Source organism: Leptodactylus fuscus, chromosome 11, assembly GCF_031893055.1.
Source record: "Leptodactylus fuscus isolate aLepFus1 chromosome 11, aLepFus1.hap2, whole genome shotgun sequence".
NCBI lineage: Eukaryota > Metazoa > Chordata > Amphibia > Anura > Leptodactylidae > Leptodactylus > Leptodactylus fuscus.
The window spans coordinates 4,747,301-4,803,354 of NC_134275.1; the positions used below are offsets into that span (position 1 = coordinate 4,747,301).

The following is a 56,054-nucleotide window of genomic DNA, read 5'->3' on the forward strand; positions in this document are numbered from 1 at the left end:
AGCCAAAGCAAGGAAGTAGGAAGTTCTTATTCTTCTAACTTCTGCTCCATCTAATCCTGGCTTTGGCTAAAAAAAAAACGCAATAAAATCTGCAACAAAAAAAAATCTGCATTTCCGCACCGTGGGGCTTTAGCCTTAAAAACACTTTCGTATAGAAATGCAAAAAGACTATTCAGGTGCTGCCTCCAGTTCTTCCAAAGACCCGCCCCTTCCCCGTTCTTGGTAAAAATCGTTACAAACGATATGCTAATGAGGCTCTCCAAGCACCCTGAGCATTCCCCAGCTCTGTGCATTGTAATGTGCTACCTGGTCCCTGATCTTACAGAGAGCGCGCTCTGCCACCGCTAGTCAACTTCACTGCAGAATTGGCGGCCCTGGGGACCAGTGGGGGCCCATAAATCAGAGCCACACAATCTAACATGTATCTACAATCCTACTTATGTGCAAGAAGCTGCTGAATGTGGTTTAGTTGGAAACATCCCTGCTTCAGTTACTGTTTTTAGAGAACATTACTGTGTCAAATTCATTTTCTATGCTTAGTTATGATTGATATAGATGAAAGATTGATTTATTTTAATCAAATAGTAACTTGGAGTGTTAACCCAATATGAAATAATAGTGGTACAGCTACGTAAAAATAAAGCGGGTGCAGGAAAAAAAGAGCATCGTGACCCCTGATCATCATGACAAAGGAGTTATTATTGCTTCAGTGCAGGGCCAGGCTGGAACTGAAATTTAGTTCTGGCATTTAAAGGGATATTCCCATCTCAAGATTTCTAAATAAATTGCTTTAGAAATGCTGCTTTGTTTACCTGCTATGTGAAATTATTCCTCCACATTGTTTACACAAGGTTGCCTAGGTCTCCGGCCTTGCATCTCTTCTCAGGACGGGTGACGTGACTCACTACTCTCTGGAGTGCTTACTCTCAGAGCTTTTATCTCCTGCTCTTAGGTCTTGAGGAATCAGGTCAGCTAATTGCATTTTGCGGATTAGAGCTCAGACAGAGAAGGTTCAGTGCAGGTTATTTATGTATCTAAACTCAGAGGTAACAGTGTTGAGATTATGGCAAGCGCACCGTCCATCCCGACAGCATGCAAGCTTTTTTTTTCCTCTTCAAACCTATGTAATGTAATGTACATTTACTGTGCATATTATTCCATCTGCATTTATATTAGATTTGTAGTATTATCATATTAACCCCTTCCTAACATCCATCATAATAGTATAGGAGATGTTGGGTGTGTAAATATGGCAGTCACTCAGGAACTTAGTGAGCACCGTAGTCACTGGGTCTCTGCTGTATTATATAGCAGAGACCACAGGATTACTAATCAAGTTGATGATAAAAAAAATTTCAGCGTCAGAAAACAACATTTATAATAAAATATAACTTTTAATTATTCAGTAAAAAAGAGATTTGTCTTTCAATCTATGGATTCAGTAGCCAAAGAGAAACCGCCATCAGAAAAATATGGGTAACAATTATCAGAGTAGTAGGTGTCCAACATCTGGCACCTCATCCGACCAGTGGTTCTCAGCAGCTGATACAGAGAATGGAGCAGGAAGCAGACAGCGCACTACACAGAGAATGGAGCTGTCTGCTTCCTGGGGTGAACCTGGACTCTTTGCTGCCTGAGGCAAACTATAGAAAGGCACCCTCCCCCAAATAATACCCAACCAGTCGATCATTGGTGCATGTGGGTGCATGTGGGCCCCCTCACAATATAATACCCCTTTTACTGGCCCACACTTTTATGGCCCCCAACACATAATATGGCGCCAATTGTTTTACTTTTTTCCCCCTTCATACAGTATATGTTCCCCCTTTCCCCCCTAGCCCACTCTTTTTGGCTCCCCATAAAACTTGTACCCCTTTTTGGCCCAAACAGGGATGTATTAGCCATGGAATTATTCCAACAGGTAACAGTCGATACCAATGGCTACATAGCTGAATTACTAAACTATTTTAAAATTCCTAGCTTTTGTTCGCCCTTCCCCCACCTCCCACAAAAACTGGTCAAAAAGTCATATGCGTCTCAAATTGGTACCAATTTTACTGCAAATTGTCCCACAAAAAATAAGCCTTCACACTTGGAAATGGCGGCGTCCATGTGTTTTCCAGCCACCAAAAGAAGGGCATAAAAGTTACTTATATTATTGATTATATTATTATTTATATAAACATTTATGGACCTTAATAATAGTTAGAGGGGAGAAGAGATCTTGTTTTAAGAAAATTCTTTGAAGGTAACTTTATTAAAGATGCCGCCCCGTTAAATACGACTTTGTTCTTCACTACAGACGTACATACAAATGAAAATGAGTCATGCATACAATTAGAAATTTACAAGGTAAATCTATATCGCCTCAAGCAGCACAGCTCATTAAAAAGACATCAGATGTAGAGACACAATGCAACAGACGAAGGAGCCATAATGCTGCGCTTTATATCATATTAACCCCCTCACTGCCACGGCCGAGCCTCCCATTACAGTGTAAAGCCTAAACCGTCATCTCATTCAATTACCCAAATCGGCACATAAGTAATGGATGCTATAGCTATACCTTCACATGCAAAAACAAATGTGCAAAAATTTCTATGGCAGTAATAAAAGTACAAAAAAAAGACAGACCAAGACCAAGAAACATAAAGCTGAAACTGAATTGCTGCTATTTCCTATAGAAACAATGTTGCTACTGTTAGTTACTATCTATACATATAAGAATATGGTGAGTGAGCCACAGGGACGTCCCTATAGACAATGCTGGGAGCTGTGTCCTCTGGGAAACAGCTGATCTGCAGGGTGCTAACATTCTAAGAGATCTGAAATATCAGTGGGAGCCCCTGCTTGACCTCTTTGCTCTGTACATTGCACAGTGTCTGTTTTATAGTGACCATGTAATGTAATTACAGCCTGTAATGATATCACAAGTTTGCTCTAAAACAGGCGGCTTTTGATGTAAATAGTCAAGGGCCCCAACACAGTATAATATGCTCCTCAGAGCCCTACTGTAGTATAATATGTCCACAGTGGCGCCACACAGTATAATATGCTCCACAGTGATGCCACACAGTATAATATGCTCCACAGTGGTTCCATACAGTATAATATGCTCCACAGTGGTGCCACACGGTATAATATGCTGCACAGTGGTGCCACACAGTATAATATGCTCCACAGTGGTGCCACACAGTATAATATGCTCCACAGTGGTTCCATACAGTATAATATGCTCCACAGTGGTGTCACATAGTATAATATGCTCCACACTGGTTCCACACAGTATAATATGATCCACATTGGTGCCACACAGTATAATATGCTCCACAGTGGTGCCATACAGTATAATATGCTCCACAGTGGTGCCACACAGTATAATATGCTCCACAGTGATTCCACACAGTATAATATGCTCCACACTGGTTCCATACAGTATAATATGCTCCACAGTGGTGCCACACAGTATAATATGCTGCACAGTGGTGCCACACAGTATAATATGCTCCACACTGGTTCCACGCAGTATAATATGCTCCACACTGGTTCCACGCAGTATAATATGCTCCACACTGGTTCCACGCAGTATAATGCACCTTAGTGACCCTCCAGTTGGTTCGGTGCTATTATTATAGACTGAGGTCTACCCGGACCCCAGAGTATGATAAGTAGAGGCCCTGGGGAGGTGAGTAAAAATTACAACAAACGTCTATACTCTCCTTGTCTCACATTTCCTGGACATCAGTCCGTCTGGCTCTCTTCAGCATCCTCTTCAGGCCTCCCCTGCCTGCGACTGATGTCACACACCACAAGGGGCACTGCTGAGGCCTGTAACTGGGTCTCAGTGGTCACAATAGCCAGAGTTGCATTATTAGCATTATATATTAATCTCCGTCTGGTGAAGAAGGAAACCTATTCATGTATTCTGGTAGAAAATAAAGCATTCCCATAATTGTGGACCCTTGTTCATTTGTATGACTGCATTCTCCCAGAAATAGTCCCACAGCTGTCCATGGGGTGAGTGCGGTATTGCATTTATTGCAGAGGGGCTAAGCTGCAACACCAAGCACAGCCCATGGACAGCAGCTGGATGAGAGCAGCCATGTTTTTCTTTTCCCTTTAAATACTGACATGCAAATACTTAATTCTAGACGGAATCCCATTTAATTTAAGAAACCTTTCCCATATGGTGTAAGCTCGTGTTTTGCAATGCTATACGCCGCAGCGCAGGTTCTTTTAGAAGGAAAGGGGTTACTACCTGACAGATTTGCCTTTTCATGTAGTGTTTTCGCCCCGGGGATCCTGTCACGATGTTCTCTGATCTGAGCTGACATTCTCCTCACCTGTATTAAGAACAGCTGTGCTGCGCCTGCCGCTGTCATGGCCTCATCTTTCAAGGAGCCCAAGCAGTTTTAGCAATGTGTGCCACGCCACTGACTATACAGGTGGAGGCAGCCCAGACGGTGCACTTACCATGACTGGAGTCGTCCTACTCGCTGCTCTCAATAGAATCCAAGTTCAATTCCAAGGGAAGGTTGGAGACGTGTAAATAATAAATGAGAGCTGGTTATTGCAGAATGATGGAGCGTATCATAGGCTTGTCTGGTGCAAGGGTGGCTATCTACTAGCTGTAATGGTTACATAAGTGAAGATGATAAAACATAAACTTTGTAAACACAAAATCCTGGAGAATTGAAACCTAAACCTTAAAAGTAGAACATCAACATGAAAATACATCAGGATTTAGGTAGACCCGAATACTGCGCATGTTCTGCCTGTTCCACATCCCAGTGAACCCTGAAAATTTGTGTGTGTTCTGATTATATTGCTTCTGTGTCACTATGTATATAGTCATTATGTAACCTATGTACAGTGTTGGCCAAAAGTATTGGCACCCCTGCAATTCTGTCAGATAATACTCGTGTTCTTCCAGATAATGATTGCAATCTCAAATTCTTTGGTATTATCTTCATTTAATTTGTCTTCAATGGAAAACCACAAATTGGATATAATTCCACAGCAAACATAAAAAAGGGGGTGGACAAAAGTATCGGCACTGTTTGAAAAACCATGTGATGCTTCTGTAATTTGTGTAATTAACAGCACCTGTTACTTACCTGAGGCACCTAACAGGTGGTGGCAATAACTAAATCACACTTGCAGCCAGTTGAAATGGATTAAAGTTGACTCCACCTCTGTCCTGTGTCCTTGTATGACCACATTGAGCATGGAGAAAAGAAAGAAGACCAAAGAACTGTCTGAGGACTTGAGAAGCAAAATTGTGAGGAAGCCTGAGCAATCTCAAGGCTACAAGTCCATCTCCAAAGCCCTGAATGTTCCTGTGTCTACCGTCCGCAGTGTCATCAAGAAGTGTAAAGCCCATGGCCCTGTGGCTAACCTCCCTAGATGTGGACGGAGAAGAAACATTGACGAGAGATTTCACCGCAAGATTGTGCGGATGGTGGATAAAGAACCGCGACTAACATCCAAACAAGTCCAAGCTGCCCTGCAGTGCGAGGGTACAACAGTGTCACCCCGTACTATCCAGTGTCAGCGTCTGAATGAGAAGGGACTGTATGGTAGGAGACCCCGGAAGACCCCACTTCTTACCCACAGACAGAAGCCAGGCTGGAGTTTGCCAAAACTTACCTGAGAAAGCCAAAACCGTTCTGGGTGATGTGTGAATGGGTTTTTGAGGATTTTGGGTTAAAGCTGGCCATGCACATAGACGGGATCCTTCAGTTCCTCCTCCTGAATGATATTAACACCCACCAGAGAGGCCGCTGAGATCTGTAATAGTAACGTGGAGCACTCCGATATCATGGAGCACATCAATATCATGGAGCACACCGTTATCATGACGCTTACATAAAAATGTCAAGACATTGGCGTGCCCCACATGATGACCGAGCCCCAGTCAAAGGTGTTCCCAGTGGCAACTGACTTCATTCAGAGGGCCATAGAAGGATCGAAAAGGGTACAGAGGGACCCCTGAAGACTGTGACAGAGCCCAGGAGAGGTGAGTGAAACTGTTATGTTTACTCACCTCCCCTGGGTCTCCACTTATTATACTCTGTTGCCATTGTAGTTTGTCTGAGCCAAATCTCCATTTGTTTGGCTTCGTATAAACCAATCAATTTGGAATATTTGGTCAAACCCTGCTCAAAACAAACCAATTCCCCCATTTCTTGTTACGAGCGGGGCCTCTACCACAAAGGGTCCCTAGACTAAAGTATAACAGTTCCAGTTCGGACCAAACAAATTCTGCCCAAAACAAAACAGATGGGTAAACCCATAAATATCCAGACACACAAATCTCATGAGGTTTCCCATGAAGGAGTGGACTTTGTGTTTGGTGTACCCCATTGACTACACATCCGTAGGTTCTTGTACTGTTTGGTAGACGAGCCACGTTACACTACACTGTTACACTATGTTACACTACACTGTTACACTATGTTACACTACACTGTTACACTGCTACACTACACTGTTACACTATGTTACACTACACTGTTACACTGTTACACTACACTGTTACACTATGTTACACTACACTGTTACACTATGTTACACTACACTGTTACACTGTTACACTACACTGTTACACTATGTTACAATACACTGTTACACTATGTTACACTACACTGTTACACTATGTTACACTACGTTACACTACGCTGTTACACTATGTTACAATACACTGTTACGCTATGTTACACTACGCTGTTACACTATGTTACACTACACTGTTACACTATGTTACAATACACTGTTACGCTATGTTACACTACGCTGTTACACTATGTTACACTACACTGTTACACTATGTTACACTACACTGTTACACTATGTTACAATACACTGTTACGCTATGTTACACTACGCTGTTACACTATGTTACACTACACTGTTACACTATGTTACACTACACTGTTACACTATGTTACAATACACTGTTACGCTATGTTACACTACGCTGTTACACTATGTTACACTACACTGTTACACTATGTTACACTACGCTGTTACACTATGTTACACTACACTGTTACACTATGTTACAATACACTGTTACGCTATGTTACACTACGCTGTTACACTGTTACACTACACTGTTACACTATGTTACACTACACTGTTACACTATGTTACACTACACTGTTACACTATGTTACACTACACTGTTACACTATGTTACACTACGTTACACTACGCTGTTACACTATGTTACAATACACTGTTACGCTATGTTACACTACACTGTTACACTATGTTACAATGCACTGTTACACTATGTTACACTACACTGTTACACTATGTTACAATACACTGTTACGCTATGTTACACTACGCTGTTACACTATGTTACACTACACTGTTACACTATGTTACACTACACTGTTACACTATGTTACACTACACTGTTACAATACACTGTTACACTATGTTACACTATGTTACACTACACTGTTACACTACACTGTTACAATACACTGTTACACTACACTGTTACACTGTTACAATACACTGTTACACTATGTTTTAATCCACTGTTACATTACGTTACAATACACTGTTACACTATGTTACAATACACTGTTACACTACACTATTACATTACGTTACAATACACTGAGAACACTCCACTAAATCCATTGCCTTTGTATTGATCCCTATAATCATTCTGATGATTAATGAATATGACATCACCTGAAAAGAACAAAACCATTGGATTATTTTGGTCCTGGGAGAGACTTGTTTTCACATCGGAGAAGAGCGAACCATTTCAAAGAAGAATCAAAGTGTTATTTCCTCTCCTGGTTTTACAGCAGAATGAGATGCATTTGGCAATGAAACCGCTGAAGGCAATTGTAAGGCCGACAAGCAGGAAAATTATTTATGTTCTAGTGCAAGCAAGAAGCAGGAACATCCCCTCAATCAAATCAATTTCATGCTGATTATTATTCTGCAGAGATGGGAAGGAATCTTATTATTAAGACCTAAAATTGTCTGAACTAATGGAAATAGTCGCGGCCTGCTGGAAATGAGCAGAGTGTAAATAGATTTCAATGAAGGAATTAGTTCATTAATTAATGAGTTCATCGAATGAATCGGCTGACGTCACAGCTGAAAACCTTACTGTAATGTGTGATAAATACTGTATATAGTGCCTCGTAGTACTGCCTTATACAATAGGTGAGCCCTGCACTGGAAAAGAAACTAGCTTATGCACAGAACATATCTATAGGGCCATCTTGTCCTGGTAGATGCCAAAAATTTCCTATATATGGTATATATGGATAGGAATTCAGGAATCCAGTAAAATGGGTCTATTGCAATGAGAATGGGAACCTATGGATCATATATTCTTAGACTATGTCCAGCTTAAAGGGATTGGCCAAGATGGTCTATTGTTAGGCAATAAGTATTTATTGGGTGGTTGACAAGTGACCCCTGGTAGGGATTAGCTGTACAGGGAAGATATACTATACACTGCACAGAGATGTAAGCAGTCAACCCCATGCCCTGTACAGTGGGTGGGAGCCGTCACTGCAGCTCAACTCCTATTGGCTTCAATAAGTTGCAGTGCCAGTATCTGGCCACTAGGCAGGGACTGGAGCCAACCACTTCCAGCTCCATCCTGTGTACAATACAGGCCTTGGATGCCGCCACGTACAGTTGATTTGTGTAGGGTCACTTTTTGGCCCCTATAGCTTAGATAGGGATAAGCCATTAAAATAAAAAATTCTGACCAACCCCTTTAAACATCAGGTAAACAATGGCTAATTATACCAGAGGTTCTTGCAATGGAAGTTCCTCTAATCATGACTTATTGGGATTATTTGGGGATTGAAGACCATATCCCAGTATTTATGTTGAGGGTGAGACTGGTCAATAAAGGGTTAACAAGTCTATTTTGGGGTGATTAGAATTACAATACTTATTAATGAATGATAGGTAACATAATATAACAATAGCACAAGTGGATTGTACCTGCAGAATCCCACGAGCACAGGGTACCCGGATCTGACACTCTAGATAATAAGTTTGGTGACTACAATTTTAGGAAAACTGTTGCAAGGTTGGCTCCGGCTGTAATGATGTTTGCCACTTGGCGCCCATTGCGTTTCCCTGCCGAAACATCATCAGCTGAAGCCTGAAAAACGGAGCACGGAATTGCTCCACTATTATATTCAACCTAGATCTGTGTCCTGAGGATACACAGTTGAAATCACTGCCTGCTGCCCAGAATAGGGGGACAGCACCCGAAATGTGGGACTGTCCCACTCAATCCAGATTGGTTGATGGGGCCCCTGCAACCATAGGGCCTCCAACCTCATCTACTATGTAACTATGTAACATAGCAGAGCCATAATATGGCGCACACAAAGTTTCCTCCAGCTCCATACAGAGGGCCGTAAGGACTTCATGTTCCAATATTTGGGTCTCTAAGGGCTCTGCATTTCCCAGAAGCAAAGTGTCCTATGCTTCTTTATGGAATCGAAGCCATAAGATGGCACAGTGTGACCATGCCCCATAGAGGGATGTTATATGGCGCTGTAATGGATGGGACCTAAGTAGGATTACCAGTAAAATCTAGTTGTAACCAGCAAGAGTATTCTAGAGGCCATAAATGACAAATCATAGGGGCGTTTAATAAGTGAACCCCGGCAGAATCCTACCACTACCTGCTCCTTGTTACCTGTAAATGTCTTGTTTAGATATAAACCCTACAGAAACGGTGCAAATACTTCCAAATGTACTTGGAATAATATATCTAATACATAATTACCAGCGAGTCTTAAAAGCAAGAACATATAATCCAGCGGTAAATACGAGCTTTCTAGGTTTTCTATGAGAGATGTTGATCTGAGACCCGGGGAAAGCACTTTCAGATACTTTTAATTCTTGACTATAAATGTTGTTGTTTGAGATCTATTCTCGAAACTCCTACCAGTGCCCTAGCAAGAGCCGGAGCGATAGAAAGCGGCGCGGGGACCTGAGCTGTAATTCTGTGTTCTCTCCGCTGTGTACAATAATGAATGGCTGAAGTGTCATTGGAACAGATGCCGAAAAATACCGCACGATAAACTCATGGTCAAGAGGAAAATTCTGGAGAACGTAACATTCTGTGATGTAACAGAATTAAAAGGAGATACAATGTGGCGATATGTATCATTTAGGTTTCCTTGCCTTGTATGTCATGAGCTTTGACTATACCGGACCAGTGTTGGGTATCAGATTTAGGAGTCTGATGTGTTTCATACCCGGGGTCATATCTACTTATAGATACAGTAGGTTTGTGTCTGTAGGGAGGAATAGATGTGTATTCACATTCATGGCCACTATACAGTGCTGGGCAAAAGTTTTAGGCAGATGTTGAAAAAAAGGTTCCAAACATCTTGAGAACTAAGCACAGATCTGTGGATGAAGGCTCGCTCCAATCCGTCTATACCTTCATGTCACCCCAGACAGACTGGATGATGTTGAAATTAGGCTCTGCAAGGGGCAGCATCCAAGAAGCCGGATAATCTGTGACTATGGGCTCCTGACATGTAAATCTGGCACTGCTGATATGTGATTTACTTTATTTTAGAGGCACTGTGGCTCCTAAAAGTTGACATTTCTTTGGTTGGCTTGGGCCACTAAGGCACTGCACTATTATTATGAAGCATTAATACAGGACACTGTGGCTGGAAATTTTGTAGGGGTCACTTTGGCTGTCTTAAAGGGGAGGTTGACAGCCAGCCCCCGCATAGATCAGCTGTTAGGCGGTATATCTTGTCCCTGCACAGTCCAGTACAAGGTACCAGAAGCAGATGGCTCCGTGCTCTATATACTGGCCAGGTACTAGCATGTATACCCCATTCACATCACCTTCACCAATCTCTATCAGTGCCATAGAAATGAATGGAGCGAATGAAATCTATATTTTTCCCATTTCTATTTTTTTCCCTTCTTGAGGCTTTACACCTGACAAGTCCCATATGTCACAGAACATGTCTAACCCTCTGGTTTCATAAGGCCATAAATCCCTACATGATGCATACCGCTGGAATACTGGATTCTCGGAATTTCTAAACTCCATCTCTAGTTATTCATCAATCCCCCAATCTTCGGTATATTTGTATCTGACAGTCGTTCTCCTGGATATATGTAGATGTATTGCCCTGAAGCAAAGGCTTTATTGTGCTCTTAATCCTATTTTTTCTGAGTTTCCTCTGGCAATTAATTTTGCTTTCTAACCATTTGCATCGTATTGGATATTAAACCTCCATTTTCGTGCTATTGCTTTTTACCTGGGGAAACTGAGTTGAGGTCCTTGTATCATTTGTACGGCCACAATCCATCCCCCCATCCATTGCTGTCATTCCCTAGGTCTCGTCCTTTTTGTCTTATTACTGATTCATCTTTACGAAGAAGGTTCAATACTTTGATATCCAGTAATTATTCTTGGTTATGTCTTGAATTAATTCTATATCGTCTACCATTTATCAATGTATCACAGCCATGTTTGTATACATTAAAAGGTCGGTCCATAATCTCTCACAAAAGGTATCTGATGCTCAAATCGACGTATTTTATTTTCTTCTGGAATGTAATAGTTTCTATTAAAATGTTCTTACCATTTTGATGCTGTAGGGTCTGTGAAACTCCTCTACCATGAAGGCTGTGCTGCTGATTCTGACGGTACGCTGTTACTACATGCTGTTGGTTCAAACCTGACGCCATCTATCCTCTCTGATCTACCCAATCCTTTTCTCGCAATAGCACAGCATTAGAAATAACACCAAACAGGGAAGTGGAGGAGGCTGTACACCGTAGAGCAAGTTGTATTGGAATAGGAGCAGCCATAACCTGCAGGGGAAGAGACAGGGGCGTAACTACCAGGGTAGCAGCTGCCACAGGGCCCGGGACATTAGGGGCCCGGCAACAGCCGCTACTGCTGCGTTTTTTTTCTTAATAGGCCGTTATCAGCTGGAGTTACTCCAGATGGTAATGGGCCCTAGTGACTTACCCATCCTGGCAGGGGCCTGGATTGGTAAGTGACACCACGGGCCCCACAAACACTATTATTCTACTCGGGGGGTGTTTTTAGACCCCCCCCCCCTCCCCCTGAGTATAATGATCGGAGGCCCAGGAAAGGTAAGAGAACATAAACACTGTTATTTACCTCTCTGCGCTCCAGACAGGCTTCAGGCCTAGTTGTGTGACGTTCCTGACATCACATGACCAGGGCCTGCGTCCTGGGTCATGTGACTTCCAGACGTCACTGAAGATGGCCGACATCACCGAGGACTGCAGTGGAGCTGGGGATAGGTAAGTAACAGTGTCTTTTATGTTTGTACCCTCCCCCCCTTGGGTCTTTGATTATTATACCCTGGGATCTGAAAAGACTCCAGAGTATAATAATTGTTTATGGATGTCCACAGTAGGGCATAATACTGTGTGCAGGGGCCACTATGGGGGATAATACTGTGTGCAGGGGCCACTATGGGACATAATACTGTGTGCAGGGGCCACTATTGGACATAATACTCCGTGCAGGGGGCACTATGGGACATAATACTGTGTGCAGGGGCCACTATGGGACATAATACTGTGTGCAGGGGCCACTATGGGACATAATACTGTGTGCAGGGGCCACTATGGGACATAATACTGTGTGCAGGGGCCACTATGGGGAATAATACTGTGTGTGGGGGTCACTATGGGACATAATACTGTGTGCAGGGGCCACTATGGGGACATAATACTGTGTGCAGGGGCCACTATGGGACATAATACTGTGTGCAGGGGCCACTATGGGGAATAATACTGTGTGTGGGGGTCACTATGGGACATAATACTGTGTGCAGGGACCACTGTGGGACATAATACTGTGTGCAGGGGCCACTATGGGGACATAATACTGTGTGCAGGGGCCACTACGGGACATAATACTGTGTGCAGGGGCCACTACGGGACATAATACTGTGTGCAGGGGCCACTATGGGACATAATACTGTGTGCAGGGGACACTATGGGGCATAATACGGTGTGCAGGGGCCACTTCTATGGGACATAATACTGTGTGCAGGGGCCACTTCTATGGGACATAATACTGTGTGCAGGGGCCACTATGGGACATAATACGGTGTGCAGGGGCCACTTCTATGGAACATAATACTGTGTGCAGGGGCCACTATGGGGACATAATACTGTGTGCAGGGGCCACTTCTATGGGACATAATACTGTGTGAAGGGGCCACTATGGGGGATAATACTGTGTGCAGGGGCCACTATGGGGCATAATACTGTGTGCAAGGGCCACTATGGGACATAATACTGTGTGCAGGGGACACTATGGGACATAATACTGTGTGCAGGGGCCACTATGGGACATAATACTGTGTGTAGGGGCCACTATGGGACATAATACTGTGTGCAGGGGCCACTATGGGACATAATACTGTGTGCAGGGGTCACTGTGGGACATAATACTGTGTGCAGGGGCCACTATGGGGGATAATACTGTGTGCAGGGGCCACTATGGGACATAATACTGTGTGCAGGGGCCACTATGGGACATAATACTGTGTGCAGGGGCCACTATGGGACATAATACTGTGTGCAGGGGCCACTATTGGACATAATACTCCGTGCAGGGGGCCACTATGGGGACATAATACTGTGTGCAGGGGCCACTATGGGGACATAATACTGTGTGCAGGGGCCACTATGGGGACATAATACTGTGTGCAGGGGCCACTATGGGACATAATACTGTGTGCAGGGGCCACTATGGGGAATAATACTGTGTGTGGGGGCCACTATGGGACATAATACTGTGTGCAGGGGCCACTACGGGACATAATACTGTGTGCAGGGGCCACTACGGGACATAATACTGTGTGCAGGGGCCACTATGGGACATAATACTGTGTGCAGGGGACACTATGGGGCATAATACGGTGTGCAGGGGCCACTTCTATGGGACATAATACTGTGTGCAGGGGCCACTATGGGGGATAATACTGTGTGCAGGGGCCACTATGGGACATAATACTGTGTGCAGGGGCCACTATGGGACATAATACTGTGTGCAGGGGACACTATGGGACATAATACTGTGTGCAGGGGCCACTATGGGGCATAATACTGTGTGCAGGGGCCACTATGGGACATAATACTGTGTGCAGGGGCCACTATGGGGCATAATACTGTGTGCAGGGGCCACTATGGGACATAATACTGTGTGCAAGGGCCACTATGGGACATAATACTGTGTGCAGGGGCCACTATGGGGTATAATACTGTGTGCAGGGGCCACTATGGGACATAATACTGTGTGCAGGGGCCACTATGGGACATAATACTGTGTGTAGGGGCCACTATGGGACATAATACTGTGTGCAGGGGCCACTATGGGACATAATACTGTGTGCAGGGGCCACTATGGGACATAATACTGTGTGCAGGCGTCACTGTGGGACATAATACTGTGTGCAGGGGCCACTATGGGGGATAATACTGTGTGCAGGGGCCACTATGGGACATAATACTGTGTGCAGGGGCCACTATGGGACATAATACTGTGTGCAGGGGCCACTATGGGACATAATACTGTGTGCAGGGGCCACTATGGGGACATAATACTGTGTGCAGGGGCCACTATGGGGACATAATACTGTGTGCAGGGGCCACTACGGGACATAATACTGTGTGCAGGGGCCACTACGGGACATAATACTGTGTGCAGGGGCCACTATGGGACATAATACTGTGTGCAGGGGACACTATGGGGCATAATACGGTGTGCAGGGGCCACTTCTATGGGACATAATACTGTGTGCAGGGGCCACTATGGGGGATAATACTGTGTGCAGGGGCCACTATGGGACATAATACTGTGTGCAGGGGCCACTATGGGACATAATACTGTGTGCAGGGGACACTATGGGACATAATACTGTGTGCAGGGGACACTATGGGACATAATACTGTGTGCAGGGGCCACTATGGGACATAATACTGTGCGCAGGGGCCACTATGGGACATAATACTGTGTGCAGGGGTCACTGTGGGACATAATACTGTGTGCAGGGGCCACTATGGGACATAATACTGTGTGCAGGGGTCACTATGGGGGATAATACTGTGTGCAGGGGCCACTATGGGACATAATACTGTGTGTAGGGGCCACTATGGGGACATAATACTGTGTGCAGGGGCCACTACGGGATATAATACTGTGTGCAGGGGCCACTACGGGACATAATACTGTGTGCAGGGGCCACTATGGGACATAATACTGTGTGCAGGGGCCACTATGGGACATAATACTGTGTGGAGGGGCCACTATGGGGCATAATACTTTATGCAGGGGCCACTATGGGACATAATACTGTGTGGAGGTGCCACGATGGGCATAATACTGTGTGGAGGGGCCAGTATGGGGACATAATACTGTGTGCAGGGGTCACTATGGGACATAATACTGTGTGCAGGGGCCACTATGGGCATAATACTGTGTGGAGGGGCCAGTATGGGAACATAATACTGTGTGCATGGGCCACTATGGGACATAATAGAGTGCGTAGGAATGCAGGGGGGGTCGATCAGTCGAGGTCAGGGGGGGCCATGTCAAAAGTTCGCCACGTGGCCCCGCCATTCGTAGTTACGCCACTGGGAAGAGATCATATAGGAGAAAGAAGAGGGCAGAGTCTGCAGGGTTCACACATTGGCAGGTTTAGGTCCTGTTTTGGCACACTAGAGGGTTCAAAACCTGCAGCGTGTCAACTATTGCTGCATTTTTTTCGTGTGGCTTTTAACCTTCAAAGCTTACCACCAGGAAAGCTACAACATCTGATTTGATATAGTTTTTGCTATATACAGGAAAACACTGCAACATTTCTCTGTTTATCCTGTCTGGCCCCATCCTAAGAAGCGTCATAGAATATATTAGGTATTAAGTCGGCCTCCTACATTTCATGCCGGCCACTACACTTTCACGTCATGTGCTATACTATTTCAGGCTTGTTATAGCAATAACAGTTAGTGTAGATAAAGTGTAATCTGTCTAAATGAAGACCCTACAAAGTACTGCAGATCCTGTCCAGTAAGTCTAGTACAAGATATAGCGAGAGATTCAGCTTGTATTTTTGCCATCAGCATCTCCAGCCCAAGGAGCGCATGATCTGCAGCCTGAATATGCATGACTTATTTAATTAGATTACACAGCTTTCAGCCTTGATTGCCTGTGTTCTCCTCCTTGTAATTGTCAACATGTCTTCTGCGTTGAAGGAACATTAGCTTCTTAAACAAGTAGGTGCCAGTGAAATGTAGCTCGATAAATAGGTAATAAACGGATTTGGCCGGTGCAGTCGATACTGTAAAGATGATTGTGCATGAATAAGTGGTCACTTGGGATGAAAGGCTGAATAAGGCCTGGGTGCCGGGCTGTGGCGTCCGCACTGTGCACGCAGCATTTAGCAGGGTTTATTACTGATGAATCAGAACTATTGTACAGAATGAATTTTATTAACGTGACGCTTCTAATCATATTAAAAATGTAATCGCATGTGAAGCCTAACATCCGCAATGCTCGGGTTACATAATTGTACAATAACTCCGATGATTTTCATACTGCGTATTCCATTATTATGTCATTATTGTTTCTCGATATTAAAGGGGTTTTAGGAGAACACGATCGATAACAAGGGTCCGACTCTTCAGCTGTTTGAAGGGTTGTACTGGGGTCACCTCACTGCTTATATTGATCCATCTATCTATATACCATCTATGTGGTCGTGCAGGGTATTCATTGGAATGGATGGCTACTGAGTAGATGGCATGCAGGTCAATGGACCAATGTATACAACGAAGAAACCACAATGCTTGACCAACCACTATGGCTTCTTAAAGCAGCAGGTCCCCAAGGAGGCCACATGTTGGACCCCAACTGATCAACTGTTGATGACCTATTCTAACGATACCCTGTGAATATTGTGACCCCCCCACCCTTCCCCCGAAAAATCCCTTTAATTTACTAAAGCGCCCTAGAACACCAATGGGGTTTCCATTAATACCTTATATAACGTAGACCACCAGGGTTAGTCCATAGCATCCTGACCACCAAAGATCACCAGAAAGGCAACATTAGGAGACCTAGAAATTCTACCAGTTGTTCTAATACATTTGGATACAATATGGACACTGGATAAAGCTATGTATCTTGGTGTAGGTCTCTGGGTCTGGTCACTATATGGAAATCATTTAGATCTTGAATAATGATGATTAAATACCTGCATTTAAAATAATTATTTGTATTGGTGGCCAAGAACCAATAAAGCAATACAGATAATCCATTGTTATAAATATGCCAAACAGCCTGCAAGTGCACTGAGGGCAGACCCATATTCCAGTTTTGCCTAAAGACAATTGCAAGTGCTTCGGCTTTGCCCTTAGGTATATATGGCGCTTAAGGCCCGCCCCCAATGCATTTAAGGCTGCGCCCCCAGTGCACTTAAGGTTTGCCCCAGTGCACTTTAGGCCCGCCCCTAGTGCACTTTAGGCTATTCTGCATATATATATATATATATATATATATATACAGTATATATATATATATATATATATATATATATATATATAATGATTGTATTGTTTAATTGGATTTTGACCACAAATTTACATTTCTAAAGGCCTCCACGTGACTCTTTCACTGGTTTGGGAGGCATTTTGGACCTGGTAGACTCCCTCTAACCTCACAAAAGGTAAACATGGCTGAGAAATGCAAAAATACTAAAACCAGGGGTAGAGGTTGTTACTCCCAGCATGCAAGTTATGAGTTATTGTAATAAGATGCAACTTGAAGCTTCTGGACCCCAAAGCAAAATGTCTAAAAGCGCGGCCTCCTGCTATGAAGCATTTCTAATAGTGGCGTCCTCTTATGTGACGGGTCAGGGAACCGCTGCTGTCGTAGAATACCGTATAGATTACTACCCTGTATGGTAAAATAATCAAACCTATGGAGTGTGATAATAATGACTGACATGAGATATGTACCGTATATATATGTCTATAAATGTATATATATGTATATATGTCTATAAATGTATACACGCATGGCGCCGGCACTCAGGAGGACGCTGGTTATTCGCCGTTACCTCGGAGTGGTAATGACTTAATTCCTATTTATTATTCGCAGACAGTTCTGTTCTATCGCCTTAGCTGTATGATAAATTGTAGCCGTACTAGTAGATCTCCTTGTTCTCGCCATCACTCTACCAACATATCATTTATACTTCTCTCCACGTACCGATTACAGGAACAATCTTCTCTTTGACCTTCGGCAGCTGGAAGGTGAACAAACATAATTCGTGGCCATGTTTGATAGTTTAGATTTTTTTTACAGTATGAGAAAGATAAACTCAGACAGACTTCAATAAATGGGGATGTTAATGTTAAGCATATTGTAACAAGTAACCACAGGGCCCGATAGCAAAACTAGTACTGGGGCCCAATATTCTGTATCCATCAGAGACATACTGGTGCCAGATCATGCAGCAGCAAGAGTGGGTTGGTGATGTCAGTGACACCTGGGCTCCCAAAGAGAGGGCAGGGATGGTTGGTTACCCAAGGGTCTGCTGTGGGGCATAATAGAGGTTGCAGGGGCCACTGTGAGACATAATGGAGGTTGCAGGGGCCACTGTGAGACATAATGGAGGTTGCAGGGTCTGCTGTGGGGCATAATAGAGGTTGCAGGGTCTGCTGTGGATCATAATAGAGGTTGCAGGGGTCACTGTGGGGCATAATAGAGGTTGCAGCGGCTGCTGTGTGGCATATTAGAGGTTGCAGGGGGCGCTGTGGGCATAATAGAGGTTGCAGGGGGCGCTGTGGGGCATAATAGAGGGAGGTGGTAGGGGTCACTGTGGGGCATAATAGAGGTGGCAGGGGTCACTGTGGGGCATAATAGAGGTTGCAGGGTCTGCTGTGGGGCATAATAGAGGTTGCAGGGGTCACTGTGGGGCATAATAGAGGTTGCAGGGGTCACTGTGGGGCATAATAGAGGTTGCAGGGGTCACTGTGGGGCATAATAGAGGTTGAAGGGGCCACAGTGCACACTATTGCTCCATTCAGTGGCCCCCATTCCTAGGATCAATAGGGGTCTCATTGTTCTGATCCCTATTGATCATATATTTGCAGCTTATATACAGGTGGATATTGGAAAACCCCTTTTAATTAAAATAGAAAAAAAATTATACCTACTAATCTTATTAGAATTTTGTAATTTACAGCTCTATTTACATACTTGAAAATTTCAATCATTTTCCGGAGCTACGCCATGCTCATGAATATACCGAACACTCAGACTGTATGTATTCAGGTCTCAGATTGCAGATTGCTTCCTCGCTGCTTTTTTATGAAAATGGCCGTAAATATAGGGATTCACTATAACAGGCTCGGTGCTTTGCTACTCCCTAGTGAAATGTCTTCATTGATCATATATGCAGCAGTGTAATAACATGTGCTGCAGAGGCCTGGCCCTATACCAGGGGGATCCACAGACCCCATAAGATATGCAAACTGCTATACTGAGCAAATTGAATATTTCTGCATATAAAACACAAAAGCTCAAACCCCCCCCATAGAAATAATAGATATATATAGGCTTATATAGTGCACCAGCTATACATTAGTGCCATATATCACATTGTATCACTGTAATGCTGTGCAATGTGATGATAGCGGTGGAAGGTGGAATATACCGTACTTGGGGTTGACGGTAGACTTGTGTGTATGAAGCCTAATAGTAAATGCAGATTGCTATGACTAGATGATCTTAGCGTATGTGATCTAGTATTATATGCTGTGCAATGTCTTTTATTGTCTATTTTTTCTAGTTATTTCTTATCCACAGTTAAAAATTTCGCCCTGATTCATCTTTGTACTTTTTAGATCACTTGTAATACTTGATAATGGCCACATGAGGGCACTGCTTTATTTCAGGTTATCAAATGGTTTCAGAAACCGCATTGTCCCTAGGAAATTATTACAAGTGCAAATATAGATGTATATAGTTATACATGTGACCGTATATAGTCATACATGTGAGCGTATATAGTTATACATGTGATCGTATATAGTCATACATGTGAGCGTATATAGTCATACATGTGAGCGTATATAGTCATACATGTGACCGTATATAGTCATACATGTGACAGTATATAGTCATACATGTGAGCGTATATAGTTATACATGTGATCGTATATAGTCATACATGTGAGCGTATATAGTCATACATGTGAGCGTATATAGTCATACATGTGACCGTATATAGTCATACATGTGACAGTATATAGTCATACATGTGAGCGTATATAGTTATACATGTGATCGTATATAGTCATACATGTGAGCGTATATAGTCATACATGTGAGCGTATATAGTTATACATGTGAGCGTATATAGTTATACATGTGACCGTATATAGTCATACATGTGAGCGTATATAGTTATACATGTGACCGTATATAGTCATACATGGGACCGTATATAGTTATACATGTGACCGTATATAGTCATACATGTGAGCGTATATAGTTATACATGTGAGCGTATATAGTTATACATGTGACCGTATATAGTCATACATGTGAGCGTATATAGTTATACATGTGACCGTATATAGTCATACATGGGACCGTATATAGTTATACATGTGACCGTATATAGTCATACATGTGACCGTATATAGTCATACATGGGACCGTATATAGTTATACATGTGACCGTATATAGTCATACATGTGAGCGTATATAGTTATACATGTGAGCGTATATAGTTATACATGTGACCGTATATAGTCATACATGTGACCGTATATAGTCATACATGTGAGCGTATATAGTTATACATGTGACCGTATATAGTCATACATGGGACCGTATATAGTTATACATGTGACCGTATATAGTCATACATGTGAGCGTATATAGTCATACATGTGACCGTATATAGTCATACATGGGACCGTATATAGTCATACATGTGAGCGTATATAGTCATACATGGGACCGTATATAGTCATACATGGGACCGTATATAGTCATACATGGGACCGTATATAGTCATACATGTGATCGTATATAGTCATACATGTGACCGTATATAGTCATACATGTGACCGTATATAGTCATACATGTGACCGTATATAGTCATACATGTGACCGTATATAGTCGTACATGGGACCGTATATAGTCGTACATGGGACCGTATATAGTCATACATGGGACCGTATATAGTCATACATGGGACCGTATATAGTCGTACATGGGACCGTATATAGTCATACATGGGACCGTATATAGTCATACATGGGACCGTATATAGTCGTACATGGGACCGTCTATAGTCATACATGTGACCGTCTATAGTCATACATGGGACCGTATATAGTCATACATGTGACGTCTTTATCAGACATGCTGAAATGTGAATGGAGAGCAGCTGTAGAAACATAAGGACATGTGAGCTAAAGAATAGATCCACAGCAATATAATAATATATTTTATTTATATAGCGCCAACATATTCTGCAGCGCTGTACAATTTGTAACTAGATATGTTTGTATAGCCCAGTACAGTATTGTAAGTGCTGCATGTTCGTGGTCTCAAAGACCAAACCGCGTTAAGCGACCACATACAACACCGCTTTTTATTGCCTTGCAGACTTCTCCCCGCCACCGCTTGTGCAAGCGACCAGGGCTCATCCTCATTGAAATGATATTGTCTGTATAATCTCCCTTACTTGTAGCTCCAACATATTCCACAGCGCTGTACAGACATTGTTAGTCCCATTTAGGGCTTACAATCTAAATTCCCAATCTGTGGGGGAAAACTGCAGCAAGATTACAGTGCTGTACCCCGAGCCACCCTATGCTTATAATGGTTCTGTCAGTCTTGAGCTGCAAAAGTATAACATGAAGACACTGATACTCGCCTCCCCTCGCTCCGCTCTCAGGTCTCTTGTCCCTGGAGCTGCAGGCCCGATGTGAGTGACACCTTGCACTTATAGCTCTCGGAGCACATAGGAGGCAGAGTGGTGAGGTAGGGTCTGTCCGCTCCTGCTTCACTACTATATTCAATTCCTCTACGTCCTCTCCAGATACAGATGAGTTGAATCCAGGACATTCCTCCCGCTGACTGGGACTGCGGGACAGAACCTAGAATCCAGGACTGTCCCACTGAATCCAGGACAGTTGTGAGGTTTGTATTAATGAGTTAAAGGGATGTTCCCATCTTGGTAAATCCCTGCCAAAATGGAAGTACAGCAACTGCTCAAAAGTCCCAACTACTAGGGCAGACTTAAAGGGCTGTTGGTCACATGGTCACGCTGCAGCTCAGTCTCTTTCATTTTAATGGGACAGAGCTGCGGCCTTGCCATGTGACGAATGGACAATCGGCCGCTTCCTGTACTAGCCCTTTAACCTGTTCCCGTTCTGCGCCGTACTATTACATCAAGCTGAGCATATAGTTATTGCACAACTCATCGGCGTCCATTCTTTCAGCATCGGTCAGAAAATGGACCTAGAGTCCTGCTGAGCAACTGCAAAATTTTTCACAAAAGGATGCATTTTCTCCTTTCTGACAGTGGAAGTGTGTGTATATTAAATCTTCACATTCCAGCTCACCAGAGGGCAGGGGTTAATAGATTTAGGAGAGACAGACCCCTGGGAAATTAGAAAGGAGATCAAATAAGCCCTAGACCTCCAGGCATCCTTGATTCCTTTAGCAGATGTGTGGCCGACTTGATGGTTGTTTGGGATCATTGTATGACCCAAGCTTTACGCATTCGTCTCAATGCCTGCAAGATGCTCCGGTCCTGTGGTTATAAACCTTCTCGAATTGAAGGGTGGCAACAATTCCTTCTCTAAGATCTTTGCTGATATCTTTCCTGGCTCATGTGCACTCGCATTAGAGAAAGAAGAAAACCTAGAGAAGACGATCACTGATTTCTGTATTGTGATTCCTGCTTTCCTGCGTAAAAAAACGTGACAATAAACGCGCATAAATGCATCTGCTGTGCAGATAGGGGTCGCCTACACTAATCTAATAAAGGAATTGGCAACATTGTAACGATGAGGATATTAGTAAATTGTATTTCCTTTACCATAAACAAATTAGAAACAAAAATTAGAATCAAATCCCACTTTATTTGTAACATTGTAACATTCTACGTGTTTTACTACCCCCAGGCATGTAAAGACGAGGACTAACAACCAGAGGGTGAATGTGTCTTATCTTGGTGATGTCATAATGTCTAGAACATGTTAGATTTCATCCTTTACAAATAATAGACAGACAGGGAATTGACAATCCGTTGTGTTTTCCTTACCCTTTTATTAATCTGTACTATGTACATTCCGGTAATTATTGCATGCTATAACAATAGGCAATAGACAATTACGGCAGATTTTTTTTTTCCCCATCACAGGACTGTCAAGGTTCTTTATATACCTTCCATAGAAATGTGTGAACAAATAAATCTAAACCTATAAAAAAGATATACAAGAGTATACAAGAAGTTAAGGCTCTCATTTTGTCCTGTTGGTTGGGCAGGAGGGAGATGCAGCTGCAGATACTTAGGAAGGTGCTTTGCACTGCATGCTGTAAGTCTGTAAGGGGAGGCACAGCACAGGTCTTACATTACACCAGGAATACATTTTACTTAGCAAGCATGGCAATAGAAAATGTACAAAGGAGGGAGGGTAGAAGATATGCAGGTATAGTATACAGATACATCAATGGCTACCTAAGGTATAAGGTGTATACAGTAAGGTAAAGGTGGAGAAGTTTCTCTTGATCTACAATGACATTCTCCCTTTGGAAAATTAAAGCCGTGATTGATTTTGACAACTACTTCACCCTGTAGCCGGCACTTTGGCGCACTATTCCCTCTAGGTAATGGATCCCACTAGAGAGTCTCCGCCATTCCCCTGACCACTGCTGCCGCTTCTCTATATCATTGAATATATCGATTTTTCAGCAACAGACTCATCGCCTAATAGAAGGAAAGCTCTTCACCGCTATCCTGTGCATTATTGCATTATCATTACGGTTTATATGAGTGTATGGTTGTTTCTTGCACTGGTATGGACAGCATTGAGACCTGTCTGACTATATGGCCTTTACGTTCGTGTTTCCACGTATCAGTCGCCATCCCTGTATTTTCATATATACAGCTTCTTCTTGGTAAGGGGCTTGTAGTGTTCTCTATCCTCCATGTTAGCAGAGGTTGCAATGAGAGGAAAGAGTAAGAGTCCATTGTCAATAAGGGGATGTCTTGCTCTTCTTTCCGGCAAAACAAGACAACCATGTACAGATGAGCATGGCGACTGCTGCTCCGCCACCGGTGCAGTAATAGGCCCAGCCAATCTTGCAGGTACCTAGGCAGAATTTGAGAAAACAATATTACTTAGTATTACTATAAAGACACAAGTCCGTCTTAGGATCGATCATCAATATTAGATGGGGTGCTCAGGTGAGTAGGTCAATAGAGCCGAACTGTAATACCAAGAACAGCCAATATACAATTTACAACAAGGCAATGGCTCACGGCAGGTGGCAGACAGGCCCACACATTCATGAATATCCGCTCACATACCTACAATGACCGGGGTAGATACCTAGTATTCCAAATGCATGCAGACAATGCTTATATAAGGCAGAGGTGACATGATAATGTCAAGTGCCCAGTGCTGGCTTACAGATTATTAATGGCACCAATAATGGCAGCCTATTTTCCCTCAACCAACATAAGAGGCATTGTCTGTATCCTGCCAAAACCCTGAAATGTTAGTAGATATGCAAGCTTGCAACCTACGTCAAGGGTCCCCATGTTGGAAAAAACTTACTTGAATGAATCAGTGACTCCTAAATCTAAAACTTTTATTATTACAATGATACAATATGTATCAAACCACCAATAAGGCTCAATAACGGTGCAAATACCCTGTGATGGGGCACAACTATGTTACTAGACAAGAGAAGGTATATCCAAGTATTCCCTATAGGACCATGACTATCCCATTGGGAATATATCCAGCCACTAAGTAGACAAGACTCGCCCCATAACAATATAGTCCAATACCCATCGAGGCCAACGTTCCTCCAAAGACACTAATGATATATATAACCCAATATCCAATAGGACAATACAGTCAGTCCGTATTTATGGCATCAGCCACATGGCTACAGCAGAGAATGAAATATTTATCTCAGATATTGGGAAATATAAATGTTCCGTTCACATCTAATATATCACAGCCCATACTGCTCCATTACAGAGGTCCAGCCATTCATTCCCACGGCCCGACGCATTTCCCCAGATTTCTGGTTCATCTGAATATTAATACAGGGACCGTATAATAAATCAAGAGTAGATCAGGATGAGATGATGAAGAAATAGTCTTGGAAAAACTTGCAATACCCAAAGCAGATTGATGAGCGCCTAAGAGAGGTGATATGAATAATGGAGAACTAGCGCGGTGAATGATATGCGTCCCAGGCTTTATATCAAAAGGGACACCATACTTGTCATTGGTAATGTGTTATTTATGTGCTAATAAAAGTTGTGTTAATGTTAATCATACGAGAGGTGAGGCCACATTACCTGATATTAGAAGAAGCAATGGCTCACGGCAGGAGGCAGACAGGTCCACGTGAGCAGAGGATGTACAGATGAATAATGGTGATGAAACCTCCGCTCACACATGTGCAGTCCATGAGATGGTAGGTGCCTTGTATTTCATATGCACCTGCTCTACCATCTACCGCTCGGGCCTGTCTGCATCCTGCTGTGAACCATTGCTACATATTGATATTGTTAATAATAAAGTCTCATTTAGTGGATTGTGTTGGATTGCTGCACTAGATAAGCAGTGAAGAGGCCACAGAGCTTACTCTAATGCTGAGACCTCTTCAAAGAAGAGATCCGTGGTATATTTGAGCAAATGAATTATGCTAAGTGTATCGCACATTTCCTAGAACATCCCAGATATCATTACTACTTCAGTGTTTAGCAGATTCATTGCAACATCCGACTTTGCAAACAAACTGATTTAACTGCATTGTAAATGAGTAAATATCTGAAGCTGTGCTTTACAGGTACAGGAACCCGGGGAAATCGGTAAGAGCAGGAGGCGTTTGAGCTTGGAATTACATCAGTACGTCGTCCCGGAGGGGCCATTTACAAGGTCCAGAGTGTTCCAGGCTCCTCACTAGTTATGCAGATGAGGTTTAATGTGTTTCAGGGGACGGGGATAATGGACCTGCCTGCTAACAGCACATTCATTTTTAATGATTTGCAATTGTCTTCTGCTCCACCTGTGATTCAGAGTCGCTGCCGCATATATTACTGCACTGATTCTGCATGTAACAAGGGTTTGGATATGTATAATGGTTATCTCTGAGAACAGCAGTTTATTCCTCCTAGCACTGCTTTGTAGATGTAGGATAGCAGAAGTGTTGGCGCAATCTCATTATTATTGGTTTTCAATGTAGGGGTTTATATCACCATCACAAATCCTTTAGCATGGGGCACATGGACATCATGGAGGAGGAAAATCTGCTCAAGACCAAGACTATTATCCAGATCACAGAACAAAAATAATTGTGTCCCTGACATAAATGACCGATCCTTGTAATATATCCATGTATACTACATTTCGCCTGCAGCACCCCCCGGGGATATCGGAGCCCATGGCCATCATCTGGGCACTGGGTGGCTTCAATATAAAATGTCACCATGTCCTGGATACTCTTCCCCACCCATACGTGGGCACTCGCATATAGTTCAGAGCAGTACTTGGGTGAGTAGGGTATACATGCAACCTATACCCTATCCAAAGTGTAGGAGATAAGGTACGGGCCACTGGAGGAGTAGGGCCTAATATAGATGAACAATAGTGCAGGCCAAGGGGACGGGAGTCATTTTATGGCAGAATACACTCAGAGAACGCTCAGATGACCTCCCACTGCCATCCATCCCCCATCGGCTTCAATGGGAGTTCTGTTCCGGGATAGGGCCTGCTCTATAATAATGGGACTGGAATGATGCATTGGACTCCCCATTGGAAGAGCCTCAGTCTGCAATCCCAGTCTTGTGCATTAGGCTTAACTATGGGCAGCCCCACTGATTATAAGAATGGGGGTGTCTTGCTCCCTTGACTTGTTGGAACTGAGGTTGGGCAGATGCATTACTCCGCCATTCTTTTCTGGGTCTTCCAGAGATAGCCAAGCACTCACTATACCTCAACTCCATTCAGACATGGGTGCAAGAACCTCCCTGATCTGCAACTAAAGTTGCACTTGCAAACAAGTTTCTTTACACCTGCCTACTATAGTAACTCAAATGTTAGTAGTGACCATGATGAGGACAGGAATGGGACTTGCCGAAAACTCCAGGATCACAAGAATGGAGGTCCCTTGTTCAGTTTCCCTGTCTGAATGGAAGCTGCACTCATCTATATGGGCTGTGCAATCTAAGGGCCGGTTCACATTAGAATTCGGCTTCCATCTGAAAGGAGTCCGCATAAGGACCCCCCCCCCCCTGGATTGGAATACCAATGCAAATGCAAGCGCTGTGCAGTTAAGCACACGGACCCCATAGACTATAATGGGATCCATGTGCTTGCCGCGCACTGCCCGCACGAGATTAGTACTATTAGTTCCCTCTGCACGTCCATGATGTTTCCACCGCATTGTCATAGGTTCCCGCCAATGAACCGCCAGCTAATCCGGCTTAATGGGCCACGTGTCCAACCTAGGTGACAATCCCAGTAAAATGTCTCTATGCAGTGAATGAGTTAACCGTGTTTTAGAGCAATGTAAGTATATTGTGTATCCGGCGCTGCGCACATGAAAAGACCGCGGTATTGATTTCAATCCCTCCTGGCCATAATGAGTTTTCGGCAGATGCACAGCTAGCGCCTCTCAGACACTCTCTACCAGGCCGCCGTCCGCCATTGTGAGTCACTTGTTACCTAATTGGAACTGACTGGACGCATTGCCACACGCCTGCTGGATTTCAGGGCTGTTCCACCCCAATGGATACAGGGCACATCCGGAGCTAATGAGGAGTCCTACAGAGATTCACACAGAGACAAAAAAGACATGTTTGTTTACTCAGCGTGATCGGCACCGCAATGTGCGCCATTCATTACAACCAATTACACGGCTACATTTATGCAGAATATTCTGGAAATAGGGAGTCACGAGCAATGAGCAATGGAATAGAAATATAGAATATACATATTAAATAGGAACGAGGGCATCGCATTGCAGGTAGAGGCCGGCTCTAGAGAAGGTACCTGATTCATTCACCTTTCAGTATTCGTATCAATGCATGGCGGACAGATCTAGAGCTGGACACAGGCCTGACACAGGACACAGGCCTTCTGATTTCCTTGACTTTTATTATAGTATCAAACTAACACTACGTTCACCATCGGAGGATCAGAACAACGGACATACGGACAGCTAAAACAGCAGACTCCCATGGTGCCTGATGGATCCCATTGACCTCTATGGGATCTGTCAAATCTCCCTTCTATTAAAATTAAGCCACAGGGCGAAAAAATGTTTTTTTGGGGGGCAACAGAGTCTCCAAATGGGAGTTTTCTTGGCCATCAAGAAGTTGTTCATACTGACCTATGCACAGGACAGGTCACTGTATCGGGGTCTGACACCTGCACCCGCTACTATCAATCCATCCAGGTGCCGAAAGTTACAGCAATGGATGGAGCCAGAAGCAGGTCTGTTACTATTCAAGAAATATGGGAAGAATATGCAAATCTGTCTTCCATGATGTAATTAGGAAGTCAGCTGCTGCCTCAGTGTTACAAACCAATAGAGGGCGCTCACTGGAATGTGCAATTCAAGAAATCGGCATAGAGGTGCATTACACCGGTGCTGCCATCATACAGTAGACAGATCTGGTTACTAGGATAGGAACAAAGTTGTTTCCTGGATTCATCCATTGCTATTGCTTCCATCGCCCTGATCAGTGCAGGTTCCAGGTGTAGGACCAATCACCTATCCATGGCTCAAAAAAAAAAAAAACAGGGTTCCTAGTAAATCCCCCTTACTGAATCTGAAAGATTGCAGAATAGTGAATGCAGCTCTGCACTATAACACCGGCTGTAACCCAGGCTCAGCAATAAATAAGTAATTCAATAGATTTTGCAAAGACCACATTAAGAGTTCTGCTCTGAAGCTTGCAGAAATGTGAATGCCGTTGTTATAAAATTATCTCATCTGGATTTTATTCCAAATATTTTACAAGTGAATTAAGGAAATGTCTGCCTGGGAATAACGTGAAGCTACCGTGGGATATAAATATATGTCTTTGGAATTGCATTTAGAGGCTTCAAAGCTCCTGTAATGAGGCCTCCGCCAAGGCTGGATGACTATTTTATTTTAATGAGTGACATTCAGAGAGATTAAAACTGTTAGACCTAAAGTACAAGGTTATTAGCCTGTAATGTGGTGTTATTATCCGCTGCACCTGCAACATCTGAAAGGAGACAAGACGAAGCAGAACAAGACTCTGTAGTGAATGCAGCGGGGACTTAGACGTGCACCCTCTAAATGGTTAAATAATGCTCAAGAAATATCCTTACAAGAGTATATATATATATATATATATATATATATATATATATATATATATATATATACTTCACGTCTATCCGTAGTATCGGTATCAGTTTTTCTTGTCCCTTACCCTTGGTTCACTTCTGCGTTTGGTAATCCATATGGGGACCCCCCTGAACGGACAACTGAATGCATTTGCAAGCGTTGTGCAGTGAAAGCACACAGACCCCATAAACTATAATGGGGTCCGTGTGCTTGCCGCGCAAATCATGCGGACAGGAAAGTAGATTGTGAAGTACTTCTCTGTCTGCATGTTCCCTGCGGAGATTTTGCAGCAAGCACACGGACCCCGTTATAGTCTATGAGGTCCATGTGCTTTCACTGCACACCGCTTGCAAATTTGGTAGTCCGTTCAGGGGGCGTCCCCATGCAGATATGAACAAGGCCTTCGTTATTACAACTGATGGAAAAACTGATCAGATTTCTACTCCTAAACCATAAGTTGTCACCAGTTTTTACCCTGATGGGCTGCCAAGGGCAATAGTGCAGGGTACTCCACTACTTTTAGTAAATGTCCATTGACCGGGGTCCACCATCCAGGTATCTGACTATAAGACGCGCCCCAGGATTCTGCAAATAGGCAGAAATTTTCCATAAAAACTTTTCAGACTCCCATTCCCTTCAATAGGATTGTCAGCACTTCTTCCGCATCAGGATCGCGCAGGACATGTTATTCTCATGTAACTACAGAGAAGAGTGATGAGCAAAGTCCGGCCGATTCTTATTGAAACCAATGGGAGAGAAATGTCATCTGTTTGTACCGATATCAAGGTGGAAAAGTCTCAAAATCAGACACAAAGCTGTAAGAAGATGTATCAGAAATAAGTTTGACATGGAAATGTTCATTTAAGAGCCAGAACAATCTATTCAAGACGTTCCCCGTTTTCTGTGTCCTCTTTTGAAATTCCACAATACACCGGCACAATGACAAAGGTAATCCAAGTACAGAGAGACTCAGTTCATGCCAAGATACCTCGGAGATAGTATTGCTCCCAGACCTGTTTCTTACGTGACCTAGTTTAGTTGCAGCTTGTGGAATCCGTAACTAATTCTATATTGTCGGGGATTCAGAGTCATTACCTGGGAATAGAATAGAGATTTGTCTGCAAAGGACTGTCATGGCGGAGCAGTGGACGTGGCAGTGGTCGGCCAGGACTGGGTGACGCCAACAAACCAGCGGCATACGTAGAAAATCAGACAATTATCTTAAAACCGCAAGATCATACAAGGCAAATTGTCCAGGCTTTGAGGGGGTTTATGTTTTTTGTTGCAGATTTTGTTGCGTTTTTTTGAGCCGAAGCCAGGAGTGGATTGGGTAGAACAGAAATCTATAAGAACTTCCTATTCCTTTTGCAGTCACTTGGATTTTTCTAAATAAATGCAGCAAAATTTGCAACAAAAAAGTAAACTTTTTCCCAATGAGTGGCCTTAACCCTAAAGCTGAGGACCCACGTTGCGAAAATGGGAAGGAAGGGAATGGGAAATATATAGGAAGAGCTTATACTTCTATCTACTGCTCAATCCACTCCTGGCTTTGGCTCAAAAAACCCTCAACAAAAAATCTACGTTTCCATCATGTGGGGGCCTCGGCCTAAGGAAGATTCCAGGATTACAAAAATATAGCAAATTTTTTTATTTTTCCAAAATGGCGTCCTATCCATCCATGGGTTGTGTTTGGATTTGAAACTCCACACCGATGATATTAATGAGTTTGGGATGTAATACCAAACACAACCTGTGGACATGTATGGAGCTGTTTTTGGAAGAAAGTCACCAGGTTTCTCTAAAAATAGTCAACCCCTTTAGGCTGGGGCACCAAGTCGCAAAATACAGTTATTTCTATCCAAGGGATTGGAAATGAACATGAGGTCAGTGGGAGTCTGACTGCAGGGACCACTACTGATAATGACAATGGAGGTCCAACGTCCCTCGTATGAATGCAGAGGAAGGTCGCACATGTGCAGTGCAGCTCCATTTGGAACTGCCAAAGAGAAGCCAAGAACAGCACTAGGCTACCTATGGCCACCCCAAAGAACTGAGCAACCCACATGTGCAACCTGCCATTCCATTAATACGAGGGAAATGGGACCTCTGATGGTAGGATTGGCAGGGGTCCCTCTGATCTAGTAGTCCTTCCCTATCATGTGGGATTCCCCAGACAGATTTGTTGTGTTAGAGTTAAGTCCTCCAGAGCCATGTACTGTAAATCCATAGGCAGAACATTTCCTCTACCATTAATCATTATGTTATGACTTTACATGTTGGGGTCTCGATTGACCGGACCCCGATACATAAGATAGTGTCAGTTTTTAGTATCTGGTTCTGACTATTTATATGTGATTATTGTATTGGTGGGTGTCATGTCCACTCATATCCATATACTAAGCTTATACCTAGCCCTATAATATAGGATATATACATATACTGGAGAAATATTAATCATGATATTCAGACATACACATTGAGGTTAAGGCCACACATAGCAAATTGCAAAACTGTGGCAAAAAAAATGCTGCAAAAAACAAAATCTCCAACAAAAAAGTTGCATTTCCACAACGTGTGGCCTCAGACTTACAATAAAGTTTTTGAAAAACTGTGCATGTTAATTTTACCTGCAAAAACAGCCAAAAACATGACACTTTCCCAGCGTCCAGGATACTAGAGGATTCTACCCATGACACAGACATTACAGGTATTTTCTTACCTCCAATGAACTGTGTAGCGCCTTGGATTCGACCGGTCATTCTGGAGATGAGGTCGCCGATACAACAGCCAAGAACCGCAGCTAAAGACACTAAAAGGAGCAAAGCACAACCAATGCCGGTCACCAGGGTGCAGATCTGCCAGGACAGACTCGGGATGGCGCTAAAGGTGGCATATCGCCCGCATTCCTCCACCATTACTAAGTTCTTCTCGTCGCCCTGAGCAGGGTAAGTACATCGGCGGAAGGTGCTGAAGGAAACTGGTTTCCCCATTTGGAAGCCATACAACCAATAAGGCATGAAGAAACTGGTGCAGCTGGCAGCCGCTGATAAGAACGACAGAAGCGCCCAGAGGGCACCCAGTAATGTCAGGCTGCTCGCCATCATTCACATCTGTATCTTGCTGCTTTTTTCGTGTTAGTTTTAGATTTCCAATTCATAGAACAAGGGTTGGCATTGTTGGAGAACTTGATCTGTCGTCATTTGTCTTTGCTTGTTCCTTGGGTTACACAACCATTTTAGGCTCTGATCTCTCTTCTTCTTTTTTGCTTCTTGATCTTAATGCCAGGTCTTAAAGATTCTGCAGGTAACAGAGACATCACCTTGAGTCGGAATAGTCTTCTTTGGCTGATAGCTGCCACTTCAGCTCCCTCTCAGAATCTCCGGTAGTAAAGCTTCTCCTATAATGTCTTCTATTGTCACCACTACAAGACTCTCCCTGTTTAGGGGAAATAGAAGGACAATGGCTTCAATTACTGCTTAGTCACAGAAGGAGCCTTGGCTGCAGGTGCAGCGTCTATAAGACCAGGCATACTCCTATACAGCACTATATATACTCCTATACTCCGCCGGGAATTGCTACTTATTGTGCAGCTTGCAAAACTTAACTCTACTTTACTTCCTATTGCAGTGATTATGAAGGATCAGAATGTAATTGAAGAAAATCTTTAAGGAATTACAAAAGTAAGAAATGATCTGCAATGTTACAATGTAAAACCCGTTAGCTCAAACATGTGGCTCTCCAGATGTGTCCCTGGGCAGCCCAAAGCCCTTATTGCCAGGAAGCCCAGACAATTCACTCTAAGCAAAAAAGCAAAGCAAAAAAGCAAAAAAAAAAGCAACAAAAAACCTTTGCAAAAACACTTGCACATCTCTCTACTTTTCAGCGCTTCTCATTTTTGCCTAGTCCATATAAGTCCATTGCAGTGTGTTTCTGCAACAGCCAAAAACGCTGCCTTTCCCCAACGTGGGACGACCGCGGCCTAAAGGTATATTTGCAAATGCAAAGCTCAGGAATCCTAATAGTTTCCTGTCTGGTAATGTGTTCCTATACACAGGACTTACAAACAAGGAGCTCTGGGAACTGTCAGGAAACCTATTACCACACCTGGGTCGGGCTGAGGTGTGGTAATAGCAGAATACATTAGCACACACCTCTTATGTACAAGTCTTCCTTTATACTCGGTCACATTGAGATGTTACTGCAAGGAAAGAAACTTATTCAGAGGTTTAGGTCACCTCTCCCTTGTATGGGTGAGCAGGAAGGGTAATAAGCAGACATATAGCTTGGAAATCCTCGGCCAAGTCTATAAGGATTCCCCTATGTACCTTGTACCATTTAGAATAATGGTATATTTAATATGGGACCGCCTCGTGGTCCTGCGCCCAGTAGTGACTGCAAAACTTTGGACCCCATCATTGTGCCCCGTTGGCTCTCTCCGTGCCCCTGACTACCAGTATATAAGCGCCGACTAATAAGACTAACTTTTGCATCCCGCCTATACCGTAAGTAGATTCTTGCTTTGAGGTCACCGTATTATGGAATTGTGCAATTACTATCAAAATGACTCCCATCTGAACTTCCTACAGCGCCGCAGGATTATTATGGGATCCCACCTGCTGTAAATGGAGCCATTACCATAAATGCACTTTAATAGGGGATTGCTACTGTACTCAGGCGACTCCTTAATATCAGAAAAGTGGCTGTAAAATAGAATATCGCTTAAATCCTCTGCGCCCGCCATTGCACGATGCTAAATAATAAGAACCACAGTAATGTCCTTCCTACCAGGTAGAGATATTAATATATGTGCAAGCCTAGAACAGTCCGGTAGTAATGCATGTATCTTTAAAGAGCCTTGCAGAAGCGTCCGCACCACCGAACTCACATTTATATGGCGCGATGCGATGCTAATAAAATAACAATTATCATAGCAGAGCTAAGAACACAACTGAGAATCCTAATGATTTTAAGCCATTAAAATAAGATTTAGTTCATTGAGCAAACATTAAAGGAGCATTTAAGCCACTTGTAAAATTCTTCGGAATCCATTAGTTAATTTCGGTTTTAACCCGTTGCTCCTCGTGGGCATGAATACGGCATAACCCAGAATAACTGCTGAGTATTCGGTATAAGCCTATGATGCAGAGGAATAAATAGATTCTTAAATTAAATTTCCGTAAATCCTGTTCCGCAGGATAGAACACGTTGCAACCGTAAGACCGTGCAGATTACCGGTGCAGGCAACAAAGAGTTAATCTTCTATCTTTGCTACAATTATGCGATCAGCGTAGAAGGAATGAATGTGAAGGAAGGCTCTTACCCCACAGACGGCGTCCTGAACACTTCAGGATCTTCTGGCGAGTTTTCCGGGAGAAGTCGATTCACCTTATACAGAGAGAGGTGGAGTTTATTAGGACAGAATCCAATAACCTACAAATATGATTTAGGAAGGAGCCTCTGACAGTCCCCGGGGGGATCGCAGGGATAAGAGGAGAGATTCGCTGCTGCAACTACCAGCTTGTAAATAAAACTAAGAAAAGAGCTGTCCGGGAATAAATTATTCATAATATCAATAGCAGATCCGACCCACACAACCCCCCACGATCACCTGTTTGCAGTGGCAGCCGTGTGCATGAACTAGCACAGAAGTGGAACGTAAATCTCCTGGGCCCCGGTCTCAAATCTGTAATGGGGGTCCATTCCTAGGCTGCGCCATTTAGAATAGGTTTATATTTTATTTTGCAGAGGCACGGCCCCCCAGGCTTTGTGCAAATTTTTTGAAAGTGGGCCCCCCAGAATTTTATTTCCCTTGCCCCCCTTCAGTCAATAGAAGCTCACCGAAGCTCGTTGCCACAGACATGCTGATAACTCCACTATTGCAATCAACCTCTATCTGTCACAGAATTGAAATCACTGCCAAAACAGTGGGACAGCACCCAATATGTGGGACAGTCCTGCTCAATCCAGGGCGGCCCCCACGATTGCACCTATGGTAAAAGCAGCCCTGGGCAGGGTCCACTAGCAACTGCACCCATTGCACCCCTATAACTACACCCCTGACTGAAAGCTCAGTCTAATTCAAGTTAATGAGTCTGAATTTGCAGTACCTTTCCCGGCCACTACACAGTGTACGGCGCTGTTCTGCAGACAGATGAGTCGCTGGGGTACCGGCAGGGGATCAGACCTCCACTGATCTGTTATTGATGATGTAACCTAAGGAGAGGTCATTGATACTCCTGAATAAACAAATAAGGGCACGTCTTTGCAACAGTGGACTGACCGAACGTATACAAGTCTATGGATGGTCCGGAACTGGAGAAACGTATCTTATCATAGAAAACAACAAAATAAACTATGAAACATGTTTTCCATTGTCTTCTATAAGATATCATGCCAATTGTAAACGTTTGGGTTCACTCTGCTACATCGATACATTGTGTCTATCATAGTTACAGATATCCCATGATTCCAAACATTATAACTTGCATTTTATTGTCCTGGATGAAAGGAGCTTGCAATTGCCAGGACCTGCCCTTTAAGCAGGGCTTAGATTCCGTCCTGTGTCTGAGAGCTCGGAATACGCTTTATGTTCTAGCTATTGATTGGTGGCGCTAATGGCGGAGGATGAGGATCTATTTTAGATCTGAGCAAACAACTATTGTCATAAAGGCTAAGAAGTTTAAAGAGCTCCTTAATATTTCATAGGGCTTGAGAGGGAGCGGAGAAGATTTATCCTCATCCTCGTGACAGACAGATTTTACTCTCTTAAATGGCTCTTGCTTTGGTTTTGCTGAAAGATTTGCAATTTTAAGAAGGCGTCTTTTTCCACTTGGAGATGTTCGGTGTGGGCATACAGTAATCCCCTCGATTTTGGGGAGATGCCAGATTAGAAGATTTTCCAGACCATTTAAATGTATTGAAATGAGGGCGAATCGGAGAGTTCTGCAGGAACGGACGCGTTAACACATTGATACCAGGCGATTTACTACGAGAATGTATTATTAATAGGGGATGGAAATCAATTGGGACTGGGTGGCCGCTCTTCCTTCAGTTATTGTGTAGGTTCGTTTTCAATTAAAGGGATGGTCTCCTAAAGAAAAACCCTTTAGCAAATGGAAACTGGTCCAGTGATCAATGGATGGCCATAGCTTGAAAAAAATCCCTAGGGATAGGCGATCTATAGGTCAGGGTTTGTTGGTTTGGTGTAGACCACAGTGACACATAAGAAGGCGTTCTATGCTATTACATGGTCACACGTGCGGGCCGACAATCCGGGATGCAAAATATGGTACAGGTCCTATATTGCTGTCCGATTTTGCGGACCTGTTTCCTTGGCTCCCATTTATTGAATAAAGGGGCCGTTCAAGTAAGTGCACGAGTGGGACACGGGGAACATCCGCGTTCCGCTCATTTACAGCATTTGGTTAGTATATAGTCATGTGCAACCTGCTTAAGCCTGCAGTGCACCGATACAAAACACAACCTTGTCCATAAACCGCGTCTAGTCTCATTGACTTCAAGGGGATTGAGCTACAAGACTAGACACAAGCGGATCGGTCAAGTGGAATGGCGCAATTTCTGGAAACCTCATGTGCCTGTCTCATTGATTTGCTGTAGGACTGACCCCTCCGTCTAATGGATCCAGCACCATAACAGGGACTGTGCACGGGACAGACCATCGATGTGTTATCTCAGATCAATGTCACAATCTCACCATCTTGTCATGATCCTGATGGTTCGCCGATAGCTGGAGCAGGAGGAAGCCGCGGTAGAATTTTTCGTCACTATCAATATTTTCTATTCCCATTTCCTAGATTTCCACGTCGTCCCCCATCCAGAGATTAGCAGTGAGCCAGGGGCCGCGCCATTCCTAGTTACGCCGATGCAGTGAGCCCTTTAAGGTTTCCTTGCCTGGTGAGATATGTTACATTATATATAAAGCACTTATACATCGGAATACAAATGTCTGCTGTTTATTAACATTCTCTTGGGAAATCTCCGTATTTTACCTAATAGGCTGGAGGACGGTAAGCTCGATGTGCGCGCCTGCGCTATTTCACAGTATGGATAATCCCTTGTGTGCCAGGAGATTCACAGATCATGTCGTGCTTGTATACCCATATACTAATAGGATATTGCATCATAGTGAATTGTTACTAAAACCACGTAAATTATTGCGTATTACAAGGACATACAAAGAGCAGAGGTATAGCCTATAAACAGAATAGAGAATACCAAGTGTGCACTTACACAGAAACGACACATCACAACAACAGTTGCTAAAAACCAAGGAGAAAGTGCCAAAAACTAAAACCAGTACAGCGGGGACTTGGCGTGGCGCTTCTTGTTGTGATCTGCGTTGCTGTCTCGGTGTAATAAGTTTACGTCTTATATGGTTATACTGGTATTGGTGAATTCATCCGCTTCGTTCTCTTCGTTTTAGTACGGCCGGATTTGTAGCGCCCTGTTTATTACTCAGTGCCAGCACTTCTACGTTACATTAGAATTATTGCGCATTTACATTGTCATCAACATTTTCATGGCATCTCCAATCACTTTGGCGAGACCGTTTGTTTTCGTACTACTAAATGCATTAAAAGGGTTGTCCAAGATTGGAAATTTATCCAAGGAGAAGAAATGCAAAAAAAATAAAAACCTGACTTAACCTGATAAAGCTCCAGTCGATGCAACATGGTTGTGCGCTGGGTGTCCCCACTGGTTTTCTGCTTATTTGGTTGCAGCCATGATGTCACGACTAGCTGCCGAGGTCTAGGGGCCGGGTCACATTAGAGTTTGGTTTCCGTCCACATGAGGATTCCAAAAACGGAATACCAACGCTAATGCAAGAACTGTGCAGTTAAGCACACGGACCCCATAGACTATAATGGGGTCCATGTGCTTGCCGCGCACTGCCTGCATGAATCTCGTGCAGACAGTGCGCCAAGAAACAAATCATTGTCTCTGTCAGATTCTGTGACCGGGCAGTGCCTCTAAATACAATGGCGTTCCAATCTAATAATGGCGTACATCTTAACACAACACAATATCCCAAATACGCAGTCTAACAGTTACACCTGCATTAGACTTTTATGGCATGCACATCCAAAGACATCTTCTACAAATAGTAATAGAGTTGCGGCGCACGCCAGCAGTTACATCGGTGTGCTTTTATTTAGTCAAGGCATAAAATTAATGGGTCGGAACGCGAGCTACAGTAAGGCAATGGCAATTTCGAGTTGGCTCAGATCTGTGCAAGTGTATGTCAACAAGAAATGGCTGTGGGCATATTTATCCAAGCAGCTCCTTCGACAGCCCTGCAAACAGCTGTGGAGTGGTTGGCAAATGAGTTAAAGAAAACCGGAAAAGTCCCAGGAGGTACCGGATCCTTCACGGCGGCTCTGCAATATTCATGCACAATATCTGCACAAGCGCAGGTCAAGTCTTGAGTCATCTCATCATCAAGCTTTTACCTGCCCAAGAATGTCCCAAAGTTCATCTGCCTGCATCACCAAATGGGCGCACAATCTGGTATCCACGGCCGACCTTCACGGGATGGATGCGGTGGGTATTAAAAAAAATTGGGGTATTTCTAAGCATGTTCGGTCCCTGGGAGGAGTGTCGGTGCGGCATATGGAGTTGGAGGGCGATAATAAAGACCTTCTGCTCCCCGATGGGGTTCATTTGAACCCTATCGGCCTTAATAACTTGCAGGCGGCCCTCCAGGATGGTGTGGAGAAGGCTTTAGTACTGGCTGGTGGGGTTGGTCAGAGCCAGGTGTAGGGGGGTACACAGTCTCCTCCGTGGCGGGATGACAGCGGGCGGGAGAAACTTCTATCCCCTGTCCGCTGTCCTCAAGCCCTGATACCTTGTGCTAGTGTCTATCCTAGTGGTACCCCCCTCCACATCACCCTCTTGCTCGCACACATCTTGCACCCCCATTCCCCTCCCTTTGCTTGCACACAGCTTGCACCGCCATTCCCCTCCCGTGCTCGCACACATCTTGCACCCCATTCCCCTCCCTTGCTCGCACACAGCTTGCACCCCCATTCCCCTCCCTTGCTCGCACACATCTTGCACCCCCATTCCCCTCCCTTTGCTTGCACACATTCTGCACCCCCATTCCCCTCCCTTGCTTGCACACAGCTTGCACCCCCATTCCCCTCCCTTGCTCGCACACAGCTTGCACCCCCATTCCCCTCCCTTGCTCGCACACATCTTGCACCCCCATTCCCCTCCCTTGCTCGCACACATCTTGCACCCCCATTCCCCTCCCTTTGCTTGCACACATCTTGCACCCCCATTCCCCTCCCTTTGCTTGCACACATTCTGCACCCCCATTCCCCTCCCTTGCTTGCACACATCTTGCACCCCATTCCCCTCCCTTGCTCGCACACAGCTTGCACCCCCATTCCCCTCCCTTGCTCACACACAGCTTGCACCCCCATTCCCCTCCCTTGCTCACACACAGCTTGCACCCCCATTCCCCTCCCTTGCTCACACACAGCTTGCACCCCCATTCCCCTCCCTTGCTCACACACAGCTTGCACTCCCATTCCTCTCCCTTGCTTGCACACATCTTGCACCCCCATTCCCCCTCTTGCGGGGGGCCCATGTGAAAAATTCACCGTGGGGTCCCACCATTCCTAGTTACACCACTGTTTGTGTGGTAAATGCAGGCGGAGTGATTTAAACAGTGGGAGAGGTCCTAGGTCATAGCAAGATGGGTGATGAGGACTGAATGGAGCCCCCAGGAGATTAGAAGAAACAGATCACTGCTGTGTGTGGGCAGATTGGGACGTATTGTCCAGGTCTGCAGTAGTAGAGACGAGGCTGACTCTATAGCGATGAAGGAGTCTCAGCCCTTGGAGACATCTGTGACGCTCCGGTGTCCTTATAGCCTATACAATATCTGAATGACAAACTGTAACACCCCGTCCACCCAGCTTTTCTAGATTACTGAATGGAAAGCCACCATTGCTATACATTGTTGTATCTCTTATTTTGCTATTCAGGACTCTAGAAAAGCTAGGTTGAGCCCTTGTGAGTAGTGATTGATACCATATTGGGTGTCATCCAGCTTTCCCGGAGTCCTGAATGGTAGAAGGGTCTAATTATACAGTGATAGGGAAAGTGTGTCTCTGTTATTAATGTAGAGATGCCATTCAGGGCAATAGAAAAGCTGCATGACGACTAATATGGATGAGGTAACTGCTTCCACGGGGGGTTCTCACCCAGCTTTTGTAAGTACTGAACGGCAAAAAGCTCTGATTATCCAGTGAGAACGGGTGTATTGATGTAAAGCAAAGTATATTTGTCATTCAGGACGCTAGGAAAGCTGGGTGAGCTTTGACTGACACCATATTGGTTGCCAAGAAGCTTTTCTAGAGTCCAGAATGAAAATTGTGCCTATTTGTGTAGTGATAAGATGTATTGAGCATATGACAAGATGGAGTTGCCATTCAGAATTCTAGAAAAGTTGGGTGAAAACACCTTTGGTGAGCTGTTTAGAATTTACCTATGTCATGCAGGAGTCTTGGAAAGTAAATCTCTACAATAGTGGCTGTTTTCATTACGGCTAGGAAATAACAGGGGGCGCTATTGCATTGGTGTTCTTGCCTGTGATTGGTCCTGGGGCCGGCTCCTGAGGACCAATCACATGCTGTAGCGTTGACACCAGGGTCATGTGAGGTCAGATAGATAATGGCGGGCGCCCGGGACAGGGGAGTGCAAAAGTTTATTTTATTTCACCTCCACTGATCAAACTTCTATTGTGATTGGGATTTATTTCTATTACCTGATCATTAAAATTTGCTAAAGCCCTGTTTTAATTATTGTTTTCCATTAGATGTGTGTTTTTTCTTGTACCAAGCTTTCCCTTTCCCTGCATGTGTACGATATACGGAGAAATCTCTTTCTATATACCAGGACATTGTATGCTTAGGAAATCTATTATTCAGTATACAATGTCCTGGCGTATAGAGATCTCTATATACCGTACATTACATAGGACAGTACATTACTATATAGAGATCTCTATATACCATACATTACATAGGACGGCAGATGACATCATTGCTCCGTGAATACCAAGGACCCGGCAGTCGAGCGTTTGCTCTTTTTTACTGGGGACGTAATAACCAGGCGACTCCCGGGAATACTGGGTGAGCCGACATGTCTGGTGGCCTAAACCTCCCTGCAGGGTTACAATTGCCTGGACAATCTAGTCTATGGATGGTCCAGAAGTGGTTACAGATCTAAAGAAGCTCAGACTAATCCGACAGAAATGACCCTCAGAGTAACCCCTGCGATCAGCGATCTCTGCTACTGGTCCCAGCTGGTGATCAGGGTGTCGCCATCCAGGGGCCGACTGTGGATTACTGAGCATGTGGAGGGGAGAAGACAAGGCTCCTGGTCCTGATCTGGGCTTCCTGGCAGCCATTTTGAATAAATTAATTTCTTATCCAATCAAAAGTGTTTGATTTGCATAATTACCCAGCATGCATTGCTTCGTCTCTCCCTGAGTTGAATGAGTTGTGAAAACAATAAATCAAATCAAGCAAAATGTCTTAAAATCTGGAATCTTGCTGTGATCTGGTGGGGTGGGCGGAGCCTCAGCTGGGGGGGGATATTCTGGTCCAGGACCTGGCTGAAGGATCGCTGGGACGGCGGTTCGTGGTTTAAATAATTTTTGTTGTTCGTTTTTAACATTTTACAAAAAAAATTTGCTCTGGTCGTATAAAGAATAGCTGGTGCTACTGCCCCGCACCAAACTACACACACACGGGCGGCAGCATCACTCCTGTAGCCGCAGGCAGACCTGACACTCCACTATAATAAGTGGGACTCCGACTTTTACATCCAGAGGAGACCATGTCCTGAGCACAGGGCCTTAAACCACCACCAGGCAGTAGTCGGCAGACCTGGGCCAGGCCACGGAGACCTCACGAGTGCAGAAAACACTCTATAACTAAGCCGGCTCGTCTTCATAGAGACAACCTAAGAGCAGCATTCATGTAACTTAAGGAGAACCTCAGGCAGTGCATTGTGGGAATTTATGCAAATTAGAACAGCTGAAAATAGAAGAAGAAGTGACGAAGGAGAGGAGGCGCACCATGAGGCCGGGGCCACCGACTCCTACTATAACACACTCCACAATCCCTGCGATCAGCGATCTCTGCTACCGGTCCCAGCTGGTGATCGGAGTGTCGCCATCCAGGGGCAGACTGTGTATTACTGAGCATGTGGAGGGTAGAAGACAAGGCTCCTGGTCCTGATCTGGGCTTCCTGGCAGCCATTTTGAATAAATTTATTTCTTATCCAATCAAAAGTGTTTGATTTGCATAATTACCCAGAATGCATTGCTTCGTCTCTCCCTGAGTTAAATGAGTTGGGGGGGGGGGGGGAGAATATTCTGGCCCAGGACCTGGCGGAGGAATCACTGGGACGGCGGTTCGTGGTCTAAAATTTTGTTGTTGTTCGTTTTTAATATTTTACAAAATAATTTGCGCTGGTCGTATAAAAAAAACAGCTGGTGCTACTGCCCCGCACCAAACTATATACACACAGCAGACCTGACACTCCACTATAATAAGTGGGACTCCAACTTGTACATCCAGAGGAGACCACGTCCTGAGCACAGGGCCTTAAACCACCACCAGGCAGTAGTCGGCAGACCTGGGCCCAGCCACGGAGACCTCACGAGTGCAGAAAACACTCTATAACTAAGCCGGCACGTCTTCATAGAGACAACCTAAGAGCAGCATTCATGTAACTTAAGGAGAACCTCAGGCAGTGCATTGTGGGAATTTATGCAAATTAGAGCAGATCACACTATAAGAGGTGATGAAGGAGAGGACGTGCACCGTGAGGCCGGGGCCACTGACTCCTACTATAACACACTCCACAATCCCTGCGATCAGCGATCTCTGCTACTGGTACCAGCTGGTGATCGGAGTGTCGCCATCCAGGGGCAGACTGTGTATTACTGAGCATGTGGAGGGGAGAAGACAAGGCTCCTGGCCCTGATCTGGGCTTCCTTATAATATGGACCGCCTACCTGACAGCCATTTTGAATAAATTTAATTCTTATCCAATCAAAAGTGTATAATTTACATAATTTCCCAGAATCCTTTGTGGCGTCTCTCCCTGAGTTTAATGAATTGTGCAAAGAATAAATCAAATAAAGCAAAATCTATTGAAATTTGGAATATTGCTGTGGTCTGGTGGGGTGGGCGGAGCCTCAGCTGCTGGGGTATATAATCTGGTTCTCTTAGGACCTAGTGGAGGAATCGCTGGAATGCTTTTCATGGCGTACATTTTATTAAAAAAAAAAAAAAAGTTGGTCTTTTCATATAAAGAATGGCTGGTGCTACTGTCCAGCATCAACCTCCGTACACACAGGTGGCAGCAGCATCTCTCCTGGAGCAGTAGGCAGTCCTAAAACTCCACTATAATAAGTGGGACTCTGACTTGAGCATCCAGAGGAGACCATGCACAGGGCCTTAAACCACTCTGCCCTCACTACAGAGTAATAGGCAGACCTGGGCCAGAGTCTATAAAGACTATCAGGTGTCACTGCTGAGCCTCAGCTACCACACAGCGCAGCCGCACCAGGGCTCAACCAGCCGGCAGCCAGGAGCCGCACGGCGCAGCCGCACCAGGGCTCAACCAGCCGGCAGCCAGGAACCGCACGGCGCAGCCGCACCAGGGCTCAACCAGCCGGCAGCCAGGAACCGCACGGAGCAGCCGCACCAGGGCTCAACCAGCCAACAGCCAGGAGCCCCACGGAGCAGCCGCACCAGGGCTCAACCAGCCAACAGCCAGGAGCCGCACGGAGCAGCCGCACCAGGGCTCAACCAGCCAACAGCCAGGAGCCCCACGGAGCAGCCGCACCAGGGCTCAACCAGCCAACAGCCAGGAGCCGCACGGAGCAGCCGCACCAGGGCTCAAACAGCCAACAGCCAACAGCCAACAGCCAACAGCCAACAGCCAACAGCCAACAGCCAACAGCCAACAGCCAACAGCCAACAGCCAACAGCCAACAGCCAACAGCCAACAGCCAACAGCCAACAGCCGCACCAGGGCTCAACCAGCCAACAGCCAGGAGCCACACAGAGCAATATCTAAGCTAGTTTGTCTTTATAGGGACAACCTAAGAGCAACATTCATTTAACTTAAGGAGACCCTCAGACAATGCATTGTGGGAATTTATGCAAATTAGAGCAGATGAACCTATATGCATTACTGAGAAGTGACAATGGAGAGGACGCGCACCATGAGGCCAGAGCCACCGACTCCTACTATAACACACTCCACAATCCTTGCGATCAGCAATCTCTGCTTGTGATCAGCTTGTTGGCCATCCAGGGGCATACTGTGTATTACAGCCTTGAGCACTCTGCCCTCACTACACAGTAATAGGCAGACCTGTGCCAGAGTCTATAAAGACTAGCAGGAGTCACTACTGAACCTCAGCTACCACACAGAGCAGCTGCACCAGGGCTCAACCAACCAACAGCCAGGAACCACACGGCGCAGCCGCACCAGGGCTCAACCAGCCAACAGCGAGGAACCACACGGCGCAGCCGCACCAGGGCTCAACCAGCCAACAACCACACGGCGCAGCCGCACCAGGGCTCAACCAGCCAGGAACCACACGGCGCAGCCGCACCAGGGCTCAACCAGCCAGGAACCACACGGCGCAGCCGCACCAGGGCTTGACCAGCCAGCAACCACACGGAGCAGCCACACCAGGGCTCAACCAGCAGGCAGCAATGGACTAGACCACAAGAGCAAGCTCGTCTTCATAGGGACAACCTAAGAGCAACATTCATTTAACTTAAGGAGACCCTCGTACAGTGCATTGTGGGAATTTATGCAAATTAGAGCAGATGAACCTATATGCATTACCCAGAAGAGGAGACAATGGAGAGGACGTGCACCATCAGGCCGGGGCCACCGACTCCTACTATAACACACTCCACAATCCTTGCGATCAGCTTGTGATCAGGGTATCGGCCATCCAGGGGCAGACTGTGTATTACAGAGCACATGGAGGGTAGAAAACCATGCGCCTGGTCCTGATCTGGGCTTCCTTTTAACATGGACCGCCTACCTGACAGCCATTTTGAATAAGTTTAATTCTTACCCAACCAAAATTGTACAATTTGCATAACTTCCCAGAATGCATGGCACCCTCCTCCTCAACCCACAAAGGAAATAGTCTTCAAAACACAGCAACAATGTCCGCCTTATATAGAGACAACTTCTGTGGGACATCTATTCAATCTAAGGAGAGCTAAAGGCAATGCAACATGGGAAATTTGCAGGTTTACGGCGTATGTGATGTTATAATGTCCCAATGGTTTGTGCTGAACTCTAGATCCATTCTAGAGAGAGAGGGGAAGAGCCTTGGCCGATTTAACCCATTGGTGGCCCCCCCCATCACCAGCTCTTACACATCTTATCAGTGATTGTCCCTCCTTATAAATAATTATTATTACTATCAGTTCTCCCATTTACGTAACTCGTTCCCTGTTATAAATAACTAGTAGTAGGACACGGGTGTATTTAATTTTGCTTTATTTTGTATGTAATTTGTTTGTGTCCATAAGCGTCATGTGATCATTTGTATCTCAGTTTGGATATCAGTAAAAAACCTGTGATGGATTGTTAAGGAAACCTGGAGTAAAGCTGTGTGTATGTGACCTTGTGTAACAGTGTCATCAACAAAAGGGGCCCGTAATTACCCTATGCTATCTATTCTACTGATGTCTTCATATATTATAGAAAGACCTTTGGGCCCCCTGATGCTGTAGGGCCTGCAAGCAAACACTATCTTTGTCCCCCTATAGCTACGCTCCTGTCCTCTGCCACCGTAAACGACAGACAAATCTGATGCAAAAAATAAAATAAATACTCACCTGTCCCCGGCCCTCTGTTGTGTTCCATTTGTTGCAGTATGAGATTTATCAGCCTTGCCCTCAGTCACACTGTCTATTATCTGAGCCCTGTTATTGTCCTCTGTATTTACATAATCCTGCCACTAGAGGGCGCCAGATAGCAAGGAATATTTCGGGTGAGTAACTTTATTTCTGATATATTTTTATAATGTAATTCAGAATCTCATTTATAATTTGTGCACTAAATATTCCACAACGTTGCTCCAGGTTAAGTTGCGCTCTGCTGATTTAAGGCGGCGTGAGGCTAGGGCTACATGGAAATGACATGGCCAAAAGTCACTGTGTGCTGCAGCTGAGAGAAGCGACTGCAATCCCAGGCCTTGTCCTAGGTGACCCGGATAGAAGAAACTTGGAGACCTTCCCGAGCCCTGCACAGAAAGCCGAGTTCCCATCATCTGTGCCCGGTACTGCAGGACACTTCCAGTTTATGTCTCGGCTCCTTGTAGCCGGGATCCCTCTATAAACATCCTGTAGTGAATTATTTCAGCAGTTCGGACGCCCCCGCCTCGTATAAACCCCATCACCCCCGCCTCGTATAACCCCCGTCGCCCGCGCCTCGTATAACCCCCGTCTCCCCCGCCTCGTGTAACCCCCATCACCCCCGCCTCGTATAACCCCCGTCTCCCCCGCCTCGTGTAACCCCCGTCGCCCCCGCCTCGTGTAACCCCCGTCGCCCGCGCCTCATATAACCCCCGTCGCCCCCGCCTCGTATAAACCCCATCACCCCCGCCTCGTATAACCCCCGTCTCCCCCGCCTCGTGTAACCCCCGTCGCCCCCGCCTCGTGTAACCCCCGTCGCCCCCGCCTCGTATAACCCCCGTCTCCCCCGCCTCGTATAACCCCCGTCTCCCCCGCCTCGTATAACCCCCGTCGCCCGCGCCTCGTATAACCCCCGTCGCCCCCGCCTCGTATAACCCCCGTCGCCCCCGCCTCGTATAACCCCCGTCGCCCCCGCCTCGTATAACCCCCGTCTCCCCCGCCTCGTATAACCCCCGTCGCCCCCGCCTCGTATAACCCCCGTCGCCCCCGCCTCGTGTAACCCCCGTCTCCCCCGCCTCGTGTAACCCCCATCGTCCCGCCTCATATAACCCCCGTCGCCCCCGCCTCATATAACCCCCTTCGCCTCCGCCTCATATAACCCCCATCACCCCCGCCTCCTATAACCCCCATCGCCCCCGCCTCGTATAACCCCCGTCTCCCCCGCCTCATATAACCCCCATCGCCCCCGCCTCATATAACCCCCATCGCCCCCGCCTCATATAACCCCCATCACCCCCGCCTCCTGTAACCCCCGTCGCCCCCGCCTCGTGTAACCCCCGTCGCCCCCGCCTCATATAACCCCCGTCGCCCCCGCCTCATATAACCCCCGTCGCCCCCGCCTCGTATAACCCCCGTCTCCCCCGCCTCGTATAACCCCCGTCGCCCCCGCCTCGTATAACCCCCGTCGCCCCCGCCTCGTATAACCCCCATCGTCCCGGCCTCATATAACCCCCATCGCCTCCGCCTCGTATAACCCCCGTCGCCCCCGCCTCGTATAACCCCCGTCTCCCCCGCCTCGTATAACCCCCATCGTCCCGCCTCATATAACCCCCATCGTCCCCGCCTCGTATAACCCCCGTCGTCCCCGCCTCGTATAACCCCCGTCGCCCCCGCCTCGTATAACCCCCGTCGCCCCCGCCTCGTATAACCCCCATCGTCCCCGCCTCATATAACCCCCGTCGCCCCCGCCTCGTATAACCCCCGTCGCCCCCGCCTCATATAACCCCCATCGTCCCCGCCTCATATAACCCCCGTCGCCCCCGCCTCGTATAACCCCCGTCGCCCCCGCCTCGTATAACCCCCATCGTCCCCGCCTCATATAACCCCCGTCGCCCCCGCCTCGTATAACCCCCGTCGCCCCCGCCTCATATAACCCCCATCGCCCCCGCCTCATATAACCCCCATCACCCCCGCCTCCTATAACCCCCGTCGCCTCCGCCTCATATAACCCCCATCGCCCCCGCCTCGTATAACCCCCATCGTCCCCGCCTCCTGTAACCCCCATCGCCCCCGCCTCATATAACCCCCATCACCCCCGCCTCATATAACCCCCATCACCCCCGCCTCCTATAACCCCCATCGCCCCCGCCTCATATAACCCCCATCGCCCCCGCCTCATATAACCCCCATCGCCCCCGCCTCATATAACCCCCATCATCACTCCATCGTCCCTTTAAATACCGGTTTACTTGGATGACGAGGGTAACTTTCGGCGGTGACCATTTATTAGGCGGTGAGACAGACGATCCCTTGGAGTGTCAGGCTAAGCCTTTGTTTACTCGGCGTGTTACTCACTTACCGATGTGATGACATTCGTCCAAACATCTCCGATGGTTACAGATGAGGAGGTAAAAGCTCTGCAAAGACTCCAAGGCGACCTCGTAAATCTGCAAGCATGTCAACACAGCGTGTCCAGTATGGACGGTCCTTGAGCTGTGACCGTGATTATCCCGGGATCTCAGCAGCTCACTGGGGCTCCATATAATGAGTGTGTTGTTGGTGTCCATGATCACACTGAGATCCGCTTGAGGAGAACTCTGTGACTTCTGGCTTCTTAGCTCTCGTTGTTTTAGAATTTTGCAACAAATTAGGTTTTCTTAACTGCCAATTTGGATTAAAGGAGTTTGTGAGCCTGCAGCAGGTCAGATAATATGCAAATGTCTGTACATAATGGACTCAGTGTTATCTGTGTGTTTACATAGAGAGATAATAGACCTGGCTTTATCAGAAGCTGCTGCAGGAGCAGTGTACTATAGTAGGTGAACATAAATTCATAACAGTCGTGAAGCCATGTCATTTACCGGGATAAAAAGTAGCCGATGTGTTAATCAAGGTTACAATCTGCGGTATAAACCATTCTCCATGTGTTTGTGAGCAGTCTATACACACCAAAAAGCACACTGATAGGGAAATAGGTTCCTTATGACGTGCGCTGGATGATACGTGAGCCAGTTATTGGGGCAGGACCTATGTAAGGGGTCAAATTCCTGAACAGAAGGCCCCTACACCCTATAGTAGTAAAGGATTCCGGTCTCATGGACAGAAGAGTTACCCAAATCTCTGAAATTAGTGAAACTGTTGCAGCAAGATACAATCATGGTCTTGCTTGGGCACCTTACTATGGTGCATGGTGTTACAGTATGACACTATATAGCACCTCATCTGTGGCACCGTATGGCGGTATTACAGTATGACACTATATAGCACCTTATCTGTGGCACTGTATGGCGGTATTACAGTATGACACTATATAGCACCTTATCTCTGGCACCGTATGGCGGTGTTACAGTATGACACTATATAGCACCTTATCTCTGGCACCGTATGGCGGTGTTACAGTATGACACTATATAGCACCTTATCTGTGGCACTGTATGGCGGTATTACAGTATGACACTATATAGCACCTTATCTGTGGCACCGTATGGCGGTGTTACAGTATGACACTATATAGCACCTTATCTCTGGCACCGTATGGCGGTGTTACAGTATGACACTATATAGCACCTTATCTGTGGCACTGTATGGCGGTATTACAGTATGACGATATACATAGCACCTTATCTGTGGCACTGTATGGCGGTATTACAGTATGACACTATATAGCACCTTATCTGTGGCACTGTATGGTGGTATTATAGTATGACACTATATAGCACCTTATCTGTGGCACCGTATGGCGGTGTTACAGTATGACACTATATAGCACCTTATCTCTGGCACCGTATGGCGGTGTTACAGTATGACACTATATAGCACCTTATCTGTGGCACTGTATGGCGGTATTACAGTATGACGATATACATAGCACCTTATCTGTGGCACTGTATGGCGGTATTACAGTATGACACTATATAGCACCTTATCTGTGGCACTGTATGGCGGTATTACAGTATGACACTATATAGCACCTTATCTGTGGCACCGTATGGCGGTATTACAGTATGACACTATATAGCACCTTATCTCTGGCACCGTATGGCGGTGTTACAGTATGACACTATATAGCACCTTATCTCTGGCACTGTATGGCGGTGTTACAGTATGACACTATATAGCACCTTATCTCTGGCACCGTATGGCGGTGTTACAGTATGACACTATATAGCACCTTATCTGTGGCACCGTATGGCGGTATTACAGCATGACACTATATAGCACCTTATCTCTGGCACCGTATGGCGGTATTACAGTATGACACTATATAGCACCTCATCTGTGGCACCGTATGGCGGCGTTACAGTATGACACTATATAGCACCTTATCTCTGGCACCGTATGGCGGCGTTACAGTATGACACTATATAGCACCTTATCTGTGGCACCGTATGGCAGCGTTACAGTATGACACTATATAGCACCTTATCTCTGGCACCATATGGCGGTGTTACAGTATGACACTATATAGCACCTTATCTCTGGCACCGTATGGCGGTGTTACAGTATGACACTATATAGCACCTTATCTCTGGCACCGTATGGCGGTGTTACAGTATGACACTATATAGCACCTTATCTCTGGCACCGTATGGCGGTGTTACAGTATGACACTATATAGCACCTTATCTCTGGCACCGTATGGCGGTGTTACAGTATGACACTATATAGCACCTCATCTGTGGCACTGTATGGCGGTATTACAGTATGACACTATATAGCACCTTATCTCTGGCACCGTATGGCGGTATTACAGTATGACACTATATAGCACCTCATCTGTGGCACCGTATGGCGGTATTACAGCATGACACTATATAGCACCTTATCTCTGGCACCGTATGGCGGTGTTACAGTATGACACTATATAGCACCTCATCTGTGGCACTGTATGGCGGTATTACAGTATGACACTATATAGCACCTTATCTCTGGCACCGTATGGCGGTGTTACAGTATGACACTATATAGCACCTTATCTGTGGCACCGTATGGCGGTATTACAGTATGACACTATATAGCACCTTATCTCTGGCACCGTATGGCGGTGTTACAGTATGACACTATATAGCACCTTATCTGTGGCACTGTATGGCGGTATTACAGTATGACACTATATAGCACCTTATCTCTGGCACTGTATGGCGGTATTACAGTATGACACTATATAGCACCTCATCTGTGGCACCGTATGGCGGTATTACAGCATGACACTATATAGCACCTCATCTGTGGCACTGTATGGCGGTATTACAGTATGACACTATATAGCACCTTATCTCTGGCACCGTATGGCGGTGTTACAGTATGACACTATATAGCACCTTATCTGTGGCACCGTATGGCGGTATTACAGCATGACACTATATAGCACCTTATCTCTGGCACCGTATGGCGGTATTACAGTATGACACTATATAGCACCTCATCTGTGGCACCGTATGGCGGCGTTACAGTATGACACTATATAGCACCTTATCTCTGGCACCGTATGGCGGCGTTACAGTATGACACTATATAGCACCTTATCTGTGGCACCGTATGGCGGCGTTACAGTATGACACTATATAGCACCTTATCTCTGGCACCGTATGGCGGTATTACAGTATGACACTATATAGCACCTCATCTGTGGCACCGTATGGCGGTATTACAGCATGATACTATATAGCACCTTATCTCTGGCACCGTATGGCGGTGTTACAGTATGACACTATATAGCACCTCATCTGTGGCACCGTATGGCGGTATTACAGTATGACACTATATAGCACCTTATCTCTGGCACCGTATGACGGTATTACAGTATGACACTATATAGCACCTTATCTGTGGCACCGTATGGCGGTATTACAGTATGACACTATATAGCACCTTATCTGTGGCACCGTATGGCGGTATTACAGTATGACACTATATAGCACCTTATCTCTGGCACCGTATGGCGGTATTACAGCATGACACTATATAGCACATTATCTGTGCCATTGTATTGCGGTATTATTTTCAGTATCCAGTAAAGAGTGCGCTCAGACTCTATAGCCCCCTGTAAGCAGACTCTGCGTCCAGTTTTCCTCTTACTTTCTTGTTTACACGTCAGACTTTCGCCAGTTCCCTTTCTCCGACACCTCGTCCCTATGTCTTGCTGTAATTCTTCCTCCGATACATCGACAAACTGGCCAAACATGTGTTTTAGCTCAAATATTATTCTGCCCAGATAAAATAAATCTGCAGGAAAAACAGCAAAAAAATCCAAGAAATGGAAAACAGTAAAAAAAAAAAATCAACGAAATAAGAAATAAAAGTGAGAAGATGTAAGGGGCCACAAACATGGACGACGCTGCGCAGTCTGCTGGGGACACGAGACAGAGCAAGACGGACTGAGCAGATTGTGTGTAGGGAAACATTTATCTACTGAAATCTGCTCTTTCTATGCTAAGAAGTCAAGGGGGCGGTTCTATCAGTGATTGACAACTAACTCTATGTACATTCATACATACACTGATAGCTCCGCCTCCTTGACTATTTAGTATAGAAAGAGCAGAGATTTTAATGGATAAACAACAGCTTATACGGAATCTTATCCCAAAATCCTACACCGATCTGCTCAATGTGGACGCCCGGTGCAAGTGATGCCACATTTACTCCGGTGGAGGCCTCATGATTGTGGTCGGTCTTTAACCTCTGCACTCTATATAGTTATGTCCCTGTTTGCTGATGTGACTGGCCAAACTCCAAAAAGTATTATGCAAAGGTTTTAAGGGGATATCGTCACTCCATAGGGAGAGACCACCATATAGGTCTTAATAAGCCATGAGGCATCCTAATTCCATCATGGAAGTCAGATTTGCATATTCTTGGCAAAAGTTTTAGGCATGTATGGAGGAATAAATGGAGCCAAGTAAGAAGGCCTTAAATATAGAAGTGTTACTAGTTTAATTTTCTCAGTGAATAAACAAAAAGCAAAATCGAAACCGCATCAATATCTGGTGTGAGCGCTCTTTGGAGGAGGAGTCATGGAAGTGATGGTCCGGCCCCTGCAGAGCCCTGATCTCAGCATCATCCAGTCTATCTGGGATTGCATGGAAAGACTTAAGGATCTAAGCAAGCGACGTCCACAGAAGATCTGTGCTTGCAAGATGGCGGGAACCTCCTCCCTGTCGCGTTCCTTCCTTAACATTGTATAAGTGTACCTAGAAGAATTGATGGAAGGCAAAGGGGCGGTCACACCAAATATTGATGGGAATATACAGTATATATATATATATATATGTGTGTGTGGAGATAGATAGATAGATACCTGTATATATATATATGCCTAAAACTTTTGCACAACACTATATGATTTCATGTAAAAGCAAATATACAGAGAGCAGCTACAAAGCCAAGATGGGAACAGATGAATGTGTCTTCTATGAACATTTGGAGCCTTGTAAAATCTTTCTTGGAAGGCGCGGCGTGCAGGACGGCGAGGAGACTCTGCAGAACACTCGCTAATGCTCAGAGCAGATCTGGGCCCCCGAAAGGAAGTGAATTCATTGTAAACAGTCGGACGTCTCTCTTTTTTTTTTTTTTTTTTAAAACAGATTATAATGAATTCCTCTCAGTCGAGTATAAAAGCCAGAAATCCCGAGTCCTCACCCCGCGTGTCTATGGCAACAGAGGCGATTCACCGAGAGAATGGCGACTGCAATTATACTGTGGATCCTCCGCGCCCTCTGCCCCCATGATAGGGCGCTGTATGCCAATGTATGGCGGCATTATTACTCTGGGGTGAGGGAGGGGAGGACGTTTACTGGCACCATTGTTACAGGTCGCTGTCCTGGTGTAATATATCGTGAGGGTAAATGGCGCCGAGTCAGGATGAAACTTCGTAGAGGAAAGTTCTAGTTTGGAGAAGTTTTTAGGGGTTTTCGGGTTTGATGGAATTAAAGTTTTATTATACGGTTGAATATTGCTTTTATAGTTGGGGGCATTATACGGGGCCGAGATCACTGGGAGGACGGTATATGTATATAGTATACGTATATGTGGGGCCATTATAGTACAGGGCGCACTAGAGGAACATGTTATTGTGAGAGGTCACTAAGGGGGTGTTATGGTGAGTGGGGGGCACTGTAAGGGCTTCATCACTGGGTGTGTTTCACAAAGGAGGACACTATTATTCTATGGAAGCACAAAGAGACCGGTACGAGTCAACAGGAGTCTACATGACCGCACACAGTATAATGCCCCCTACGTGACGGCACACGGTATAATGCCCCCTACGTGACGGCACACGGTATAATGCCCCCTACGTGACCGCACACGGTATAATGCCCCCTACGTGACGGCACACGGTATAATGCCCCCTACGTGACGGCACACGGTATAATGCCCCCTACGTGACGGCACACGGTATAATGCCCCCTACGTGACGGCACACGGTATAATGCCCCCTACGTGACGGCACACGGTATAATGCCCCCTACGTGACGGCACACGGTATAATGCCCCCTACGTGACGGCACACGGTATAATGCCCCCTACGTGACGGCACACGGTATAATGCCCCCTACGTGACGGCACACGGTATAATGCCCCCTACGTGACGGCACACGGTATAATGCCCCCTACGTGACGGCACACGGTATAATGCCCCCTACGTGACCGCACACGGTATAACGCCCCCTACATGACGGCACACGGTATAACGCCCCCTACATGACGGCACACGGTATAACGCCCCCTACATGATCGCACACGGTATAACGTCCCTTACATGACCGCACACGGTGTAATGCCCCCTACTTGACCGCACACGGTATAATGTCCCCTACATGACCGCACACGGTATAATGCCCCCTACATGACCGCACACGGTATAATGCCGCCTACATGACCGCACACGGTATAACGTCCACTACATGACCGTACACGGTATAATGCCGCCTACATGACCGCACACGGTATAATGTCCACTACATGACCGTACACGGTATAATGCCCCCTACATGACCACACACGGTAGAATGTCCCGTATATGAACGCACCCGGTATAATGCCCCCTACATGACCGCACACTTTATAATATCTTCAAATGTAAAATAAATACATGCAATGCTACGTAACACCGTTCCCACAGAGCTGTCTGCAGTCCCAGGCTCTAGCGCCATCTCCAGCTCTGTACACCTGACGCGTCGCTGCGCCAAGCCCCACATGTGGCTTTAGTTGCATTGTTTAGAGCTGATGGCTCTGTGCTACACCATTGTATCCCAATGCAGAGATGACATAAACAATAATATGACAGTAACAGTTTACTAAATTAGCCATGTTCTTCCAATCTGCAGCCCCTCCCCCTCCCCATAGGATAATCTTAGTCTATAGCAGACCTGGACTTGTTCTATTCTTCCCCTGATATCTCCAAAACAGATAGTTTC

The 56,054-nt window shown here is 45.4% G+C and overlaps 1 protein-coding gene across 1 annotated transcript; it reads right to left on the minus strand.

Moving 5' to 3' along the window:
- Positions 1-24,298: 24,298 nt before the first annotated feature.
- LHFPL1 (LHFPL tetraspan subfamily member 1) lies at positions 24,299-32,973 on the minus strand. The gene is made up of 3 exons (XM_075259050.1): positions 32,418-32,973; positions 28,042-28,140; positions 24,299-24,444 (listed from the first exon to the last, which is right to left on the minus strand). The coding sequence occupies exons 1-3, from the start codon at positions 32,800-32,802 to the stop codon at positions 24,326-24,328; spliced, it is 603 nt and encodes a 200-aa protein (XP_075115151.1). The 5' UTR covers positions 32,803-32,973; the 3' UTR covers positions 24,299-24,325.
- Positions 32,974-56,054: the final 23,081 nt, after the last annotated feature.

Excerpts from the sequence above, each read along its gene's own strand:
- LHFPL1 (XM_075259050.1), bottom strand. The coding sequence starts at position 32,802 with ATGATGGCGAGCAGCCTGACATTACTGGGTGCCCTCTGGGCGCTTCTG. Across the intron at positions 28,141-32,417 it reads CGCTACACAGTTCATTGGAG|GACTCCTCATTAGCTCCGGA; the intron begins GTAAGAAAATAC and ends GAATCTCTGTAG. Across the intron at positions 24,445-28,041 it reads GTCCAGTCAGTTCCAATTAG|GTACCTGCAAGATTGGCTGG; the intron begins GTAACAAGTGAC and ends AATTCTGCCTAG.